The sequence below is a fragment of the Bidens hawaiensis genome, unplaced genomic scaffold (assembly GCF_021521415.1).
Source record: "Bidens hawaiensis isolate Kalapana, Puna unplaced genomic scaffold, B.hawaiensis_p1.1 tig00023714_1, whole genome shotgun sequence".
Taxonomy (NCBI): Eukaryota; Viridiplantae; Streptophyta; class Magnoliopsida; order Asterales; family Asteraceae; genus Bidens; species Bidens hawaiensis.
Genome location: NW_027493728.1, coordinates 134,232 through 206,320, shown reverse-complemented (window position 1 = coordinate 206,320; position 72,089 = coordinate 134,232). Strand labels below are relative to the sequence as shown.

General features: G+C 38.1%; 2 protein-coding genes, 1 long non-coding RNA gene and 2 pseudogenes across 4 annotated transcripts in view; 4 read left to right on the top strand and 1 right to left on the bottom strand.

The window, feature by feature from the left end:
- Positions 1–6,691, top strand: part of LOC143567947 (ABC transporter G family member 35-like) — a 14,646-nt pseudogene extending 7,955 nt beyond the window's left edge. Inside the window, exons 16-17 of the transcript XR_013141497.1 lie at positions 6,062–6,316; positions 6,405–6,691. The product of XR_013141497.1 is annotated as an ABC transporter G family member 35-like (transcript). The remainder of the gene's footprint in view (positions 1–6,061; positions 6,317–6,404) is intronic.
- A 15,209-nt stretch (positions 6,692–21,900) lies between these two features.
- On the top strand, positions 21,901–28,018 carry LOC143567951 (ABC transporter G family member 35-like). The gene is made up of 12 exons (XM_077054222.1): positions 21,901–22,169; positions 23,108–23,378; positions 23,467–23,620; positions 23,724–23,804; positions 24,351–24,487; positions 24,685–25,017; positions 25,586–25,960; positions 26,059–26,192; positions 26,284–26,511; positions 26,583–26,754; positions 26,817–27,071; positions 27,746–28,018. Exons 1-12 carry the CDS (start codon positions 21,901–21,903, stop codon positions 28,016–28,018), a joined length of 2,682 nt encoding a protein of 893 aa, XP_076910337.1.
- Positions 28,019–36,016: 7,998 nt separating this feature from the next.
- LOC143567950 (serine/threonine-protein phosphatase 7 long form homolog) lies at positions 36,017–36,559 on the bottom strand. Its single transcript, XM_077054221.1, has one exon. It carries the CDS (start codon positions 36,557–36,559, stop codon positions 36,017–36,019), a length of 543 nt encoding a protein of 180 aa, XP_076910336.1.
- A 2,902-nt stretch (positions 36,560–39,461) lies between these two features.
- On the top strand, positions 39,462–47,209 carry LOC143567948 (NADP-dependent malic enzyme, chloroplastic-like; annotated as a pseudogene).
- A 23,232-nt stretch (positions 47,210–70,441) lies between these two features.
- Positions 70,442–71,854, top strand: LOC143567936 (uncharacterized). Its single transcript, XR_013141494.1, has 2 exons — positions 70,442–71,008; positions 71,675–71,854. It is a non-coding gene; the product is annotated as an uncharacterized LOC143567936 (long non-coding RNA).
- Positions 71,855–72,089: the final 235 nt, after the last annotated feature.

The window sequence follows — 72,089 nt, the reverse complement described above, 5'->3', positions numbered from 1 at the left end:
TATCCGAAGACACATATTACTACCTTAACCTTGTATAAATATCCATAGGAGGATCGTCACGTAATATCTATTAAAAGAAACATTACCATTACCCTACCATATACAATTTCCATAGGAGGAACACTATACTATCCATAGAAAGAACACTTTACTATCCATAAAAGGAACACTATACCTTCCATAAAAGGAACACTATACCTTCCATAAAAGGAACACTATACTTTATTATTTAATATCCATGTAAGGAGCTAGTCACTTCCCTTGACGATACGTGCAATATCCGAAGATCGTTCACGTACCGTCAAGCAATCAATCGTATCGATCACATATACCATACACGGCATACACATAAAATTATATCCTTTCGTTCATACTTTCTTACTTTCTTTAGTATTATCTTACTTTCATATCTTACGTTATAAAGAGCATTACGCCCTACATTCCTCGAGTATTACTAGGGCTCGGTACCCTCTTCGTAACCATACAACCATACGTTATCATTTCTTTCTTCTATTATCTCTATCATGTTCATACACATAAACATACATAACATACTTACCTTATTCTTAGCGCTGCAACCTGACAGTACGTGCAATATCCGAAGATCGTTCACGTACCATCAAGCAATCATTCATATATTTCACATTATCCATATAAGGCATACACTTATCTCTTATGATAAGTGTGTTAACAAACATATTGAGTATGCACACAGCCCCGAAAACGTAACACATAAATGGGGCTAGAAACTCACCTGAATTCTGCTTCTTTTTCTGATAGCTGTAAATCCCTTCTCTAACTGAGCTCGGCTGACTGTACAAGTTACACGTATCAATACTCGTCTGATCTAATCTGGTGGCCTAGTATTAGCTTACTTTAACTTATCGCTTTATAATTTATTTTCTAATCAAACTTGGCTTCAGGCGAAGTTAACCCTCGGGCGAACTTAGCTCTAGGCGAAGTTAACCTTAGGCGAACTTAGCTTTACAGCGAAGTTGCCATCAAGCGAACTTGGCTTCAGGCGAAGTTGTCATCAGGCGAACTTAACTTTACAGCGAAGTTGCCATCAGGCGAACTTGGCTTGCAGGCGAAGTTCATCAGGCGAACTTAGCTTGCAGGCGAAGTTCATCGCGTTGAAGGCGAAGTTGCCCAGATGAAGGCGAAGTTGCCCAGACGGCCGCTGTTCGGTTTCTTTTCAGCATTTTGAGCGATTTTAACACCCTTGCTATGGTTCAATATCACCCACTACGCTTCCCGACCATTTTTGGTCGCTTATACACTAAAAAGCTTGGATCTTTAAACCTCAAATATCAAGAATCATACCTTTTTGAGCTTGTTTGGAATCTCGTTTAACTTGCTAGCACACTAATCTCTCTCTCTCGGTCCTGCCCGATTCTTCCCTCGGCTCGGTCGGCCGGCGGTATGTGTGCGGTGTGTGTGTGTGTGTGTGTTTGTGGAGTGTTAGGGAGTTTGGTGAAAATGAAAGATATTTTGGGTTTAGGGGATATTTATACCCCTGAAATCCCATGGACCTAAGGCCCATTCTCATTTAACCCATCTCTATTAATCCAAGTCCATAACCCACGTCCATTACCCGACACTAGCCCGACCCATACCAACCCCTATTCTTTTATTTATTTCCTGATAACCCGAGTAACTTTCCCTCTATTATTAAGTAATATAATTAATATTATTTTGGAATTTTCGGGATGTTACAAGTCTTCCCTCCTTAAAGAGGTTTCGTCCCCGAAACCTAACTTATTCCCTATAAAAGGAAAACTTCTTATATTTACACGCTTTATTGAATCGCCTTCGTTTTCTGTGTTACCCTTCTTACTTCCGACTTTGCAGTCATCGAATGGTGGTCATGTGTATTAGCTATTTAAGGTAGCTTGTCCATGAGGCCCTCAATGTACCAAGTCTCGTTTCGATCTTCAAGAGGCTTTGTCCTAAATCATATTAATGCTAAAGCCTAAGTCGACACTCTATCACAACACGTCAATTTATCATGACTAACATGCATTCAGACAATTTGTACCATAATTAATAAACACCAGTCTAAATTTCAACATAAAACAACACGCATCAAGTCATCAATAAGTTACACATAGATTTAATACTTATGGCTAGCATCTAGCCTTCTTGAATGGCTTCTCTAAGCATACGGAGGAATCTGTTAAACCTCAAGCACTCTTTTCTCCTTCATGTCCTCCCTTTGGCTTCTTGCAATCCCTTGCTAGGTGCCCACGTCCTCCACAGTTGTGACACCTATGGTAATCATTACATTCCCAAGAGGAATGTCCTGCTCTTCCACACCTGTAGCAAACACCTAATCCCTTTCTGCACTCTCCGGGGTGTCTCTTCCCACATTTTTCACAAGCAGTGAACCCCTCTTGCCTTGCCTTCTTTTTGCGTGGATCCACCTCATTGGCTTCCTCTGGTTCTGGGGTTAGGTTCTTTTTCTTCGGTTCCATCTTCTCCCCTTCACAGTTGGCAAGGTCCTCATAAATCAGCTCGGCCAATTCCACGGCCGAGTCAAATGTTGCGGGCTTACTAGACTTAACCAAAGTGCGAACATTCCGTGGAAGTCCCCTTACGTAACACTTGATCCTTTTAGCTTCGGTGTTCACCATGTCAGGTACCAACCTAGACATGCGGTTGAATTCAGTAGTATACTCCCGTTGTGTCATCTCTCCAGCTTTCAAATTCAGAAACTTCATCTCCACTCTTTCAACTTATGTATCAGCGCAGAACCTCTTCATCACCATGTCCTTTAGGTCATTCCAACTCATCGCCTTGATCTCTTCACGGGTCTTCCTCTGCTCCACACTCTCCCACCAATACATAGCCTCATCTTCAAAAGATTGAGTGGCATAACCGACAGCTTGGTCAGGACGGCACTCGCTAATGCGGATAACCTTATCCATGGCGGTTATCCACTGAAGAGTAGCGATTGCGTCTCCTAAACCAGTCAGCTTAGGCGGGTCACAACCTTTGAAGGACTTATAGTTGCAACCGCCTCGGCCCCTCTTCCTATCATCATCTTTCACAGACTTTACCTCACTCGAGTCACCCCTTTCCCTCTCGTCATCCTTTCTATTATTACCACCTGCCCCTTCAACGGTTCGTCACAGCTTCCAGCAGATCCTTCGGGATTCAGGTTCTTTACAGCAGCAACTACAGCTTGAACAATGGCTGCTTGAACCGCAGGGCTAAGTTGAACTTCTTCGTTGTTGTTCTGGTCTCCTCCAGCGGCGCTCCCTTCATCTTCGGTGTGGGAAACTTCTTCTACCGAGGGTTGCCGGACAAGACGAGGCCTGCCACGACGTCCAGTGCGACCCCCAGTTCCCACAACTTCTCCAGCTCCAGCCATCAGTATTCTTAAAGGGACAACACAAACATCATCACTCAAGGAACTATTTAGTACAAGGATAGCAAGGCTAACAGGTAATAACAGTGGCCAGCTGTGACTAGCTGATCACGTTGCTTTCCGTGTCCTATTCGTTTCCCTTTATGAGTCTATTTGTGCTGGTTCTACTTAAGCAGTTAGTCAAATCAAACAATCAATTACTTCTATCCTTATCGTTCACGTATCTTTTCTTTCTTATTAACATATATCATTTAATCATACACCTTACCTTTAGTGATTTTTGCTTGAGCGACACATGGCATTCTTGAACTGGCATCTTCTTTCTTTTCTTACTTAAATCCCATTCTCTGTTCGAGTCTAAGCATGTAGGATGCTTAAATCTCTCGAACTTATGCTCTGATACCAACTTGTAAGGCCCCGAACCCGGTAGCCCTACTTTAGCGTCGGATTTACTCATAAACACAGTCCTTCAATTCAGAGTTTATTAAAACTTTTCGCGGAATATAAAACATCAATCATTTGTTACAAAACATTAAGTCTTTTCTTTGATACCATAACACAAAACTTTATATTTAAAACATCTTTACTTCTTTCTTCAGATGCCAGCCGTTCAATCCATGCCATGCGTCATCCTCTTGTTAGCTCTGTAATCGGCTCACCTGCGTGCATACTAAAAGTCAGCTACGCTGAGTGAGTTCTAGTTAATCAGGCAACATACAATCTATTCCCATATATTACTTCCCGTATCCGAAGACACATATTACTACCTTAACCTTGTATAAATATCCATAGGAGGATCGTCACGTAATATCTATTAAAAGAAACATTACCATTACCCTACCATATACAATTTCCATAGGAGGAACACTATACTATCCATAGAAGGAACACTTTACTATCCATAAAAGGAACACTATACCTTCCATAAAAGGAACACTATACTTTATTATTTAATATCCATGTAAGGAGCTAGTCACTTCCCTTGACGATACGTGCAATATCCGAAGATCGTTCACGTACCGTCAAGCAATCAATCGTATCGATCACATATAACATACACGGCATACACATAAAATTATATCCTTTCGTTCATACTTTCTTACTTTCTTTAGTATTATCTTACTTTCATATCTTACGTTATAAAGAGCATTACGCCCTACATTCCTCGAGTATTACTAGGGCTCGGTACCCTCTTCGTAACCATACAACCATCCGTTATCATTTCTTTCTTCTATTATCTCTATCATGTTCATACACATAAACATACATAACATACTTACCTTATTCTTAGCGCTGCAACCTGACAGTACGTGCAATATCCGAAGATCGTTCACGTACCATCAAGCAATCATTCATATATTTCACATTATCCATATAAGGCATACACTTATCTCTTATGATAAGTGTGTTAACAAACATATTGAGTATGCACACAGCCCCGAAAACGTAACACATAAATGGGGCTAGAAACTCACCTGAATTCTGCTTCTTTTTCTGATAGCTGTAAATCCCTTCTCTAACTGAGCTCGGCTGACTGTACAAGTTACACGTATCAATACTCGTCTGATCTAATCTGGTGGCCTAGTATTAGCTTACTTTAACTTATCGCTTTATAATTTATTTTCTAATCAAACTTGGCTTCAGGCGAAGTTAACCCTCGGGCGAACTTAGCTCTAGGCGAAGTTAACCTTAGGCGAACTTAGCTTTACAGCGAAGTTGCCATCAAGCGAACTTGGCTTCAGGCGAAGTTGTCATCAGGCGAACTTAACTTTACAGCGAAGTTGCCATCAGGCGAACTTGGCTTGCAGGCGAAGTTCATCAGGCGAACTTAGCTTGCAGGCGAAGTTCATCGCGTTGAAGGCGAAGTTGCCCAGATGAAGGCGAAGTTGCCCAGACGGCCGCTGTTCGGTTTCTTTTCAGCATTTTGAGCGATTTTAACACCCTTGCTATGGTTCAATATCACCCACTACGCTTCCCGACCATTTTTGGTCGCTTATACACTAAAAAGCTTGGATCTTTAAACCTCAAATATCAAGAATCATACCTTTTTGAGCTTGTTTGGAATCTCGTTTAACTTGCTAGCACACTAATCTCTCTCTCTCGGTCCTGCCCGATTCTTCCCTCGGCTCGGTCGGCCGGCGGTATGTGTGCGGTGTGTGTGTGTGTGTGTGTTTGTGGAGTGTTAGGGAGTTTGGTGAAAATGAAAGATATTTTGGGTTTAGGGGATATTTATACCCCTGAAATCCCATGGACCTAAGGCCCATTCTCATTTAACACATCTCTATTAATCCAAGTCCATAACCCACGTCCATTACCCGACACTAGCCCGACCCATACCAACCCCTATTCTTTTATTTATTTCCTGATAACCCGAGTAACTTTCCCTCTATTATTAAGTAATATAATTAATATTATTTTGGAATTTTCGGGATGTTACAAAATTAAATTAACGTGCTAACTCTGAGAATAAAACAGTGTAACTATAGTATAAGTAGTGTAATTATTTAATTGCATCCTAGTGTAATTACAGCATAGCGTAATTACACTACACTATAATTATACTATGTTGTATATGTAATTGCACTACTTGGTTCTCACAGTTATCACGTTAATTTAATTTGTATTTGATCCAAACCCTATTTACAACATATTCACAAATTTTAATGGAACTTATTATGAAATATGTTTTAGGTGTTTGTGGAGATACCATATGTGTTACTTCAAGCAATATATTACACTGGGATTGTATATTCCATGGTGTCATTTGAATGGACAGTAGCTAAATTCTTTTGGTTTTTCTTCATCACCTTCTTTTCATTTCTCTACTTCACATACTACGGAATGATGACTGTTTCCATCTCACCAAATGAGCAAGTAGCAACTATATTCGCGGCCGGCTTTTACTTGCTTTGCAATACCTTTGCAGGGTTTTATATCCCACGTCCCGTAAAAATTTCAACCTTAATGACTTATTCTTGTACTACTTTATTTTAATATAGTATTTCCCAATAATTTTTTTTGTTTGAAACTTTAGAAAATTCCTGGATGGTGGATTTGGTACTACTGGATCTGTCCAGTTGCGTGGACGGTGTATGGGTGCATTGTATCGCAATATCATGATGCGAATCACGAAATCTTGGTGCCTGGTATGACAACTAACCCACCCATGACAAGTTATATTAAGGACTACTATGGTTTTGAATTGGATTTCATGGGTCCTGTTGCTGCTGTTCTTGTTGGCTTTTGTGTGTTCTATGCTTTGCTTTACGCCACCTTTCTTAGGATTTTGAACTTTCAAACAAGATAGAACGAAACATGTGAAGTATGATTCGTATGAAATGGTTTTTTTATAAATACTTACACATCTTGTTAGACTAATCAATGTTTGTTCACATGTGAAATAAATGTGAAACGGGATGGTGCAAGAGACTTGGCGTGCAAATATGATTGAGTTTGGATGTGTTAAGAGTAATAGGGTCAATTTAATCATTAGTATATATTGATTGAATTAGTTAAGAGTTTTATGTTGGATTTGTTTATTTTTGGCTTATGTTTATCTAGCCAATCATGATAGTTATGAGTTTGTTTGATTTACCTATTTGTTAGAAGTTTGGGTTGATGGTTTTGGTAATGGCTAAGTGTATTTTTCAGTTATGTCATTAATAAGATAAGTTATGTAACCGATTAAGCATTATCATTATCGATTAAACTTGCAACTAAGTATATAAACCCGAATCGAAAGTGATTGCCCGTTTCTTATCTTCATAACCGATTTCAACTCTTAATGTCTTGTAGAATTCTTTCTTTTTAATTTAATTATAAATTAGTTTAGTTTTTGTTTAATTTACTCTTCGATTAAAGTTTTTGCGTGTTGCTTTTATAGTCAAACAAGTCATATTATACAATTATGTACATGTTCCTTGTAGATACGTTACCCTAATTACCTTAGCTATCTAGTTAATCAAGTACGTTGACTAACTTAAAGACAGTCGTCACTTTTAGGTACAATGCTCGGAGCAGTATGTAAAGTCAGAATTTACTCTAGAGTCTAATATCACACCTAAAACTTCTACCTAGAAATGATTTATATATATGGTTTGATCTAAACTAAAGATTTAGATTCTTACTTGTAAATCACTTTAGGGTCTACACATTGCCACATTCTTATATGTGAGATAAGTTTCCATCTAATTTTTTCTTTATAATCTCATCATGAATACACCATTTTAAGCATCGATATCCTATTCAGCTTAGATTAAGATTTATTTGATCGTCACAAAACATTCTTCAATAACATTACGAACCTAATATCTAATAGTCATTTTAATATGTTTGGGATTGAGTTTTAAAACAACTTATTGGCTTTTTTAGAAAGTTAATACGTTTAAAAGTTGTTTGACAATCACAAAAATCTTTTTAATTTTAGCTTTTTGATAGAGTTAAAATACATTTTTATAAAAGCCTCAAATCCTGTTTTTCAAATTGGCTTCTTAAAAAAGCTAATAAGCCAACAAGCAGTTTTCAAACTCAATCTCAATCAAGCTCTAAGCTCAATTCTTTATGTACAATGAAAACCTTGTTTATGCTATTATTGATTCATTTCCAAACATCCCTTATGACTAGAGATGTGTACAAAACCGATTTGGAACCAGTGAGCGGTTTTGAACCTGAACCGATTCTCAAGCCTACCCGGACTGCCGGTTCATATAGTGGTTTGGACATTTCATAACCAAACCAATTTTAATTTTAAAACTGAACTGTTTGGGAAAAAATGGTTTTTTTTGCCTAAACCCAGTTTTTTAGTTGTTAATCGGTTTATAAACATAAGTACATAACCAAGCCGGTTTAATCGGTTTGAACATGTTCTACTCCTAAAACGATTTGGGTCAAACCGGTTGTGACCATAGTTTGACCAAACCGGGCCGGTTTCAGAAAGAAAAAAAAAACTGCCTATGTACACCTCTACCTATGGGCTATGCCACCGGTCTCCCTGGACATGCATATAATAGATATCTTGATGTTATTGATTTATTTCTAACCTGTGAAAGCGACGTAGTTTACATAATATTGGGCTTTCAGGCCCAGAAAAAAAAAGCTACAGACATATATATGCATATAACTGATATTAATTTTAAAAGCAACTTTTTTGCAAATTAACAAAGATTAATCAAAGATTCCGTATCAAATGTAACATGATAGAATAAAGTCGTCTTTTGATTATACTAACCCCATCTATTATGAGTCGTTCATCTCATTCTCTATCATTCATCACGTCTGCATCACGTAGGCCACCTATGAGGCTCAATAATGTATATCGGATGGCCTAACATAATATTAAAATATTAAAAGAACATATATATTAACTGTATGAAAGTAAAGATTTGTGTTTATGAAAGTAAGTGTCAAGCTTTCTGAAAGTAAATCTTGGTATGGAATTTATTATTTATTAATGCAACTTTTAGAGGTCAATTTTCTAGGTGTTTTAGCGGTGGCTGATGGAGTAAACTTTCCCCCCCTAAAGTCTCTTATAAATGATTGATCAACATTTCAAATTATTAAACTATAGCATATCAACTATTGTAGATATTTTGAACAATTCATTCAAATCAGAATATATTCTATTGAAGTATTGAACTACCAACATAGATTAGAAACTTATGAAGTAATACTTTTTTTTCAGTTATACATGCTTAATAATTACATGTCCGCTTATGTTGGCTGTGTTCATGAAAACTTTATAAATATTTAGAAATTTAAAAACATGTTTAAAAATTATACTTATACATTTCCATCTTAGCTAGGCGAATCACAACTTAATGAAAAAAAAATGCTCATTATGGTCAAAATTGATGTTGAGAAAATAAAACATTGGTCTCCAATTGGACATCTGGACTGAAGGCTAATCATTGTATCCTATAATCAAAAAGTTGGGGGTTCGATATAAGTTGTATTTTTATCTTAGAATATCTACGAATTATTGATTAAAAGAACTTTTAAAAAAAAAAATTTAGTGCGCGTAACCGAGAGTTGCAACGGGGATGATATCATAAAGTATGGTCGCATTGACTAATGATCTCCTTCTTCACGTTTTGTAGTTACATTTGACATTATAACTCACCATCGAATATTTGTTTTCGTTCTTCTCTATTATTATCACGACTTTCATTTAGAAAATCTAAAAAATATATTTTAAAAGTTTCTAAAATGAATATATTAGAGAATCTATAGATAAAAAGTTTTTATAAAATACGCAACAATGCAGCATATAATAATTTATTATAAGGCGGTTCGTTATGGGCATGGGGGGTCTCATGGGGCGGCTTTGGGTTTGAACACTGCCGAGGGGCACTAACTTAGGGATGTCCAGGGGGCGGCCTCACTAAGACCGGGGCTATGAGGTGAATATGTGGGCCATCTCTCTCTCTCTCTCTCTCTCTCTCTCTCACACACAAAAACACAAAAATACATACATATATAAATATCTATACTATATATAAAGCATGAGTGAGGGACCTCTTAAATTTTAAGAGGTACCAAACTTGTTATTTTTAGTACAAAGTATAATGCATAAAATTAAGACATTTTAAGGGCAATTTTGTCAAAAGCAAAATCTTACGGTTTATTTTTAATTTATTCAAAAATAAATACAAGTTTGGTCCTTTAACTTTAATCACATTTTATTAATTTATATAATAGTTACATATATACCCCTTATTTTAAACCAACTACCCCGACGACGTTTAAACGTTTATAACCTTCACACGCTAATATTTTTTTTAAACATTATACAATTAAAACGAGTATTTTATTCTCTTTAATTTGAGTATGGTATTGCTATACTTTTTTCATTCAAAAACTTAACGTGTTACGTGATTACTATTAAAGATCGGTAAACGAATTGGGCGGGTTCGGCCATTCGGGTCATGGGTCTAAAAGGTTAAGGTTGGAATGAGTCGATACACAAAGGTTAATTCGGTTTGGGTCAGGACGGGTTTAGGTTGAAAGGAGTCAAGTCATAACGAATTTCGGTTAGAAAATTGTCAAGCAGAACGGGTTGCGGGTCAAGACGAGTTCAATGTAGCGTTAAGTCCGCACCAACACCTGACTGGGCGTGCACAATCGTTGTGTGACATGCTTACTAACACTGGTTACGATTCCAATGCCGCAATACAAGTATAATATCGTCGGGTTACGCGCGTATTATTATGAAGTCATGCACATACAGAGACAGTAACACCGGTTACGCATCCGATGTTATGTTTGCGTGCATGCCTCGCCGCATCGCGCGGGCACGCAGCTAGTATATTATGGTAAAGGGGCATTAAACCAATAAGTTATGGAGAGAGTCAACAAAACTACATGACGATAACATGTCGATGATATGACACTATGAATAGGCTTTAAACTTTTAAAGTCTCCACTATAGTGAATAGCCTAAGAATCACATTTGTTTATATTTACTTTGCTGTACACAAATATACCATGAATAAACGCATAAAAATTTGGAAAATTGGTTTTAAATACTCTCAACTATACCCTATTGGCAAATAACATGCCCAACTTTACACTTGGCTGATGGCGGTCCCAACTAAAGGGGTATTTGTTTTTAACGGTCCACGACTAACAGATGACTAACTTCGTTAGCATCTTGCTTACGTGGCACGCCTAGTTGTCAACAAAGATATATGTGGCAGGTTATGTGGAAAACCAGCCTTTATCATCATACCCTACCCCAAGCCCCACCATCCCCCACCACCAGCAATCGGAAACCACCACCATCGCCACCCGGAAACCACCTTCACCTACCTCTTTTCTGCCACCACACACACTACCAACCTATCACCAACCCTAACTTTTTACCCTACCACCATCTCCTTTATTCTTCATACATCATACTAACACAATCATTTGATTTGGAGGATTCAAAGTTCAAGATTTGGGGGTTTAATATGTCCTACGTATTTCCACCATCGTTTTCCCCGTTGATTGGTTGCTTTTGCAGGTTTTCAAGGGAACAAATTCTCCCACTTATGAGCTCGTCGGAACCTCAATCCCCTGCTCCATTGACCTGCAACTCACAAAAACCCCAAAATCGTTTTTCCGATCCCTGTTAAAACTTGTTCACAAACCCAGATCCGCTCAAAACTCTACCGGAGTTTTGCCCTAATCAAAAAGCCTAACCATCCTCTCCTAAAACTGCCTATATTTGATATTCTGATTGCTTGTTATAGGGTTTTGAGATGGTGATTTATAACGGGATTTCAAATGGTGATTAAAGATAGTGGTGGTGGTGGCCCGTTAGTGAACATAGTGGCGGTGGCTGTGGCCGACGTGAACAGAGTGGTGGTGGCCGGTGGAAAGTTCTGTTGATTGAAGCTGAAAGGTGGGTTGGTTGAAAATCTGGGTTTTTTTTATTTTTGTTGAAGATTTGAGATTATTGCCACGTAAGCTGCCACATATATCGTTTTTGACAACTAGGTGTGCCATGTAAGCAACATACTAACGGAGTTAGTCATCCGTTATTCGTGGACCGTTAAAAACAAATACCCCTTTAGTTGGGACCGCCATCAGCCAAATGTAAAGTTGAGCCTATTATTTGCCAATAAAGCATAGTTGAGAGTATTTAAAACCAATTTTCCTAAAAATTTTGATACAATTCTCAATTTTCTTAGGCATTTTACTTTTCTTTGGTTCAGCCGTATTAATTAATTAATTCTTTTTAACAGCCGCATTTATTGCTTTGCGATAAGGCGTCATTTGTTCTCGAAATATAACATTTTCATTTCACACCCTTCGTACTTATTCATTGCTTTTGTATATATCACAGCTCCAGAAGTATTTTAATTTACACCCTCTACCCTCCAACTTTGCCTATTATTCTTGCGATTTATTTTATTTATTCCAAAAGACAATTAAAGTAACAAGACTTTTCCAGTTTTCCCATCAAACTGAAATTTTCCCATTATCTTCCAATTAATACACATAAACGCAGTAGGTTTTTCGGTCCAATGATATGGGGTAACGGTTAAGACTTGACATCTTATGGTCGTAATCTGACTTAAGTAAGTTTTTATACAGAGGTAAATTTTCTCCTTGATGTTCTTGTGTAAGTAAGACCTAAAGCGTTAAAATTAGTGTGGATTGTGACATCCAGTCTCACGAAGACTCACCATAATATTGAGGTGATTCCAAACTTTGTTAAAAAAATACACATAATTTGATATGTGTATGCTAATAATGTCACAAGTATGGCAATTTTATACCTCATTGAAATACTTTGATTAAAAAAGGCGAGACATTATATAAATTCCGAATTTTATGATTATGTAATAAAATACGTATTTCATTTCCTTTACTTTTCTAAATAATTAGGTCCCCGTTAAGCTGGAATTTTGGTGTGGAGAGCGAAGTTAGATAGGATGTCAGGTTTATCCTCTTTGGCTAAACAAAATATCAAAGTTGGTTCAGGGCATTGTCTGGCGTGCTTTATACAAATAATCCGTCTTACACTCGTCGATGGGCTCAAGGCTAAGGCGACTACCATCTATGGAAAGACTCATTCAACCCAAGTTGAACTCGTGTTTCTTCATATGCTTCATAACTTATTCGAATTAATTATTACTAGATTATACACTTTTTTTATACCACTTTATAGGTGAGAATCGTAATTATCGTACAATAAGAATTGGATGTACGAGAACACTATTAAAAGTTTAAAACAGCTAACATGTGTTAACCACATTACATATGTTTGAATAATTTATATGTTTACGGATCAAATCACATGGGAATTAAAAATAATTTTAAAACTTTTAACTATTTAACCTCACGCGGATTAACTAAATATAAATATAATTTTATAATTTTGTGGCTTCCCAATTAACCTTACATTAACCTTCCCCTTTGTCTCTTTCTAAAGTCCCATGTGAATGTAACGGATCAGATGAAGTAAAATTCGATCAACACGTGTTAAAATACGACATAATAATAAATAAAAAAATGCATTGTCATTAAAAGTTGAAAACACATAATTCCGTTTTCTATTTCTAATGTTCAACTATAATTTCGATACTCGGAGGTTCCTGTAAACCCCCTTCGAACTATGTAGATCTGCCTTGGCAACAATTTGAAATACGACAATTTCGTTTGCTATTTCTAGCTCATGGAAGTCTTTACTAATATAACCATTATAGACGACAATGAATTGAACAATCAAACAAGGTAACATGGATAAAGATCTTCAATATTCCTTTTGACAAAAGTTAAGTTTGATGTGTTTTTTTTCACATTTCTTGTTTAAATGTCATGTGACTAATGACAACTAATGTGACATTTAGGTTTCAAACTTTTTCCATTTTAGAACAACTATTTGTCAACATCAGATAATATGTGTCACACCCCCGTCTAGAGCTTAGGAGCGTGACTTAATAGTTGATATCGTAATTGTAAATAAATCAGAGTTGCATTTAGTTGCGGAAGACTTATAAAACTTTAAGGATCAAAAGTGTAACTTTATATATATAATCAAAAGACGGGATTATAAAATACCCGTTTAAGTTATTACAAAATATTTATGTGTTTATGATTACAAACCACCATATTAAGTTATTACAAAATAATCCGAGCCATCGGATATTAGTAGCACTTCGACACTCCAAGTGCTAAACTTTTCACCTGCAAAATGTAAGAAAATACGTCAGCAACGAATGCTGGTGAACACGCTGACGCAAAAATAACTCTTTTACTTTATTACCCCTCGAGACTACGCCTGTCTCGGCCCAACGTGGCTTAGGAATAACAAAGTCAAATAACACATTATAAACTAGAGCCTCTACACTAGGTCACCTCACAAACACCGCAGCGTTCGACTTCATTAAGTACCCGTAAATATACACATACGGTCGTACTCCCTGCAGGAGAGCGTCCTACGACCAAGGGTGGTGCGATCATGCCCATACATCGCATAGTACCACCTATGTAAGGATCCAGACATATGTATACCACAGCCTGAGGGCTAGGTTTATACCCATAGTTATAACGGTTTTAGGAACACATAGTTCCTTGTAAACAATTTCATATAACAAGTTGACTATTTTGAAAACAAGTTTAAAAGTTTGGGGGCGTATTCACCTTGTCTCTTTAGGATCGGCTTCACTCACCGTCCAAGGGTCTTTCCCTTTCTTTTATCTCGAACCTATAGTTACGAGTATAAATATTTGTTAGTCGGATACACGATCCGGCTTAAGACCTATAGTCTTATATCTCAATCCTCGATTGAACCTCTAGTTCAATTCTTATTTACTTGAAAACCTCTTGTTTAAAAGTAAATTTATAAACCTTTAGTTTATATTCAAAACCCGACGTTTCTTCTTCTCCAAGAAACGTAATCATTTTCTTTTATTATTTAAGAATACTCTTTATTCTTTAAATAATATTTTCATAACAAATAATATAATCATATATACTTACACACATATATATGTTATCACTATATTCATCAATCATACTTTCATTCATTTCTTTGTTATGTTTTCTTTTCTTTTATCGAGGCATCGAGTATAACCTCGACTTAAGGCTTAAGCCTTGAATACAATATTGAATTATATTGATTTCATCATTACGCCTAACCTTAACGGCGTATGGAAACTCTAGGGACTTAAGCAGCACTCCGACGCCGCTTCTCTTTTCTCGACACACAAATCGAGGAACACCAAAGTTCAACACCCGTTGGCACGAACTTCAAGACTCATTGCCATTACTACAAACACCTTTTGGTATGTGGGTGGAGGGTTGGCAAATACTTCGAGGAAACGTTATACACCAACGAAGGATCGTGGCACGCTTATCGAGGCAAAACGTTTTTCAGTTCAAGAGAGAGGTTAGAGAGAAGTGAGAGCTGTGTTTGGGATGCCTGGAGTGAGATCCCATGGCCGCTATTTATAGACTTCAAATTGAGTCCCATCGCGTACCGCGCCCGGCTCCAAAGCACCCCGTCGCGTACCGCGACGTAGGGTTGATGACGCAGAGGTGTAGGCCTGCCACGTGTCGACACATGGCAGTCAACGCTCCACGTGGCGGCAATGTTGCCACGTGGTGACACGTGGCAGCACATAGTGACGTGGCACATGTGTCACACTGTGTCAGACTCCCTATCGCGTACCGCGATGGGAGTCTCTTCTGACCTGTCACGTACCGCGATGGGTCAGGAAAATTAGATTTTACAATTTAGACCCTCAACTTTGAAATTTGGCAATTTTAGTCCCTAGACTTTGGAAAGTTGATACTTTGAACTCGAAATTTTCCCGATGTTACATCCTCCCCACCTTGAAACAAATCTCGTCCTCGAGATTGCTTTACTCGAACAAGTGTGGGTATTTTCTTTTCATTTCCGATTCGAGTTCCCAAGTATATTCGGGCCCTCTACGCGAGTCCCATTTAACTTTCACAATTTTCAAAGTTTTTCTTTTCAATTTCTTTGTTTTCGAATCTTCAATTTTAATTGGACGTTCTACGAATTTTAAATTTTCGTTTATCTCTACGTCTTTCAATGGCATAGCCAAAGATTCGTCGGTCAAACACTTACGCATATTCGAAACATGGAATACGTCATGTATTCCTTGCATTTTCTCGGGCAGTCGCAATCGGTATGCAACAGTACCTATCCGTTCAAGTACCTCGAAAGGTCCAACGAATCGAGGACACAATTGTCCTTTCCTGCCGAAGCGAACAACGCCCTTCCAAGGCGAGACTTTTAATAACACTTTATCACCGACTTTAAATTCTAACGGATTACGACGAATATCGGCGTAACTCTTTTGGCGATCACGTGCCGTCTTAAGTCGTTATCAAATTTGAATAACCTTGTCGGTAGTTTCTTGGACTATCTCGGGTCCAGATTATTGATTATCTCAAGTTTCAGACCAACACACAGGCGTTCTACACTTTCGACCATATAACGCCTCAAATGGTGCGGCTTGAATACTTGTGTGATAGCTATTATTGTACGAGAATTCCATTAGGGGTAAGTGGTCGTCCCAACTTCCACCTAAGTCGATCACACAAGCGCGGAGCATATCTTCCAACGTTTGAATCGTTCTTTCACTTTGCCCATCAGTTTGTGGATGATAGGCAGTGCTAAGGTTCAACTTCGTACCAAGAGCTTGTTGGAAGCTTTTCCAAAAATGAGACGTAAATCGACTGTCTCGGTCAGATATTATAAATAGCGGTACCCATGCAAAGCGACAATGGTGTTCACATAGATACGCGCTAATCTATCCATTGAGTACGACTCATTGATGGGTATAAAGTGTGCGGATTTCGTCGATCGATCCACGATCACCCAAATAGCATTGTGTTGTCGAGTCGTCTTCAGGAGTTTGGTAATGAAGTCCATAGTAATTAACTCCCACTTCCAAACGGGAAGTTCGGGTTGCTGAAGCAATCCCGAAGGCTTTTGGTGTTCAGCCTTGACTTTCAAACACGTCAAACATTTCGCAACGTGCGAAGCGACATCTCTTTTCATTCCATTCCACCAATAATTCTCTTTGAGATTATGGTACATTTTATCACTTCCGGGATGCATCATATACTTCGACTTGTGAGCTTTGTTCAAGATTTTCTCACGCAATCCTCCAATAATTGGTACCCAAATCCTATTACCGAGTCTAAGGATACCATCGTCCCCTTTGACTAACGAGTCAATGGTGCCGTTGCGTTTTTCATCGGTGATTTGGTTTTCATTGATTGCTTGAGTTTGCGCGGATTTGATTTGTTCAATGAGATCAATTTGAAGTTCTAAACGCAACGCTCGGACTCTTCCTTGCATTTTCTCGGGCAGTCGCAATCTGTATGCAACAGTACCTATCCGTTCAAGTACCTCGAAAGGTCCAACGAATCGAGGACTCAATTTTCCTTTCCTGCCGAAGCGAACAACGCCCTTCCAAGGCGAGACTTTTAATAACACTTTATCACCGACTTTAAATTCTAACGGATTACGACGAATATCGGCGTAACTCTTTTGGCGATCACGTGCCGTCTTAAGTCGTTATCAAATTTGAATAACCTTGTCGGTAGTTTCTTGGACTATCTCGGGTCCAGATAATTGATTATCTCAAGTTTCAGACCAACACACAGGCGTTCTACACTTTCGACCATATAACGCCTCAAATGGTGCGGCTTGAATACTTGTGTGATAGCTATTATTGTACGAGAATTCCATTAGGGGTAAGTGGTCGTCCCAACTTCCACCTAAGTCGATCACACAAGCGCGGAGCATATCTTCCAACGTTTGAATCGTTCTTTCACTTTGCCCATCAGTTTGTGGATGATAGGCAGTGCTAAGGTTCAACTTCGTACCAAGAGCTTGTTGGAAGCTTTTCCAAAAATGAGACGTAAATCGACTGTCTCGGTCAGATATTATAGATAGCGGTACCCATGCAAAGCGACAATGGTGTTCACATAGATACGCGCTAATCTATCCATTGAGTACGACTCATTGATGGGTATAAAGTGTGCGGATTTCGTCGATCGATCCACGATCACCCAAATAGCATTGTGTTGTCGAGTCGTCTTCAGGAGTTTGGTAATGAAGTCCATAGTAATTAACTCCCACTTCCAAACGGGAAGTTCGGGTTGCTGAAGCAATCCCGAAGGCTTTTGGTGTTCAGCCTTGACTTTCAAACACGTCAAACATTTCGCAACGTGCGAAGCGACATCTCTTTTCATTCCATTCCACCAATAATTCTCTTTGAGATTATGGTACATTTTATCACTTCCGGGATGCAATCATATACTTCGACTTGTGAGCTTCGTTCAAGATTTTCTCACGCAATCCTCCAATAATTGGTACCCAAATCCTATTACCGAGTCTAAGGATACCATCGTCCCCTTTGACTAACGAGTCAATGGTGCCGTTGCGTTTTTCATCGGTGATTTGGTTTTCATTGATTGCTTGAGTTTGCGCGGATTTGATTTGTTCAATGAGATCAATTTGAAGTTCTAAACGCAACGCTCGGACTCTTTTGGGTTTCTCATGTTCCTTGCGACTTAAGGCATCAGCCACAACGTTGGCCTTACCTTCATGATAAACAATCTCGCAATCATAGTCGTTGAGCGTTTCCATCCATCTTCGTTGGCGCATGTTGATCTCCTTTTGATCAAAGATATATTTCAAGCTCTTGTGATCAGTGTAAATGGTGAATCTTACTCCATAGAGATAGTGCCTCCATATCTTAAGTGCAAAGATTATGGCGCCTAACTCTAGATCATGAGTCGTGTAGTTCTTCTCGTGTACTTTGAGTTGACGAGAGGCGTAAGCGATTACTTTCTTGCGTTGCATTAGTACACATCCCAAACCCGAGTGAGATGCGTCACTAAAGACTACAAAATCCTCGGTACCTTCTGGCAAAGCCAAGATAGGTGCTTGAGTGAGTTTTTGTTTAAGTATATCGAACGCCTCTTGTTGCTTCGTTCCCCATTCATATTTGATATTTTTACGAGTTAAGGAAGTTAAGGGAACGGCGATTCGAGAAAAGTTCTCGATGAACCTACGGTAATAGCCGGCCAAACCTAAGAAACTTCGGATTTCAGTTGGCGACTTAGGTACCTCCCACTTAGAGATAGCTTCAATCTTAGCGGGGTCCACTTGAATACTGTTAACGTTAATGACGTGACCACGAAATTGCACTTCGTGTAACCAGAACTCGTATTTCGAGAACTTGGCGTACAACTTCTCAGTTCTAAGAATTTCAAGCAAAGTTCGAAGGTGAACTTTATGATCAGCCTTTGACTTAGAGTAAATAAGTATGTCATCGATAAAGACGATAACAAATTTATCCAAGTAAGGCTTACAAATACGGTTCATCATGTCCATGAACGCGGCCGGAGCATTAGTAAGTCCAAACGGCATAACCGTGAAATCATAATGTCCATACCTTGTTCGAAAAGCAGTCTTCGGAATGTCTTCGGATTGAACTTTGAGTTGGTGATAGCCGGAATGAAGATCGATTTTAGAAAAGAAGCTAACACCTTGAAGTTGGTCAAAAAGATCATCAATTCGAGGGAGTGGATATCGGTTTTTGATTGTAACTTTGTTCAACACACGATAATCGATACACATTCGCATGGAACCATCCTTCTTCTTGACGAATAGAATTGGCGCTCCCCAAGGCGACGAACTTGGTCGAATAAAACCTTTCTCTAAAAGCTCATCGAGCTGTTTCTTCAACTCTTTCATTTCAGTCGGCGCTAAACGATACGGAGCTTTGGCGATCGAAGCAGTACCAGGAATAAGATCAATCCTAAACTCTACTTCACTATTGGGAGGGATTCCGGGAAGTTCATCAGGAAAGACGTCAGAAAAGTCAGAAACGATAGGAACGTCTTTGATTTCTTTTGGCTTTGATTCTTCAGTGACGTAGGCCATGAATGCGAGGCATCCTTGGTTTAAACATTTGTTAGCTCTAATCATAGAGATTATGCTAACTTGGCCAGCGTCTTTGTCCCCTTCAATTCGAATTGTTCGTTTATCGGGGGCTTGAAGTTCAATGGTTTTGCTATTGCAGATGATACGTGCATGGTTATCGGATAACCAGTCCATACCAAGTACAATATCAAAACCAGCCAGACTCATAGGCAATAAACAGATAGGCAAGATATAACCAGCTAAAAGGATTTTCCCGTTTTCAAGAGCTTCAGAGATCTTAACGATTTCGCCACTAGCAGTCTCGACGCTTAGAGTTTTATTTAATTTTGTTAATGGTTCGTTTAATAGACTACAGAAACTATAATCTATAAAACTCAAATTGGCACCCGAATCATATAAAACTCTAGCATAAGTTTCGTTGACTAGAAACGTACTGGTGATGGTTTCGGCACATCAGCGGCTCTTTTTGTGTCGAGTACAAAGACTCGAGCGTTTCCTTTTCGGTTTTGGCCACTTCCACTATACTCTCAGAGTAAGTATTACTTAAATACTTACTCGTTCGATTTTTAATTTTAATTTTTATTTATTTATTTTTAATTTTTATTTTTATTTTTTCGAGTTTTAATATTTTTAGTCGATAATATTACTTGTTTGTTATCAGATATTGGGCCTTGATGTGTGTCGTGACACGTTTGTCGGGGACCAAATGAGGAGAGGTATCTCGGGGGGACAAAAGAAGCGCGTAACGACGGGTGAAATGCTTGTGGGACCCGCAAAAACGTTGTTTATGGATGAAATATCGACGGGTCTTGACAGCTCAACTACTTTTCAGATAGTGAAATGTTTGCAACAAGTAGCACATCTCACTGAGTCCACAGTTTTTATGTCCTTACTACAACCTGCCCCCCGAGACGTTTGATCTTTTTGATGACATTGTCTTATTATCCGAGGGCCAGATTATGTACCAGGGCCCACGAGAACACGTTGTTGAGTTTTTTGAGAGTTGCGGGTTCAAGTGCCCGGAAAGAAAGGGTACTGCTGACTTCTTGCAAGAGGTAAAAACTAAAAATAAATGTATTATGCAATACTAGGGGTGGCAAATTGGTTGGGTCGAACGGGTCATAGGGAGAAACGGGTCAGTTAAAAAACAGGTTGTTTCAGTTTGGGTCGGAAGAGGTTAGGGTCGGAAGGGTTTCGGGTTTTTTTTAACGATGACAACGGAGGTTTTGAGTTATTATTTTATTTTTTTATTTTATTTTTGAAGGGTTTTCTATTAAGATCAGAAACCCCTAAAAAAATTAAAAAAAATGATAACTCAAAATATAAATAAAAAACATAAAAGGTAAAAAAAAACAAAAATGTTTCATCCGTTGTCCTCGTTTAAAAAAAAGAAAGAAAAAAATAACCAAGAAATGAACAGAAACTGAAACAAAGAACCAAACCCATCCCGTGGAAAAACTCGTTCGGCTCAAAATCTGAACCGAACTCGTTCCAATCCAAAACCCGTTTTGTGCCAAAACCTATCTCATGTGGAAATCTGCGCCACTCGAAAATTCATTCTGACCCGAACCTGCCACATTTTCTTTAAGACACTAACCAGCATCGACCCATTTCTTTAAATTTGTCGACCCATTTTGGCCCGAAAATAACCAGGTGGAATTTCAAGTGACCCATTTTGACCCTTTTAGTTAAAATATCTGACCCAAACCAACCCATATAATTTTCAAAGCAACCCAAATTGACACAGTTGAAATTCTTTTTTGAATGGTGAAGATAGGTGACATCTAAAAAGGATCAAGAGCAATACTGGGCAGACAGAAACCGAGCATACAGATACATCCCGGTCAGCGAATTCAGCCAACGGTTCAAAAGTTTCCATGTAGGAGTAAAGCTGCAACAGGAGTTATCCGTCCCATATGACTAAAGCCAAAGCCACAAAGCCGCTTTAGTCTACAAAAAATACTTAGTACCCAAACTCGAACTCCTTAAAGCCTCATGGGACAAAGAAGTGTTACTTATGAAACGAAACGCACCCGTTTTCGTCTTCAAAACGATACAAATCTTGTTCATGTCGTTTATTTGCACGACGTTGTATCTAAGGACCACAATGCACCACAGGAACGAAATAGACGGGGCCCTTTATGTCGGTGCGCTTTTGAATAGTATGCTTATTAACATGTTTAACGGGCTTGCTGACTTGTCACTCATTTTGATGAGACTTCCTGTTGTTTACAAACAAAGATATCTTATGTTTCATCCTTCATGGGCTTTCACACTTCCGGCTTTCTTGCTTCGTATACCGATATCCATGATCGAAAGTATTATGTGGACTAGTATGCTCTACTGGGGTGTCGGCCTTGCCCCTGACGCCAGCAGGTATTATTAACTAGAGTAATTACGGTTTTGAACTAGAGTAATTATGTTATAAGAAAAAATACGGTGTAAAAATAAGGGTGCTGCTAAACGTAAACCCCCCCCCCCCCTTTCATTCATTTTACTAAACACGCCCCCTCTATCAAGTTTTACAATAATACGATTTAGACATTTTTGTTGTTTCTTTTGTCATTTTGTTATCTATTATTATCATTATTATTTTTATAAAAGCATAATTTTTTTCTATTTTTATTTAACAATTTGTTTTCTATTTATCTTTTTATGTATATTTAAAAGCCTTTAATAAAAATATATTTTTTCTTACTTAGAAAAACGATTTTTTTTTGTTCTTATCTAAAAAACGTTTTTCTTGTTTTAAAAAAATACTTTTTTTTCTATACCTGTTTTAATCTTTTTGGAGAGCGCTTTTTTTAATTAAGAGATGGTTTATATTCTTTTATAAAAAATAATATTATTTTTTATAAATAAAAGGGTTAAATAACATACAACTTGATAAACAAATTTGTCTCTTTTATCAGGTAACATTAATCTCTTGTATCCAAACCTAACAAAAAAATCAAATTGTTTTGAATACATTTTATAAAAAAAATAAAAAACTAGCTAGAGAAAACATACAAAACTAAAACATACAAAACTTTTGAATACATGTAAATAATGAACAAACTTTTAATAAGATTTTAAAGAAATAAAATAATAAAACCAACAGCAAAAATATATAAAAAAAACTATAAAACAAAAATAAAAACTTAATAGTTCTTTATATGATATTTTGAGAAAATTTTAATATATAATAAGATGACTAACTAATAATTACACCAGTGTTAACATAATTACTCTAGTTATTTGTACGCTTCTCACAATAGTATTTGATGCAACTGCATATAACTTTAATGGAATATGTATGGTGTGATGTAAAACAGGTTCTTCAAGCATCTTCTGCTGGTGTTTCTGATACAAAACGTTGCAGCAGGACTGTTTAGGTTGATTGCTGGAGTTTGTAAAACAATGAATATTGCAAACACGGGTGGTTCGGTTGTACTTCTGCTTATATTTTTGCTTGGTGGTTTTATTCTACCTAAAACTCAAATTCCAAACTGGTGGGAATGGGCTTATTGGCTATCACCTTTGTCTTATATCTTCAAAGCCATTTGCATCAACGAGTTCCTCGACCCTAGGTGGACCGATCAAAGAGTACGCCACTAGTTTTGAAAATATTTTTAATTAAAATCTTGATAATTTTACATTAAGTTAATTAATTTTGTATCTTTTTTTTTTGCAGAGTTCTGATAATTCAACGAGTTTAGGTTTTGCTGTGTTGAAGAACTTGGATATCCCGACTTCAGAAAGCTCGTACTGGATTGGTGCCGGTGCTCTTCTCGGTTTTGTTTTGCTGTTTAATATCCTCTTCACTTTTGCTCTCATGTATTTAGAAGGTAAGTTAGTTAAGACTGTTTTTAAATATTTATTGACTTATAGTTTTAATAGCTAATAACTAACCTTGGTCCTTGGTTAATTATTTGTTTACTTACTAAACAGCCCCTGGAAAACCGCAAGCGATCATTTCCAAGGAAGAAGCTGCAGCCATGGATGGTCATGCAACCGAAGGAGTCAGTTCAAGTATGAAACAAATTTTATACCAAGTTTCATAATAAGTTTATAATAAGTTTAAGAGTAAACTGCGGTTTTCGTCCCTGTGTTCAAATCTGCGGTTTTAGTCCAATAGTTTCAAATTTGTGATTTTCGTCCCTGTTGTTTCAATTCACCTGCAATTAAACCCGAATTCATTAACCTCGTTAAATCTGGTCGTTAAACCCATGAGCGTACCCTTCACGTGAGGGGCAGTTTTGTCATTTTTTCTCCAAATACACCCTAGCCCCTCACGTGAGGGGGGCTTGCGAATTACGACTGGGGTTTATTTGGAAAGAAAAAAGACAAAAATGCCCCTCACGTGAGGGATACGCTGATGGGTTTAACAGCCAGACTTAACGGGATTTATGAATTCGGGTTTAATTGCAAGTGAAATGAAACCACAGGGACGGAAACTGCAAATTTGAAACTATTGGACTATAACCGCAGATTTGGACAAACCACAGGGACGAAAACCGCAGTTTGCTCTAAGTTTAATATACTTGACACATTTCTAACTAATGTTAAATTTTGTAGAAGGGAAAAAGGAATTGCGCCAGATTAATTCTGCGGTTTCTGATCCTAACGGTGCGTCTAAGAAAGGGATGGTTCTTCCGTTTACTCCACTCGCCGTGTCATTCGACGACATGAATTATTATGTCGATATGCCTGGTGTAAGCCTCTTATTCTAAAATGTTATTTTTTTTATTTTTTTTTGGGCCATAATCCAAAATTTTATATTATAAGTACAAAACGATTACAATAAAGTGGCAGGCAACAAGCTGCGCCTCAACCCACTTTTAAATAAATGTTATTTAAATAAATTTATATATGATCATATGTTAAATCTTATGATTATCTATTGAAACAGGAAATGAGAGAACAAGGTGTGACGGAAACTAGGTTGCAATTACTTCGTGATGTAACGGGTGCTTTTAGACCGGGAGTGTTAACTGCGTTGATGGGAGTCAGTGGGGCCGGAAAAACTACTTTGATGGATGTTTTAGCAGGAAGAAAAACCGGTGGTTATATTGAAGGAGATATTAGAATATCAGGATTCCCGAAAAAACAAGAAACGTTTGCTAGAATTTCAGGATATTGTGAACAAACCGATATCCATTCTCTTACTATCACCGTTCACGAGTCTTTGATCTACTCAGCTTTCCTTCGTCTCGCCAAAGAAGTCAGCAAGGAAGACAAAATGGTACATATTGATACCATTAATCTTATTAATATTAATATTAATATTAGAGTAAACAACGGTTTTCATCCATGTGTTTTGTCCAAATATGCGGTTTTAATCCAATAGTTTCAAATTTGCAATTTTCGACAGTGTGGTTTCATTTCACTTGCAATTAACCCGAATTCAGTAACCCCGCTAAGTCTGGTCGTTAAACCCATCATGGTGCCCTTCACGTGAGGGGCAATTTTGTCCTCCCCCCCCCTCCCCCCACACACACACGTGAGGGGGCTTGCGAATTAGTATATTTATTTAGGGAGAAAAAGGACAAAACTGCCCCTCAAGTGAGAGGCATAATGATGAGTTTAATGACCATACTTAACGGGGTTAATGGAGTCGGGTTTAATTGCAAGTGAAATGAAACCACTGTGACGAAAATCGTAAATTTGAAACTATTGGACTAAAACCGCAGATTTGGACAAACCACAGGGACGAAAACCGCAGTTTACTCTTAATATTATTAATCAAGTTAAAACATACTATTAACTTATTAAGTCTCAATACTAATAATAATATTTGACTATGTTTTTAGCTATTTGTGGATGAAGTAATGGAGCTAGTTGAACTAGACACCATCAAGGATGCAATAGTGGGACTTCCAGGAGTTAGTGGTTTATCAACCGAACAAAGAAAGCGGTTAACAATAGCAGTTGAGCTTGTTGCTAATCCTTCAATCATATTCATGGACGAACCAACTTCCGGGCTTGATGCAAGAGCTGCAGCCATTGTTATGAGAACGGTAAGAAACACTGTCGATACCGGAAGAACAGTCGTTTGCACCATTCATCAGCCTAGCATTGATATCTTTGAATCCTTTGATGAGTTGCTGTTATTAAAAAGAGGAGGCCAAGTTATTTACTCGGGTCCCCTTGGTCGACATTCTCAACAAATCATCGACTACTTTGAGGTGCATATTTAATATTTAAAAAAAATTTACTTCCATAAATTATAAAAAAAAAAGGTTGTAAGTAATGGTTTTGTGTTTTTTTTATTTATTATTTTAAGGCGATTAATGGAGTTCCAAAGATTCCTGAAAAATACAATCCTGCAACATGGATGTTGGAAGTGAGCTCAGGTGCTGCAGAGATGCGGCTCGGTATTGATTTTGCTGAACATTTTAGTGCATCATCTTTGCATCAGTAAGCACTTAACATTTAAACGAACAAACGTATAAAACTAACGTTACGTCTTTATATAAATATAACTATTAACTAAATATGATTATTATAGGAGGAACAAGGCTTTGGTGAAGGAGTTAAGTGTACCACCACCCGGAGCCACTGATCTTCACTTTGAAACACAATACGCTCAAACGTCGTGGGGCCAGTTCAAATCGTGTATATGGAAGATGTGGTGGAGTTACTGGAGAAATCCCGATTATAACCTTGTCCGTTTCTTCTTCACCCTACTTTGCGCAATCATGGTCGGGACAGTGTTTTGGAAAATTGGTAACAAAAAGTAAGTCTAAAAAATTTATAAAAATAATTTTTATAAATTTAGTTTTCTAATTTTTGATTTAATGATTTCAGGTCGAGCAACAATGATCTTAGCACGGTTATTGGAGCGATGTACGCTGCTGTATTTTTCGTTGGTATTAACAACTCACAAACTGTTCAACCGGTTGTGGCAACAGAAAGAACTGTTTTTTATCGTGAAAGAGCAGCCGGGATGTACTCTTCGTTACCATATGCTATGGGGCAGGTAAATATTTATTATACATTTTTTACAAATTTTAATGAAACTTATTATGAAACATGTTTTAGGTGTTTGTGGAGATACCATATGTATTACTTCAAACGATATATTACACTGCGATCGTGTACACCATGGTGTCGTTTGAATGGGAAGCGGATAAATTCTTCTGGTCGTTCTTTATCAACTTCTTTTCGTTTCTATACTTTACGTATTATGGAATGATGACGGTTTCCATCACACCGAACGAGCAAGTAGCTGCGATATTCGCTGCTGGATTTTATTTACTGTTTAATATCTTCTCGGGCTTTTATATCCCACGACACGTAAGTACTTCAATCTTGATTACTTCTTGTTGTACTACATTTATAGAATAGTAAACAAAAGTTTTCTTTTTGTTCTAATCCTAGATATTTTACATGGATAGAAGGTTATGTATGTTTTTTTTATTCTTAAATAGTTTGACATTGCAAAACATTTTTTAAAAATTGAGGAAAATAAATTTTAAATTGTAAAAAATTGCAAATAATAATAATAACAATAATCTGGAAATTTGAAAAAAAAAAACTGAAAAAGTTTCAAAAAACAAAATATATGGAAAATTAACTAAAAAAATCTTAATTTTTTTTTGCGAAAAATTGCAAAAAATAATAAAAATCTGTAAAATTTCAACAAAAAAAACTGGAAAATAAAAAAAAAAGTTTATTATTATTATTAATTTTTTTTCTCAATTTTTACTAATTTTGTCACTTTTTTTAAATAAATATTTTGCAATCTTAAACTATTTACAAATAAAAAAAAAACCTACAAAACCTGCTATCCAGGTAAAATATATAAAATTAGAACAAAAAAAAAACTTTAGTGACCTAATTGGAACAAAAGATTTTATTAGTGACCTGATTGGAACAATTTCAAAACTTGGTTACTATTCTATAGAGTATTCCCTTAATTTTACATTTTTAAATTGACCAACATTGACTCTTTTTTTTTTTAAATTTAGAAAATTCCTGGATGGTGGATTTGGTACTACTGGATCTGCCCAATGGGGTGGACTGTGTACGGGTGCATTGTTTCGCAATATCATGACGCGAATCATGAAATCAATGTGCCCGGGATGTCACCTAACCCGACTATGGCGGGCTATATCAAAGACTACTATGGTTTTGAGTTTGACTTCATGGGTCCCGTTGCTGCGGTTCTTGTTGGTTTTTGTGTGTTCTTCGCGTTGCTTTACGCAACTTTCCTTAGGACTTTGAACTTCCAAATGAGGTAGAATGTTGTTGATACATTTTTGTGGTTTTAAAAATATGTTTTGTTTGTTTATTTTTGTGTTGGTGTTTATACATTTGTGTTGTAGTGAGCCTGCATTTTAGTTTCATTGTTTGTTTTATCTGTTTTGCTTGTTAAGGCATGTTAAATACGTAGTTCGAAAATATATGGATTATGAGCTATATATACACAAATGGTTCACAAATATATTATGAGAAAATAACCAAAATGTCCATTTTACCGGTTAAAGTAAACAAAATGTTCATTTAACCGGCTTTTCTCCTAAATGTCTACCCCTCTCTCCCCCCTCCCCCGACAAAATATTCAACCAACAAGATTATGTCACGCGTCAAAAAAAGACCTAAGCGGAAGCCAAAAAGATATCGGTGAAAGTCAAACAATCTTAGCGGAAAACGAGATAAGTTGTGGCGGAAGATGAAAAAAATCTCGTTGGAAACCAAATACCCCCCGTCAGAAGACGAGATAAATCTCGCCGGACACCCAAATAAATCTATTCGGAATGCCTTTACAATCCCGAAAAGTCAACGGCTATTTTTCCAAAAATATTCCTGGTGTTTTCACGGGATATTGACTTGTGGCGTGACCTGGTTGGTCGAAAAATCTAGTCGTGTGATGATTATTAACTAGCAGATCGCTTGAAGAGACAGATGTTTTAAGAAGACCCCGTTCAAATGGACTAAATATTTATTTAGACTGGTCAACAGTCATTTTTATCATTTTCCTATATTTTATTACGGAAAAATACCATTAAAAACCAACATAATTTCTGTTTTTTCTAACAAAAGTCCCTCAAGAATTTTTTATACGGTAAAGTCCCTCTATATGTTAAATTTGAACAAAATAGTGACGTAACTTATAAAAACTATATGAAACTTAATTTTTTTTCTTATGTGTTTCTTTTTTAAAACTTAAATTCAAAAATTATATAGAGTTTCTCCATGATCGCATACCATCATGATTCATGTTTCTTCATTCATTGCTTCTTGTAAATCCAGACAAATGTTTCTTTCTTTTAAGCCTATTATATAATATATTATTCTCGATGGATGGAACTGTTTTCATAAATGAACCAATAATAAATGATGATTACTTTCCACATTGTTGTGAGGTATCGATCAGATGATTAAATAAGGGAATCGATCATGATTCTGTATTTACCCAATTAAACGTAACGTCATGATTTTACCTAATATTTTTTTGTGAATTTACCTGATAATAAATGATAATATTTTAGTGATTTTACCTAACGTCATGATTCTGTACTAACAAAATTTTGTTTTTTACCTAGTTAATATTATTTACCTACCCAACTAACATTATTATTTTCATCTGTGCATGCATTATTATAAGCTTTATTATACAGCCTTATTAAAGACCTGAAGAGCCAATATTATTGTTTTCACCTCTCCTGCTAAAGACCTATAGAGCCAAACAAAAATAAATAATGCCTTCACAGCCTTACAGCCTTATTAAAGCTTTCAGATTTCACATCTCAATTATTATAGCTTTTCCAAGTTCACATGCATGCTGCCATGTCCTTCAAGACCCGTGAACCACCATGGCAGAGATGAAACCAAAAAAAAAAAAATTTCCTAATCCGCTCCTGCCAATGGCGGATTAGGTTTTTCACCAAAAAAAAAAAAGTTGTTCCTAATTCGCTCCAGCCAATGGCGGATTAGGTTTTAAAAAAAATAAAGCTTTCTCCTAATCTGCTCCTGCCAATGACAGATTAGGAATATTTTGTTTTCCCCCTTTTCCTTTACAATATATTTAAAGTATACAATCCATATTCTAACTTACGTCGCTGGTAGCCCAGCAGGTTAAGGACATTTGTTACGAATGGGAGGTCGCGGGTTCAAACCCCTCCCAACCCGTTTTTTTGTAACTTTTTTTAAATCTATACGTTTAAATCATTTTAGTGTAAATATAGTAATACAACCCGTTTTTTTGTATCTTTTTTTTAAATTTATACATTTAAATCATTTTAGTAAATCGTTTTATACGTTTAAATCTTTAAATCATTTTAGTAAAACCGACCTACAATATGGGTGTTTCTCGCATTCCAATTGTCTGTGTATGTACGTATAAGCAAGCATATATGTATATATAAAAGTATCTTATATAATGTGTTTTACTTTTATGTAATAAAGTAATTTATATACTAAAATGATTGCAATTTATTAAATATAATATGTATTTAAAAAAGCTTCACTTATACGAGTCGTATTCAGACACCTTTAAACATGATAACATGATATAAATTGAAGATTAATATTACAAGTAACCAAGGCAAATGACACGACTTACAACTAATTTTAGATAACATAAAATAAATAGAGGTACAATATGATGACAATAAAACAAACGCTAAACAAGGTCGGGTTCCACGCGCCACTTATATAATTCATGAGCCATCTTACGTCGGTAGTTAGCACATACCTCATAAACGTCATTTTCAATCACTAAGAGGTTCTTTTTAACCAACATTTCCATCATCATACAAACCAGAACCCCTGAATTAGAAGTGTTACCCTTGTCTTGAGGCACGTTAACTTCACTTAAACCGATAACCATTCCTTTTTTCTTGTATGAAATATTCGAGTTTCTCCAGTAACGTATACAATCAAGAAACCATGGGAAAAACAATGATAACATCTCCATTTTAGTGCTTTGAAGTTTTTCATTTCTCCACCTTTTATTTGTCCAGTATTGGGTAATTTCCATCATTCGCATATCTATACGGACGAGTAACCAATCACCACTAGAATGAATGAAAACGGAATATACACTTGGTCAACCTCCCAAAATCGTGAATATGGGTCTTTTGTTCCGGCTAGCTCTATGGCAACTATAGAGTCTTCGTTTTTCATTTCGTCATAAAAACACAGGGGCAACACCGTCCAACGGAGTCTTAAATCTGGATTAGTTCTTAATTTTGCGTATCGAACAATCATCAATCTTGTTGTCCACGCTTCGATATGCTACAAACATATTTATCAAAAATATTAGTTAGTCATTTAATGAAGCATATATCTAAAAGTATATAAAACTTTATATAAAAGTATAAAAAACTTTAGTATTTTACCGTTTCAGAAATGGAACCATTTGACTCGTACCGTAACAAAGTACCTCAGAAACTTCGATTGAGTTTTTACATGGGTAAAAACTTTGAATAGCAAAATGAGGCGTCTCCGTTAATATAAAACTCAACTACATCTCTTGACCAACTTTTTTCGTTGGATTCGAAAGTGCAAAATTATTTTTTCGTGGGAGTTTTCAGGAACATATGAAGAAGTTGCCGAAGTTATTGCACGAGGCCTCGTTAAACGCCTCTAAACATCATCAGTCCATCTTGCCGATTTGGAAACTGGTTGTGAGGAAAAAAATTCTTCGTTTTCTTCTTTGTCTCTTCGGTGCTCCATTTGGAAGAAAATTAAGGGTTTGGAAGATGGAGTATATATCAATGGTAGGGTTGATGTAAAGATGTTAAATATGAAGTGTGTATTTATAGTTGAAAGTGGGTCATGCAAAGATGTATTTTCTCGCACAAATTAATACCACTTATCTACAAATTTATCTCGTATAGTTTGTGTAACTCGTATTGGGCACTTAACCAAACAAACGAAAAAATTAACCACACTAACGAAACTACTAACCTAACTAACCCCAACTAACCTAGTTATGTTTTCTACCAACTTAATACTATTTGTCAAAGTCCCAACTAACCAATTTAACGTCCATTGCATGCATTGCTGCAAAAGATTAAAAGCAAACATTGATTGCTTCACATGTGAAATGTTGCATAAGATTCCTTCAAATAATAAAAGCAAGCATTGATTCAAAGTAGATTCCTTCAAAGATGCAGAAGATTAAAAGTTGTCATTGCCATTGCATGCAAAACATGTATCTATTCACATGTGAAATGTTGTTCAAACATGGACCCGTGACCTAATATGGGCGAAGAAGATGAACGAAAAAAGAAATGTTTTCTCTTAATCCGCTATTAGCAATGGCGGATTAGGTTGTAACACCCCGACCAAAGGCGGATTATACATCGGGGCGCCACATATTGTTTCATTACTCGTGACACTATTGGGTGTCAATATTTAATAAATACATTCATTCGCGCACGCGCAAAGTAGACATAAGATAACATAAATCATCATAAATCAATATATTATAAATCATAATATTCGAACAGCAACAACTTGTCTTGATACATTTTAATCTAGGTCCAAAATAAAGAAAACTTCCTACGTGTCCTCGAGCTCCAAAACAGCTACTGCAAACCTGAACATGTGTTAAAATAAACGTCAAACACTTGCGTGTTGGCGAGAAATCAAGTTTAATACAATACATAGATAACAATAAATCTGCGCGCAACATGTGTATGTCTGGTTTTCAACAAGGGTGTAATCCGATCGGGACCAACTCTAAGATTCATAGACTGCCAGTGCTCACCATTGAGCTCACAAACAAGAAAGACTGTGCAAGTGTAAACAAAAGAGAAAATCATAAACGATAGTTCTCCCGTGTTCATCTAATGGTACCATGAGAACTGCGGAATAGACCGACAAGACGGTTAATGATCCACACATACAAATAAACAGCCAAGTCTACGTCCTCAACACATGGGATACTGCGCGACTAAAGTTCATAAACAGTTTAAGACTCTAAGTTTGTATGAACACATGAACATCCCAAAACGTTAAAAGCAAAAAGGGATTAGGTACGAGATTACTCACTTGATAATCGGTGTGAAGAAAGACAAAGCAAGAACCAAACTCTTAGCAAGCAAAGTTAACCTATATTTAAAGATTATTGTTTTAATGATTGGTTTTTAGTGTTGATTACAAGTTAGCATAATTAGTAAGTAAATTATTATATATAATATATATTACCGGACAAGCAGGGCAGAACAGGGAGGAAGACGGAGGCAGAGAGGAAGACGGCAGAGAGAGCAAGGAGGAGGTTAAATTAAGTGTTTGTGTGTGATGTGTTAGGAAAAATAAGATTATTATTTATAGGGAAACCCTATGGAACACAATCCCTAGAAAAGAGGAAAATATCTCCAAAAAGTAAAAGATTCCAAAAGCAAAAGATATCAAAAGATATGGCAGCTGCAGGGGGCAAAGGAAAAGCTGACAGGTAACAGTAAACAGGCATGGGAGGGTCAGATAAAGGTACTGGTCAAAGCATGGAAAAGCAGATCTCAAAAGATAATGTCAGTCACTTTTTCTGCCAACCAATGGGGTGGGTGCGCATGCTGCGCCAAAAGTGGCTTTTCAGACATAAGATAGGTCAGGACAACAGCACAGAAGATAAGACATCACAAAAGTAACAGCTGGATAAAACAGAAGAAAAGACTCAAAGGGGTTTAGCGCGAGAAGGCTGGAGCGCGCGAGCGCGAAGGCAGACACAGAAGGTCAAGAGTGCGCGAGCGCGAAGGCAGACATAACCAACCTTAGCGCGCCGCGGGAAGAACTATAATTCTAAGCGCGCCGCGGGAAGAACTTCAATTCTAAGCGCGTCGCGGGAAGAACTATAATCCTTAGCGCGTCGCGGGAAGAATGGTATCCATAGCGCGCCGCGGGAAGAACTAAAATCCTTAGCGCGCTGCGGGGACAGTTCGTCTCGCGTATCGCAGTAACAGGTGGTCTTCACGCCGGCTTCCTTGTAAGGAGTCTGGCGCGTGGAACTGCGCAGACATCCCTAGGCGGGAAGAAACAAAGGACAGCAAAGAGTAAGGAGAAAAAGAGGGAAACAAGGCTGAGGGGTTAAACAGGAGGGCGGGACGGCGACAAGAGAAAAGGAAGGCGGAAAGAAAAGAGGAAGAAGGAAGAGGGACGGGACGGCGGAAAGAAAGAGAGAGAAAGAGGCGGGAAGGAAAATATATTATTATTATTAAAAGTAAAATATAAATATTAAATCATAACAGAAAGAGATCGGGTCAGAGAAACGGGTACCTGGGTCGGGTCGGATCGGGGCAGATGTCACATAGGTTTTGGAGGAACCCGCCCCATAGTCGGTTGATGCCCTTTCGAAATTCGACGGACCCTCCCCCTGATCATCATCATTAACAGGGTTTGCCCTAGGTCTTGGTCGACCACGAAGGCCCCGAGGACGCGGAGCATGTTGGGGGAGTGTGTTATCGTGTCTCAAATCTGGTTCATTAGTCTGTATATAGGATGGCTGATTAACAGATTGAATTAGTTGAGAAGCCATGTTTTGGATCCTTCCAAAATTTTCAAAGTAATGTGCAGGGCCCATGTTCTGCATTCTAATGGCTTCTTGACTAATGTGGCCTAATCCATCCACCTACAAAACCAAAAATTAATTAAAACCCAAATGCATTACTTATTTATTAAATTTAATTTTACATTTGTAATTATACTAACCAAGTATCTTGCCATTCCACCGTGATCATCGAATCCACTATGTACAAAACCGGGGGCATGCCTCGGGTCCTTTATGTATAACACAGTATGCCGATGGAACCGGTCATTGTATGTATGGAGTGTCGTAGGCGTGTTGGTCTGCATACCTTGCACCTCATTTTCGCGTCTATGGTTCCAATTTTGGACATACTAGGCATGAACCGAAGACCAATTTGTGCCCAACCTCCCTTTCCGTGTTGTCTTACGGAGTGTCCGGAGCACTTCACGTGATAAAGGGATAGGGTCAGGGACCTCCTGAAGAAATCCAAACTGTCTCATCACCCGTTCCACTGGATGATACTCAACGACATTCCAATAAATTAGACAACATGATGACCTCCAACTGTATAAGCCTGTTAGTCACATTTGCGGGAGTCTATTCATCACGTCCCGATAAGGCATCCAATCAAACTGTTAAAACAAAAATATTGTTAATATTTAGTATTTACAATCTCTATAAAAAAAACCTTTATGGTTAACGAAAAAAATACTTCGGCCTCTCGTAGATTTTGTAGTGTTGTCCGGTGGGCCTTCAGCACGTGTGAAGGAGTCTCCCTGTGACTAATGCCATGCTCCGCCCACCTTCAAAAAGACAATAATAAGTGTTACAATATTTACGAAAATATAATAATAAATCGGGTATAAAGCTTTACGGTTTCATGTTAAAAATATAAAAAACAAAATTAAAAAAAAATGTTAGTCATTTGTAATTTATCATGTTAAGAAGTTTAAAAACAAACAAATGTACCTTACGTTTGTTAAAAAAAACAAACGTGGAAATATATATTTTTTTTTCAGAAATAAAAGATTAAAAACTTTTTCTCTATACCCTAGAAATAAAAGATTCTGCCATGTGACTCTTACCACTAGCAACAAAAATGGCCAATGTGTCATACTTCTATAGAAAACACATTCTTGTTTTTCCCTCTATAAATCATAAAAATAAAGTGGTTCGTATGGTAATTTATTCCTTTTCACTGCATGTGTATTAATTATTCATTTTGGCTCAACTAGATGGCTTATATAGAAGAATTTTCTTATATAGTGACCGTATAATAGATATTTATATTATTTTAAAATCAACATTTTTAAGATCTATAAATTTATAATAATAGATATTTATATTATTTAAAAATCTTTTAATACAACCCAACATTTTAAAATCTTTTAATACAACCCTATATTAATACAACCAAACATTATAACACCTTTTAATACCTTGCTCCATATGGATGGCTCCAATCGATTTGTTGATTGACAATTGTCGGTCTCATTGTTCGAATTCGGGTCCATGCCCATACTTGTAGCAGTGACATTGGGCCGCCGGCTGCCTTTGTTTGGGGTTTGGTTCCCTTATAGAGTTCTCTATACAAACACGCCAAGGCAGCAGAACCCCAACTCAGTTGCCCACTAACTTGAAAGTCTTTCAAATGAGATAGTAAATGCAATGACGCGTACCCATTATTTGTATCTGCTAACATGTTACTAGAAGCCACTATTAGGCAGACACAACAGGCACGCTGCATACATTCTCTATCAGTAGATTATTCGGTTATTGGGTAACCTAACATAAACTCTACTATAGATTTGAGTTTTAAAAATTGATTTTTATAATCAGATTCTTTTGCATCAAAACCCAAATAAGTATAGCACATTTCCCACCGTTGGTTGTAGTCGAACGATTCCTCGTACCCGGCTAACGCCTCGCCCTCAATGGGTAACCCCCATAGAACGTTAACATCCTCCAAGGTGACAGTTGCCTCGCCAAATGGCAGGTGAAACGTGTTCGTTTCGGGCCGCCACCTTTCAACCAGAGCTTCTACCAATGCTCGGTCAACTTTCCTATAACCACAACGAACGATACCGCCAAATCCAAATAAATCAATATACTCCAAAACTCTACCCTCTAGATTTATGATATCTTCCGAGACTCGCTCCCAAAATGTACCATCCCCACGTTTAAAATCCAATGTAGAGCTCTTCCCCTCTAGTGGATTGAGGAACAAATTTCGGGCTCGGTGTTCGGCTCCTAGGTACAAGAGACTTTCATCCCTTGGACCCGGGTTGAGATACAAGTTCGAATTCATTTTCTTGGTTGAATTTGGGTGTGGGTTTGAGGTGTTGGATGTGGTTTGTGAGATTGAGTAGATATTGTAGAAATGTGGGTTTGAGAATGTAAGTGGGGGTGTTATATATATAGTATTTAGTATAAGTAAGTTGTGAGTTGTTTTTGTTTTTTATAAATTGTAAATTTATAAATTGCAATTCAATGTTTTTGTTTTTTATTTTGTTAAAGTAAATTTTATGAGATAATAGTCTATATTTTAAAGTGTTAGAATGAAACAAACTATAATTAAGAAAACTAGAATTAACAAACAAGTTGATTAAAAACAAATGGATGAAACACATAATAACTTTATTAAAAACACATTAAAAAACACATAACAACTATAATAAAACATAGATTACTTCCAATGGCAATCATCATTTGACCACTCCGAATCCGATGAGTGCTCTCCAGGATACGAGTCATGGTGGTACTCCGCTTCAACTTCTTTTTTCCCCTTCGTTTTCACAAAACTCTTCAACACATCTGGGTCTTTTAACAAATCTGGATTCAACTAGTCAAAAGTTAACTCCGGTGAGGGGGTTGGGGGGTTACTTTTGCTTCAGGCTGAGGAAGCTCACAATTACACTAAGTAAACAGATATTTAGTTACTCAATCAAAAGATATATTTGATCAAGATAATAAATACATAAACACTTACATAATGTAGGATCCACGTATCGCAAATCATACGGTAGAAAGTAGGAGCACCACATAGGTAACATAACTCCTTGGGAATGACTCTTGTTGGACTGCTAGCATACACAACGTTAGGATCCATTATAGTCGATGATGAATTACCAAGTAATATACCAACTAGTCTCACTATTTATATACTACTTTGAAAATACCTTATACTAATAATATAATATTAGTACGTTATGAAGCACGGTTTTAAATATAACTCCTAATTCGCCATTGGCAATGCCGGATTAGGAGAAAACTTTTTATTTCAAAAACCCTAATCCTCTATTGCTAATAGCGGATTATGAACATTTTTTTTTTTTGAAAAACCTAATCCTCTATTGCTATAGCGGATTAGGAACAAATATTTTATTTTATTTTCCTGGTTTAACAGGTGATGCATGTAGGTAGGTCAAAACTTTAAATTTACATTTGCATGCTTTGAACGAGGAAAGTTGGTTTAAGCTTTGAATGCAATGTAGTTGGTGAACAATGATAAAATACTTTGAATGCAATCACATGCTTTGACAGGTTTGCATTTGCATGTTTTGAATAATGAAAAGTTGGTAAAATGATAAAATGGTATAAATTTTAAAAAAGTTTTGAGTTGTGGAAAGTTACTAAAATAAGTTAATGGGGAAAGTTACAAAACATAAGTGAATGGTGGAAAGTTTTGAATGGTGGAAATAGAGGTGGGTATACAAACCGGTTAACCGAACCAAAAACTGAACCATAACCGAACCGGTTTGAACCTGATTTTACAGAAACCGGTTTTGAGGAGACTTAAACCGCCAGGTTAGGACCGGTTTAATGTTTTTTAGCTGCAATGGGTTCAAACCCGGCTATATGAAACCGGTTAGACACAAAACCGGCGTTTAACCGGGTTGTCCATTTAGTATGCAGGGGTCTTGTATATATTGTTAATATATACATTCAATATGCAAGAGAAACATTCAAGGCTAAACAAACTCTCTTAAATATTCCTTTAATTAAATGCTCATGCTCATCCATTGCCATTTAAAGGACATAAATATTCAAATTTTCCAAGTTTAAACGGTAAATTAGTAAACTTGGAAACCGGTTACGCAATTAATGTACGCTGTATTGCCATTTAATTCATTAAATATGATCCTTTAATGCAAACCAATTTTTTAATGAATCCATACAAGAAAACCAGTTTGAAACCGAGTTACATAAAACCGGTTTGGAACCAACTTTAACCAGTTACACCAGGCTATACTTTCGAATGCAAAACCGGTTCGGGTCAACCCAAAAACCGGTTTAGGTAAAAAAACCGGTTTGTGCACCTCTAGGTGAAAAGTTACTATAAAAAAGTTACAAAAATACGGGCTAGGAGGGGTTTGAACCCGCGACATGCATTAGAATATGGAATGTATATTTTAAATATACTGTAAAGGAAAAGGGGGGGAAACAAAATACTCCTAATCCGCCATTGGCAGGAGCGGATTAGGAGAAAGCTTTTTTTTGTTTTGTTTCATCTTCTTCCTCTAGCTGGTTCATTTAAACCTGCCATGGTGGTTCACAGGTATTGAAGGACTGTGAAATCTGAAAAAGCCATGGCAGCATGCATGTAAGGCTAATAATTGTGTGAAGGAAGATGCATGTGAAATCTGCTTTGGCAGGAGCTAATAATGCATGCACAGATGAAAACAATAATGTTAGATGGGTGGGTAAACAATATTAACTAGATAAAAAACAAAATTCAGTTAGTTGGGTTAGTTAGGTTAGTAAACCTCGTTAGTTTTGGACTTTTGGTTACTTTGGTTAAGTGGTACATAACGGAACAAAACGGGGTTGTGTATGTGTTGCTCCTAATCTGCCATTGGCAGGAGAGGATTAGCTTCCAATGATTGATCCGTCATTAACTAGTTTCCTTTTTCTTTTTTTACTTTCCCCGTTATCCTTTTTTTTTTTTGTAAATAAACACCAGTTTTGAAAAAAATTCGGCTGCAATCATGAACCCGTGGATGATGAAATTCTATAATTTAAGCAACTTTTTATAGAAATGTTTATCTGATATTACAATAATTCAATTTCTTCCTATTTTGTTGGCAGAAGTAAGAAATCTCATTAAAATGACTACATGTCTAGGGGAGAGATGTACATCTTACTATGTTCTGTACAATGCGAATTTTACTTGAGAGGACAACCATAAAAGATATACATCCACTACTATAATGGCGCAATTAACAAGTGACAACTGCCTTCATAGCCTCAGGTTGGCAGATCAGCAATGATAAACACACCCATTAAATTAAGAAATTGACTTATTTTTGTTACTTTTTTTAGGGCTGGTAATCGGGTATCTGCTAAAGACACGATAAGACTTGTTAAGCAAAAATGCGGGATGTGATTTTTTTATTTTCTTAAATAATTGAAATTAGTAGGCTAGAATTCATGATTTTTCTTTATTGGTATATGAAACTTAAAACTGTCTTATAGTCATCACATTTAATGTAGTTAAATGAATCATATTCACGTTTGATATTTGTATTAGGCGCATCGTTGCTTACCAGTTAAACCTGTTAAGACACGAATTGTCAGCCCTACTTTTTTTTTTGCATTTTGGTCAACTCAAGTCGTTCCTGATATTGATCAAAACAACTAATGATGTCAACTTTTTTGCAGGCCTAATACAATATAGTGAGCATTTGGGATGATTATTAGGAACCGCGTTAACCGTGGTGTTGTAATCAAGGTTGTAAGAGCTTGAAGCGGACCAAATTCAATGATACTAAAGATCTGGATATATGTTGGTTTGCATTTGATAATAGGAAAGTTAATAAATGTACCAAAGATGTTGCATATTTTACATTTTGATTTTCATTTTGAGAGGCATTCAAAAGCCCATGTGGTTGTTTTACTATTGGCATGCACTTATTTATTTATTTATTTTTGTTGACAATTCTATATAATTTTAATATGTTGCATTAATTGTATTTCTTAACAGCAAAATAGATTTCGTTGATCTCAAACAAGTATTGTTTTCATTTAAAATGCAAGAAAAGATACTTCACGTTATGATGACATTAAACTACCCAGCCACCATACAAGTATAACTCTAGTTGTAATAGTTCAGCAACTTTTAATTCTAGTGCCACATACATATTATTTTGTTGATGGAAATCACCACTTTTTTTCTTTCATTAAAGAGTTCCATTTGGAAGATTATGTCACGGAATTAGTTCGATACTTCATTTCCTTGTCGACGAACCCGAAGAATATGCTTTCCGGCAACGTCGAGATGTTCAAGTTAAAGCCTCGTTGGCTGTTAGTGGACAAGCTAACGCTGAGGGTACCTTGATATTGTTTTTATAAGTTACGTAAGTATTTTGTTCAAATTGAACATGTAGAGGGACTTTAACGTGTAAAAAAAATTTGAGGGACTTTTGTGAGAAAAAACAGAAAGTATATTGGTTTTTAATGGTATTTGCCCTTTTATTACCACCCATTAATACAACATTAAAAAAAATTAATAAAAATCCATTAATCCAGATAACAACAAAACATCAACAAACATTATCCATGAAAAGATTTATCTGATCCAAAAATTAATAACGTTAGACTCGGATCAATGTACTTAATCCTTACAATTACCGAATAACATGACTAGAAAAACTAGTGTCCTCTATTTCTTTTATTTTAAAATGTACATCCAGTTATAAGCTACAAAGTACAAACCATATACCACTCAAACATTCACAAGAGAACACTTTTGTCAGCATGTCCATCAATGGGACCACATTCATGGTAATCCCAAAAACATTTTTTGTAAGCATAGGCTATGCATGGATCGGTTTGGTTCAGTTTTAACCTAAAACCGAATCGAAAATTGAATGTCGGGCTTTGAGTTTTTGAAAATTGCTAGGTATCAGGTTTTTTTATTTAGGTTCGGTTTCGGTTTTTTTGAATTTTTCATGTGTGCTTGAAAGTTATGGCCCGAGAAAGAAATTCGGCCAAAAGTAATGAATTTCAGTGAAAGTTTTTTTGTTGGTTAATAATTAACTGGTTATTATATTTAGGCTAAAATATTTGAGTTAAGCTATATATTGAACTATTATAAGTTACTTAAAATTTAAAAATAATAAATGAACAACTGTAAGTTCGGTTCAGTTTTTTTGTTTTTGTTTTAGTTGCACGCAAAACTCAAAACCGAACCGAAAATTCGGTTTTTTAAAAAACATAAAACCAAACAGTCAGTTTATGTTTTGGTTCGATTTTCTAAAAAAACATAAAACATAACAGTCGGTTTTTGTTTTGGTTCGGGTTTTTAAAAAACATAAAACTAAACAGTCGGTTTTAGTTTTGGCTCGGTTTTTAAAAAAAACATAAAACTAAATAGTCGATTTTTTGTTTTTGTTTGGGTTTTAAAAAACATAAAACCAAACAGTTGGTTTTAGTTTTGGCTTGATTTTTTAAAAACATAAAACCAAACAGTCGGTTTTTGTTTTTGTCCGGGTTTTAAAAAATATAAAACCAAACAGTCGGTTTTAGTTTTGGTTCGTTTTTTTAAAAAACATAAAACCAAACAGTCGTTTTGTTTTGGTTCGGGTTTCTAAAAAACATAAAACCAAACATTCGGTTTTAGTTTTGGTTATGTTATTTCTGTTTCGTATAAGCTTTTTCGGTTTCATGCACACCCCTACTTCTAAATTATGTTTGAAATCGTTAATTTGCAATCTTTAATGGTTTAATTTAGCAGAACAACCCTCTTTTGGGTGTTTCAAGAATGGTCCATATACGATAGTAACCATGATCAACCGTAATGGCCGACCCGAAAGAACCGTTGGTGTTTCGGTGGTCAGCGCTTTTAAGGAGCTTAATCCTCCAACGGTCGTCGAAGTTGCCGACCCTACATTAAAAAAACATTCTACAGTTGTTGATGACAGTAGCTCTAATGACATGTACGATTATTTACTTTTACGGGTTATATAAAAAGATGTACTTTTATATTCTTTTGTTGTCTGGTTAATATTATAAGGATCACCGACTAACTTTGTTAATATTAAAAGTATCACGAAAACCTAGAAAGTAACTAATTTGAAGTACTTTACAGTTTATATAAAAATATGTATGTTAGGTAGTAAATAGTATAGGGACTAAAGTGTATATGTTTAATAGTGTAGGGTTATATCTGTAATATGTTTATATACATATATTAGAGTCGTGAATACGACCAGTCATGAATGAGAAGGTTCTCATTCACGACTCTAGTATATGTATATGAACATATTACAGTACACTTTAGTCCCTATACTATTTAGGAGCTAACAATGTACTTTTATATTTTTTTTGTCTGGTTAATAATAAAAGGATCACCTAAGTAACTTTGTTAATATTTAAAGTATCACCAAAACCTAGAAAGTAATTAATTTAAAGTACTTTTAAACGTTATATAAAAATATGTACTTTTATATTATTCTGTTGGTTAATAATAAAAAGATAACGAAATACCTAGTAAGTAACTAACTTTGTTAATGCAGTGATTATTCACGGTTGCGGGACCCACGTCACAACAAAGGTCTAGCGTTTACGGAACAAGAAAGAGACACGTATTACATAAGAGGTCTTCTTCCGCCAGTTGTTGTTAAACAAGATCTTCAGGTAATGTTTAAACACATTTATGGTGTTTGGTTAGTAGAATTTATGAATAGTTGATCGTGTCGATAAACAGGTCAAGAAGAGGATGAATGATATTCGACAATATGAAGTACCTCTACATAAGTATCAAGCCATGATGGCTCTTCAAGTAACCATTTAAATATTAAACTGTTATATAGGGTGTTAAAAGTCAAAACATGTTTGCTGGTTGGCACCCCAAAAGTCATATCAGACACGTGAATCCGAATATGGCACGAAATTTCAACGAAAGTTTCTTATTTTTTATTATTATTTGACATATTAATACCCTAAACTTACATTTTTATAATAAAAATTCAAATTTATTAAAAACAATTACATTTAATTATAAAATCTTATGCAAATTTCAACTTAAAAAAAAATACCCAACAAATTAATTTGCTACACAAATAACTAAAATAAAAATAAATGGGTTAAACGGGTCAACCCACGAACCTTCTGGGTTTACCCGAACCTGACCCATTTAGCTAAATGGGTTTGTAAATTCAACCAGAAACTAACATAGACCCATTTATGCCAAATCCAAACCTGTGAATTTCGTGTTAGGTTCATGTCGTGTTTCCGTGTTGTGTTACAAACTCGCACACCTAATTATTAGAGTAAACTGTGGTTTCCGTCCATGTGATTTGTCCAAATCTACGATTTAGTCCAATAGTTTCAAATTCGTGATTTCTGTCCCTGTGGTTTCGTTTCACTTGCGATTAAACCTGAATTCATTAACCCCGTTAACCCATTACTGTGCCTCTCACGTGAGGGGCAATTTTGTCCATTTTCCCCCCAAATATACCCCAACCCCTCACGAAAGTCAAATTAGGATTGGGGTTTATATGTGGAGAAAAAGGACAAAATTGCCCCTCACGTGAGGCGTTAGCTGATAGGTTTACCGGCCAGACTTAACGGGGTTAATGAATTCGGGTTTAATTGCAAGTGAAATGAAACCATAGGGACGAAAATCGTAAATTTGAAGTTATTAGACTAAACCGCAGATTTGGACAAACACAGAGACGAAAACCACAGTTTACTATAATTATTATTATATATAGACTTTTGTGTTTTTTTTTAACTTTTTTTTTTGCATATATATTATATAGGAGAGAAATGAGAGGTTGTTTTACAAGCTACTTATTGAGAATGTTGAGGAGCTTCTTCCAATAGTGTACACTCCAACTGTTGGTGAAGCATGCCAAAAATATGGTAGCATATTTAAGCAGCCACAAGGTTTATTTATCATCAGGCCCGGCTTCAAGAACGGTTAAAAATTTTGGGGCCAAAGGCAAAAAAATTTTTTGGGCCTTAATAAAAAAGGGTATCTTGTTGGGTTTAAACAGTTTAATTTTTAAATGACCCTTAATTTTTTGAGCCTTATGACTTGGTTGTGTAAAGAACATTTTTTTTATAAAAATATGGTTAAAATGACTAAAGTGAGGTTAAAACCCACAACCCTTTACTACTAAAACAAACTAATAGTTGTGTAATTAAGTTTAAACATTATATATGTATACTGTTTTTCATAAAATATATATAATTTTTTTTAAAAAAAATCCGGGCCTATCGGGATATCGGGCCGGGGTCCGTCGACCACCCGGCCCTCCCTTATAGCCGGCCCTGTTTATCACCATAGAAGATAAGTAAGTTTATAACTTTATATATATACTACTTACTAATGGTTACTATGTTTGTAACATTATTGTCATAAATTACTAACATTTTTCATAGGGGTAGAATTCATGAAATTTTAAATAACTGGCCGGAGAAAAATATTCAAGTTATCGTTGTCACAGACGGTGAACGGATATTAGGACTCGGAGACCTTGGTTGCCAGGTTCACACCAAGGTTTTATATTTTTGTAAATAACATAAAATAAAATAAAATCATTAATATTGTTAATTATGTATTAACTTTTTATATAGGGAATGGGGATCCCGGTGGGAAAGTTATCGCTTTATTTTTACATGATCACAAGAATATGATTTGGCGAGTACGTTATTAACATAAATGATGTAAACATTGTGTAGTGCTTGCCTGTAGCCATAGATGTTGGTACAAACAATGAGAAACTGTTAAATGATGAATTCTACATTGGTTTGAGGCAAAAACGAGCGATAGGACAGGTTAGTTTTTATTATTATTATTATTATTATTAGTGGTGGTGGTGGTGGTGGTGGTAGTAGTAGTAGTGGTAGTGGTGGTGGTAGTCGTCGTAGTAGTGGTGGTAGTGGTGGTGGTGGTAGTGGTGGTAGTCGTGGTAGTAGTCGTCGTAGTAGCGGTAGTAGTAGCGGTAGTAGTAGCGGTGACAGTAGCGGTAGTAGTAGCAGTAACAGTAGCAGTAACAGTAGCAGTAGTAGCAGCAGGAGTAGTAGTCAGCAGTAGCAGTAGTAACAGCAGTAGTAGTAGTCAGCAGTAGCAGTAGTATCGTCTTCTTTTCGTTATTAGTTATTGAAATAAATTGTATTAATATTTGACAGGAATATGCTGAACTTATGAATGAGTTTATGTCTGCTGTGAAGCAAAACTATGGGGAGAAAGTGCTTATTCAGGTATTTAAGTATATATTAATTATTTTATGACGAATATACGATTAATATAAATTATTAATTTTATTAATTTCCATTGTGCAGTTTGAGGATTTTGCTAACCATAATGCATTTGATCTTCTTGCAAAGTATAGTTCAACACACCTTGTTTTCAATGATGACATACAGGTATATTATGAAATATTAACATTCGAAGAATTTAACGATACATTTTTAGTTTATTAGTTTATAAGTTATAAACTTGTTAATTTGTTTTAGGGGACGGCATCAGTGGTACTTGCAGGGCTTATTTCTGCACTAAAAATAATCAGTGGATCATTAGCTGATCATCGATTTCTTTTCCTTGGAGCCGGTGAGGTATGATAAAATAAAAATAAATATATATAATATTCTCATTTCGTTTCATTTTTACGTCTCGTTTTTTTTATTATTATTATTATTTTCATTTTTTAAGGCTGGCACGGGCATTGCTGAACTCGTAGCTCTTGAGATATCAAAACAGGTAAACATCTAAAATAAAAGGTTCTGAAAAATGAAATGACATATATTAATTATCATGCAGACGCGGGCCCCACTGAATGAGGCTCGCAAGAAGGTCTGGCTAGTGGATTCCAAGGGTCTAATAGTTAAATCGCGGTTTAACTCTCTTCAACATTTCAAGAAACCGTGGGCCCACGAACATGAGCCCGTTACAAGTCTCCTAGATGCTGTCAAAGTGTCATTTTAATTTTTCTTGTTATATGTTTTGATATATACACATATAAATATGTTGTGGTTTCAGGCAATCAGACCTACCGTGTTGATTGGATCTTCAGGGGTAGGACAGATATTTACTAAAGAAGTTATCGAAACCATGTCATCTTTTAACGAGGTAATAAAATTTATTTAATACTTGAATTTATGTATTTCCAATAAGTATAATGGACACGTCGTTTGCAGAAACCGGTTATTCTCGCTCTTTCAAACCCGACTTCAAAATCCTAATGTACTGCTGAATAAGCTTATACTTGGAGTCAGGTTTGACTTTTATTGACTTCTTATTATTTCAAATATTTATTTATTTTTCTAGTGTAACCTTTTTTCGTATATTTTGTGCATTGCAGGGTCGAGCCATATTCGCTAGCGGCAGCCCGTTTGGCCTAGCCAAATACAATGAAAAAGTCTACGTATCCGGACAGGTGTTGACTTTTTATTTATTTCTAAATTTCTAATGAAAGATGATGGTGAAATACTGAAATGTGAATTATGTTGACTTTTGTTGCAGTCAAACAATGCATACATTTTCCCAGGATTAGGTCTAGGATTAATAATTTCGGGTGCGGTTCGGGTACATGATGACATGCTTTTAGCAGCCTGTAAGTTTGTATTATAAATATATAAAAAAAGTTACATATTTTTATTGTGACATTAATGTTTAATATATATTATTTACTAAACAGCTGAAGCTCTAGCTACACAAGTTACACCGGAGCATATTGCGAAAGGACTAATATACCCTCCGTTTAATAATATTCGAAAGATTTCCGCGCATATTGCTGCAAAGGTGGCGGCCAAAGCATATGAACTTGGTAAGATCACACGACTCGTTCAGTGTTTAATAGTGTTATTATTTTGTCACCTACAAATTTTTAATTTTATTTTTATTTTTTCGGGTTGTGTAGGTTTGGCTAGTCGGGTTCCTCGACCCGAAAGCCTGGTGGCTTATGCTGAGAGTTGCATGTACAGTCCTAACTATCAGAAATATTGTTAGAAAAGATTGACATTGTTTTTGCTCATTTTGGTTGATAAAGTTAGAAGGGGGGGGGGGGGGGGGGTATTTTGGTCATTTTTATAATTTAATCTTGTAACACTCATGGGCTATGGGTTGTTAGTTTGTCACATTTAACAAAATGACTGTAAATCTTCTTATTAAATAACCATTTTTTTACCTTTCCACTTAAAAGTGTATTTTTAAACATCATGTTTATGATATGAAACACAAATTATTTGGTAAAAGGTATAAAAATAACTATTGTTCAAAACAAATTGGAAAAGACACGTGTACTGGCGAGTTATTTTTGCCACCTATGTAGATCAATAACACGACATGCTACTAGTAGCACTAGGGAGGAGTAATTTGTGCCTAATAGTTTTAATGGGGGCAGTTTTCGTCTAGAGGCTAGAGTGTTAACGTTTATGCATAGAGTACTTTTTGCGTCTAATTATGCCATGATGTGTCATTGTTTCGATGGTCCATATCGCTGATATAATTATACTCCACTGGTAGACGTGTCTTTTTTATTGGTTTAAAATGTAAATGTTTATAATTGGAGAATATTTTAGCTAATGCCCATTTTTGTAAAATTGATTTTTGTCATGTTCATTAGGTAACTCTCTTTATAAAAAGTTTTTTAAATTTTAATACTATTTTAGTGTTACTCTCTATGTCTGTTCACGAGCTGAGCCGAACCGAGCGAAGTGTTGCTCGTTGGCTCATTTACAACCGAACCGAACCGAACAGCTGAAATTCGAACCGAGTGAAAACCGAAACGAGCCAAAATCGAATCGAGCATTTTTCGATCGAACATCGAGCGATTTCGAGCATTATTTTTTTCTTTTTCACTTTAAAATTTTCAATAAGAAACAAATTTAAAGGTTGTAAATAATATAATTTTATAAATAAATTAGTAGTTTTTAAACAAACGTGTAATATATTGTAAATTTTTATTAAAAATAAGTTTAGAGTGAGATACAATGTGACAATCGTCAATTTCAGGTTAACTCCGTTAACTCAACTCCGTCAATTCAAACTTAAGATCACTGAATCTATAACACACACTTCATTACATTTAAACTAGGGTTTAAATGACGCTTAACACTTACTACATGTGTAGTCTTTCGGGATTTGCACCGAAACGCAAACGAGTTGACGCAAACGATTGATGAATAAACGAAAAACGTCAAAACAGTAATTATATGATAATTATGTGTTAGACTTATGTGTTATGTGATAACATGATTATAAACGTTAACTCAAGATGTAAACTAGTTAGTTAAGTTAGAAAAACAACAATTGATAGTGAAGGGACTTGAGTGTAACTTATTATTATTATAAATATATCCTTAATAACTTAACCCTAACTTATTATCATAACCCACAAGTTCCGATCGGCCTCTCCCCTTGGCTTCACTTGGCTGCCGTCCACTATACACACACATACAATCAAGAAATCAAGTGTTTGATTGAGGAACTAGGTGCTAGGAAGGTATAATTGATTATCCTATACATTCTTATTACTTGATTTTGATGTTCGTTGGGTTAATTGTAAACCCTAAGCTGCCGATTTCATATATACATGTAATCAATATGATTGTTGTTGATTGAGTAATGATTTGATAAGTAGAATTGATATTGTAACATGTTGATTGTTGTGTCTTTGATTTGAGTTCAAACAAAAACCCTAATCTTGTATATAATGTGAAATTGATGTGCATGGATGGTGTTTATGGAGTCTAGAGGGTTATATGAATGCATGATAGTTCATAGATTGTTATTATGTTGAGTTTGGATGCAAACAGTTTCTGGACAGAATGTATTATTGATGTTTAAGTGACTGTAACGAAGTGTAAAGGTGAAAATTGGTTGAGATTATTGGTACTACAGTAAACTAGGTTGAGCCTAGTTTCTAAAGAATATAAACTTGTAGTTTTTGGACAAGTAGAAGTTAACTTTTATGATTTTACAAAAACGTTGTGCAAAGCTGAGCTGTTAGACCTACTGTTAGGTTGTGTTGTAAATGTTATATCTCATGAACTACGAGACCAATTGGGTTGGTTCCACTTCTGGAAGTTGACTTATTGAGTTAGGAACCTAACCCAAGTGGTCTTGCATTTATTGGATTTTTCGTTTAACGGGAATTTCAAATAACATTCTGTTGCGCATGAATTTGACTGTTATGAGTTTGCTATAATGATTTGATGATTTTGAGAAAACTATGTGGAATAAAAATATGATAAAATATGTTCTGGAAACCTAAGACATATGTGCTTCTGTGATGATTTTTGGTAAATTAATTGAGTTGCTATGATCGGTGAAATAGTACAATCTTTCTAGTAGGATTTCTGTCTCGGTGAAACTAGCTGCTGAGTTGTGTGAAAATGCATGAAACATGATACTTGCTATATAATTGTTATGTTTTGACCAAAATACCCTTGCGGGGAATAACTGCTAATTGATTGTCATAATTTGACCAAAATGCCCTTACGGGGAATAATTGCTAGTGATGTACTTTATGAATACATGACACGTATATGATTGCTTACACATGTAATGTGTCACAAATACACTTGTTAAAGTCACACACGATTCACAAACGAAACACGAAACATGTTATGTGCATAGGTATTATGTTCCGGGTCTAGAGACTCGATAATATTCCGACACTTAGAAAAATCTCTTTGTTGTTTTAGAACGCTAGAGAGAGTTTTTCTGTGACGCGCATCTTGGTGATTTAATTTGGGAAATTCTTCGCAAACAGTGAGTTCATTTTCCCCTCTTTAAACTGTTTTTAAACGCTTTTCACTTGGGGGAGATAACATACTCCACAACGCATTTAAGATTTTGTTATAAATTATATATCACTTGTAAAGGCTAAGTGGCAAATGAAACATTTGAATTCCTACACATCGAACCGGTTAATATTTAGAATAGCGAGTCACTGTTGAGTAGTACTACTGGGTTTGACAAACCCCACCCAACGCTAAACTCGACTGGAGGTCGAGCGGGTGTAATTTTGGCTAACACGTACCATGGTTTGGAGGACATGGTGACAAGGCACTTAATAAACGAGTCAGCTTCGGTGTCGAACACTTAGTAATACTTGCTTTATAGGCTAGCTACCTATAGATATATAATTGACGTAACACTATCTGGTAACGCAAAACGCTGTAACGCAAAACGCTGTAACGCAAAACACTGAACGCAAACGCTAAACATTTATTTTTACATAACTTGTGAACTCACCAACCTTGTGTTGACACTTTTAGTATGTTATTCTCAGGTAGCCGAGGCGGACGCGCGGTTTAGGACATGCATTGCTTGAAAACGCTTTTATTATGCAAACTTATTTTTAACGGTTATCATTGGTTTTAAGTCGTCCTGCGTGACGCAACTTTAGATTAAAGGTTTTTACGCTTCCGCATTTAATTACTCGTAAACGTTTTCATGGTTTTGAAACTTTATTTTATGGTTTGATTATAACTGATGATTCCGATCCTGTTAGTTCACACCCTCTGACGGTAAAACTCCGTTAGTGGATTTTGAGGGTGTGACATACAATGATCATGTAAACGAACTTTTAGTATTTTAAAAACTTGAATTGAACAAATTAAACTATTAAATTGACGGAATATTAAAATTTTGGAGGGGTAAAAATAATTTTAAGCTTATATTTATGTGTTTTGTCTATATATTTATATATTTGTTCATATATAATTTACAAATAAAATAAATTAAAAATATTCGAGCCGAACCGAACCGAGCAGACCCTTGCTCATTGCTTGGCTCGTTTACAATCCGAACCGAGCAGAGATGCTCGCTTTCAATCGAGCGACTAAACGAGCGAGCATTTTCCGAGCAATTTTCGAGCGAGCGGCGAGCGAGTTCGAGCGAAGAGTGGTTTGGACGGCCCTACTCTATAATATATCTTGGGCTTTGCAAAGATTGGGCCTAATTTAGTTGAACGAAAATAAAAACTATAACATGTAACAACCCACAACTCAATAATGGTGTAACCCGTGGCCCAACGCATTGTTTAACAATTATGTTGGTCCCTTTTATTCATCTTATCTAACTAAAGTCTGGTTTTTGTTAACGTGGTTTGCACAAATTAGCTACTTCAGTTCAAAAGTTTAATATTTCCTGTTTTCGTCGCTGATGTTTCATTTTCATTGCAATTTCCATCCTTGTGATTTGTTAAACTCTGCTATTCCGGTCCAAAATATGTTAACAAGATGGATGCAAATTGCAACTAAAATGAAACTCTAGAAATAAAAATAACAAATTTTAAACTGAAATAGCTAGAAGAAACTACGAGGACGGACACCACAGTCTACACTTTATGTGTACAAACCAATTGTCGGCGTAGTTATATGGTTGTAACTCTTGAATAAATTATGTAAGTACGATGGTGTATGGACGCAAGGGAATATCGACTAGATTATAATTTATAAGCTAACTTCCGGCAAAAAATATAAAAGAATCATACGAACATTTTAAATTACAGATAATTAAATATGTTTTATATAAGTACATAGTTACACACGTCTAAAGCCGGCTTTATTGATATTTCAAATACTAATTAATTTGCAAAATATATTAACCAATACATACTACCTACATTACATATAATAATATTAATAATACAAGTATTTAACAACGTATATACACAAATATCTTATCTTATCAAACATTATGATAATAAAAAAATATAACTTTATATGGTCAAAAGTTAAGTTGTCTAGATGTGTAATGCGTTTTTCTTAAGATAACATAAAATAATATTGTTGGTTTGGATGCAAATAGTATTAACTTATAAACCTCATACAACCAAAAACATATCCAAACAAGATTTGATTGTCACGGTCAGATGAAAATAAATTAAGAAAAATATAAATAGACGATTTTAAAACGGGTTAAATGCATCAAACAAAGACATAAATGAAGAGGTATGTACCCGCCTCAACACCGAGCAAGGCGGGTCAACCCACAAGATAAAGACATTATGAAGACACAAAGCCAAAGCCTATGCGCATGGCGCATACAAAACATCCTCAGGCATCATATGCCCAGGCACACATATGCTCGCGCATCACATATGCGCGCGGCGCATCAGCGCGCGGCGCATATCACATGCTCGTGCATATCACACCTGCCCAGACACACATGCTCGCGCATCACATATGCGCGCAGCGCATCAGCGCGCGGCGCATATCACGTGCTCGTGCATATCACATCTGCGCATGAAATATCTGCGCGTGAGAATAAAGAGAAGACCTCGCGCATCCTCAGGATGAGCGCATATCACACGTGCGCATAATCAACCTCGTCCTTATCCCAATCAGGATTAGGGCAACCTTGATTGTGCACGTCAGACAACCTTCCAGAAGGCATCTTTTTAAGGAGAAAGAATATGCTGATGTTGATAGCTGCCAAATGAAAGGTCGACAACTCAGCATGACCCATGTGTTACCACGTGATTACAACCAACGAGAAAGCGCCAGGTGTCCCAGAGGACACGTGGCGCAGTGCGATTGGAGGAAGCCAACGAGGTTGAGCCCAACCGGTGGTAACCCTAGCACTATAAATACAGCATCAACTCCACTTTGATGACACATTCATACTCAATCATTGACAGTTACAAGCAGTGATAACACATTCAATCATATTGAATCACATTCACTCACAGTCAGTTACATACAAACAGACAGTCTCACAATCAAAAGGGTATTCAGCTATTCAGCAATACCCCGGAGATTCTCTTACACACACTATTATCTTCTCCACAAATATACTGATTCTCACGCCAGAGGGTTACCCCAAAGAGGACCCCTCTGTCCCTTTCTGAGGGGTAAGTAACGGCGCTGTTCATTTTGTAGGTGGAAGAACACTGATCCAGAAGAACCATCGGTGAAATAGTATAATCACACCCGAGGAAAGTGATCTGCTACCAGTGAGAAGATCCACGTTTCTTCATTGGCGCCATCCACTGTTACAAACGGCAATCAGATCTCATCAGATCTATAAAAAAAAAAATCAATCACCATGGTTTCTGGAGTTCGTAACGTTGATCAAGCTCTGGAGGATATTGAACGTGAGGGTGTTAACGACGGACAGCAGGTTCTGAGGGTTCCGCGTGATTCTACGCGTACCACCAGCAACCGTCCCTTCGTCACAACCCCTCACGGCCAGACTGAAACTCCTCCAGACGATCTCACGTTACAAAATATGGCCGGCGCGAAGCTGAAAGGACCAATGGGTCCAGAAGATGAAGCAAATGATCCGAATGAATGGCTCATAAACGAGCAGCGGCGTCTGATTGAAAAGTACAACGAAATGGTCAAGCAGAAGAAGCTAGCCGACCAAACACAAAGGCAAGCTTTTGATAAGCAGACTACAAAGAGGCCGCGCGCGCCGGAAGAAGGACATTCTGTTCACACTGCACACACTGAGTTCAGTGATGAAGAAGTGCATAGCATGAGGAAGACACGGGATACTCATGCAGGAGGCTCACAGCTCCGCGCGCCTGTGAACATGGCGCCTGGAGCCAGAGCAGATCTGGATCTGCACATGCCGTACAGCCCACCGATCAGAGGGCAAGTGGACGTAACCACGCCCTACAGACCAGCCATCCTGGTAAAACACTCAAAGTTTACTGCGCGCATCGCGCAGGCTCCCATCCAGCACAAGACAAAGATGCCAAGTGGTCTGGGCAAATATGATGGCACAACAGATCCAGATGACTTTTTGCAAGGTTTCTATAACACGGGAAACCTAGAGAGCTGGACGATGCCAACATGGTGTCATATGTTTGCTCGCTGCCTCACGGGCGCAGCGCGGGTATGGTTCGAGAGCTTGCCGACAGGGCAAATTGATGGGTTCGAGGAACTATTAGAAAAGTTCCAAGCCCACTTCGTACAGCAGCGCAGGCACACGCGCGATCCTGATGACATCATGCACTGCATACGCAGGAATGATGAAACGATTGAGGATTACATCACTCGGTTCAATCAGGAATCCCTGGCAATCGGGGGTATAACTGAGCAGCTCCTGCGCGTGGCCTTTATACAAGGCGCGCGCAGTGATCAACTCCGCCGGGCTCTCGTAAGCAAAGATGGTATGCCCACCACGTGGGCCAAGTTAATGGAGGCATCGCGAGTTTTCGCGAGAAATGAGAAACAGATTGCCCAAGATAGGGCAAGAGAAAGAGCGCATCAGGCAGAATCACCGCGCAGCAAAGAGAAGAGGGCCAAACAGAACTCTGTATGGTCCAGGTTGCAGCCAACAAGTTTTTCTTCCGCTGAAAAACAAGCGCAACCAACCTCACCACAGCCCCAAAAAGAAGTTCGTAATCGCGGGGAGGGTGACAAGAGGGAGGGCGGCAGAGATCCTAGCAGACCTCTGCCAAGAATATGGACGCCCCTCACTAAAACACCTTCACAGGTGTTAAGTACTGAGAATGTCCAATTCAAGCCCCCCAAGCAACTACACTACAAGGGACCGCAAAACAGTGGCAAATATTGTGAATTTCACAGGTCCCCGGGCCACAACACCGACGCATGCCATCATTTAAAGGATGCGATCGAGAAGGATGTAAAGTCAGGCAGGCTGGCTCACTTGGTAAAAAACCAAAGAATAGAAGATGAGCAACCGGAAGGAGCCTCTGCCAGCAAGAAATACAAAAGAATCTGTGTGGCTGAGGGGGGACGACAAGGGCAGACGTCAAAAAAGAGAAGCGCGCAAATCCACGGAGATTGGCGCGAGCAGCAAGTCATCTTCCCAAGAATCAGGGGAGGCCCTTCAATAAGCAGTCCTCTCGTCATCACCATACACATTGCTCATTACGAAGTGTCAAAGGTCCTGGTGGACACTGGAAGCGAATCTGACATTATGTATGAGCAGTGTTTCAGAAAGTTAGACCCGGTAGACCAAGCGCGGCTCGAAATTGTGAACGCACCAATCTGTGGTGTCTCAAATGAAATCATACATCCCCTAGGCCAGATTCAGTTTGAACTAACTATGGGGGATGATGAGCACAACCGAGCCGAAGTTGTCAACTTCTTGGTCTTGCCCACCACGTCATGCCACAATATGATCCTGGGTAGGGGAACGATTGCCCAATTTAATGCTGTACCGTCGCCAGCGCACGGCGCATTGGGGATCCCTACACCAACAGGCGTAACATTTGTTTACCGCGATCATTTGTGCGCAGTGACAAGCACGCCGCGGGAAGGGAGAATGAAACTTCCAATGGCTGACAATGCGCCAGAGAAGTGGATTTTAAACCCAAAATTCCTAGAGCAAACGGTCACAATTGGCGCTACCATTTCAGACGAAACGAGATTGAGAATGAAAAAGTTGCTCACAAAATACACGTCGGTTTTCGCGTGGCAACACTCCGATATGACGGGGGTCCCGCGAGACTTGGCGCAACATTCTCTTAACACGTTCAAGTCGGTGGAACCAATTGCTCAGAAAAAGAGAATCATGGGGGATGAAAAGGCGAAGGCCATGAATGAGCAAGTGGAGGACCTGTTGCGCGCAAACATCATCCGCCCGATCCGATACCAGACATGGGTAGCCAATCCTGCGATGGTAAAGAAAAGCAACGGGTCATGGAGAATGTGTATTGACTTCAAGGACCTCAACAAAGCATGTCCGAAAGACTGTTATCCCCTCCCAAACATCGACGCAAAGGTGGACTCCGTGGCGCCATTCAAGCTCAAATGTTTCCTGGATGCCTACAAAGGCTATCACCAGATTCAAATGGCACCACAGGATGAAGACAAGACTGCCTTCAGAACCGACAAGGGTGTTTTTTGTTACACAAAAATGCCCTTTGGTTTAAAGAATGCGGGCGCAACCTATCAGAGACTTATGGATTCGGTTTTCAGTGAACAAATCGGAAGAAATCTAGAAGTCTACGTTGATGATTTGGTGATCAAGAGCAGGGAGGAGAGACAAATGCTCAAAGACATCGAGGAAACTCTTCAGCGCCTAACGGAAGTTAACATGAAGCTCAACCCGAGCAAATGTACTTTCGGCGCAGAAGAGGGGAAATTTCTTGGTGTAATGGTCACTAAGGATGGTTTCAAGGTGAACCCTGAAAAGGTGGAAGCCATCCTTGACATGCCTTCACCATCCACCATGAAAGAGGTTCAGAAGCTGAATGGTAGATTGGTGTCAATCAACAGGTTCCTAGCGAACCACGCCAGCAAATCTACTCCATTCGTTAACACCTTGAGGAACTGTTTGAAGAAGAGCCAATTCAAGTGGACGCCTGAGGCTGAGCAAGCTTTCACTGAGATAAAAGAATGTCTCATAAAGTTGCCAGCGCTCACAGCTCCACTTCCTGGCGAAACCCTTACATTGTACCTGTCAGCTGGAGACCGCGCGATCGGCGCAGTATTATTGGTGGATCGCAAGGGGATCCAAACGCCAATATACTATGTGAGTCGGGTGCTCACAGACCCTGAGACGCGCTATTCCATCATGGAAAAGTTAGTTTTGTCACTAACACACGCGTCGCGCAAGCTCCATAGATACTTCAATGGTCATCCTATTGAAGTTCTGACTGGTTACAACATCCAGCAAGTCTTGCGACGCCCCGCGCTCTCCGGAAGGCTGACAAAGTGGGCGCTGGAATTAGGTAAACACACGATCACTTATAAGCCCCGTCCAGCGATAAAGGGTCAAGTTTTGGCGGATTTCATCACGGAAATCCCAGAGGGAAAGATTGAAGAAGCTCAGCGCGAGGTAGACCCTCCGCGAGCAAATGATGAAGAAGATGTTTGGAGGCTATTCACTGATGGAGCCTCCAACAGCGAAGGGTCCGGCGCAGGCCTCAAACTGGTGGACCCTGATAATCATGAATATACTTATGCTATTAGGTTGGACTTCAAGAGTACCAACAATGAGGCTGAGTATGAAGCCCTGCTGGCTGGTCTGCGCATCGCGCGCAAGTTTGGGGTTAAAAGACTAGAGGCGCATGTTGATTCTTACTTGGTAGCGGCTCAGGTCAACGGCCTATATGACGCCAAGGAGAACACAATGCCTCTGTATCTAGAGCAGGCAAAAAAGCTCGTTGAGCAGTTTGACTTCTTCAGAATCATACACATCTCGCGCAGCGAAAACAAGTCCGCTGACGCGTTGAGTAAAATGGCATCAACTAATTTTGATCACTTTGGCAAAGATGTCAGGGTGGAAGTAATGAGCAGCCCGTCAGTGCAAACGCAATCGGTCCTTGTAATTCATACAACCCCTTCATCCTGGATAACTCCAATAATGGAATTCCTGAAGGAGGGGAAGTTACCGGACGATCGCGCACAGGCGAGAAAGATAAGACACAAAGCACAGAACTATGAATTACTTGATGGTACATTATATCGGCGCTCTTATCTTGGACCGCTCATGAAATGCCTGGATGCTGAAGAAGCAACCTATGTGATTAGGGAGATTCATGAAGGAATCTGTGGAATTCACGCTGGTCCGCGCATGGTGGTTGCCAAGGCGATGAGCTCAGGCTACTATTGGCCAGGCATGTACTTGGATGCGCTAAAAGAAATCCAAAAATGCAAGGCATGTCAGAGCTACGCGCCAAACACCATGCGTCCAAAGAACAACTTGATTCCAGTGACCTCCGCATGGCCTTTCCACAAATGGGCCATTGATATTGTGGGGCCCCTGCCGCAAGCGCAAGGGCGAGTGAAATATTTGGTAGTGGCGATAGACTATTTCACAAAATGGGTTGAGGCCAAGCCACTAGCAAAAATCACAGCTGAGGCGATGAAGCAATTTATCTGGAGCCACATCATTTGCCGTTTTGGCCTTCCTATGGAAATTGTGAGCGACAATGGCAAACAATTCACTGACAGGAAGATATCAAGCTGGCTCAAAGAATTGCACATCAACCAAATCTTCACGTCCGTCTACCACCCTCAGGGGAATGGCCAAGTGGAGCGCGCGAATCAAAGTTTGCTAAATGGGCTGAAGAAAAGGTTGGAGGGAGAATCCCATTCTTGGGTCGAAGAGTTACCTAACGTCCTGTGGGCACACAGGACATTAAGCAAAACTAGCAATGGCGAATCCCCGTTCAGCCTAACCTATGGGACAGAGGCTATGATCCCAGCAGAAATTGGATGCCCATCCCATAGGGTACTCATGATGAGCAAAACTGATAACGAGCGCGAAAGAAGATTGGACCTTAACTTGCTTGAAGGGCGCAGAGAAGCGGCTATCATTAATGAAGCCAGATATAAGAAAAAGCTGGAAAAATATTATAATCAGCGCGTTAAAGAGTGCCACTTCAAGAAAAATGATTTTGTCCTTCGAAACAATGAAGCTAGTCGCGCAATACCCCCAGGAAAAATGTCCCCCAGTTGGGAGGGACCTTATCAAATTTCAGAAGATTTGGGGAAAGGCGCGTACACTTTAAAATATTTGAATGGAAAAAAGATACCGCGCGCGTGGAACGCGGCACAACTTAGAAAATGCTTCATGTAAAAAGTTCAAATATGTAATCAAGGCTTTTAAGCCATCATGAATGATGATTCGCGCTATCTTTCAATATTTGTCGCGCTATCTTTCAATATTTGTTCTATTACCTTTGCATACATGTTTCACACTTCCTTTATTAATTTGGAACAATATGACAACACTATATTGACTTCAAAGCAAAATAAAGCGAAGTAAAACATACATGCGCGAGCCTTAGCTCAAACGCGTTAACGAGTCTTAACTCTAAAACGCCAGGGCCTTAGCCCAAACCTACGAGCCTTAGCTCAAACACGTTAATGAGTCTTAACTCTAAAAACGTCAGGGCCTTAGCCCAAAACAAAGAGCCTTAGCTCAAAACACTCACAAACATCCATCTTACATCCCGCGCGGCCTGATCATAAAAATCCTTAAACACAACTAAGGCAAAGTACATGCCATATCATGTTAAGGTCTCAGGTCGAGGTCGCGCGCGGAATCATAGTGGATATCTGAGTAACACACGCTGACATGTAATGGCTAAACTCATACTTCCATATAAATACCGCGCGACAACGACGCGCAAAAAAAAAAAAAAAAAAAAAAGAAATAATGAAAAGTTAGCGCGCAAGTCAGCATGAGCAAGATACTGCGAAACCACAAACAAAATAGAACAGAGGTTAAGTGAATAATTTCCTTACAACCTTGTTCTTATTTTAACGTGCAAGCATATCTTATATCTACAAGCAAACATGAAGAGAAGAATGGAAATGCGCAAGATGTGAAAAAGAGAAAACAAGTTTCATTCCATTGGATTGAAATTTACAAGTATGATGAGTTACAAATTACAAGTATAAAAAATTAAATATGTAAAATTTGATGAAGGGCTTCTTAAGTCTCCACGTCGACGTCAGCCACTTCATCTCCTTCATCATCTCCCGCAGCATCTGACGCGGCCTGCTCCTCATCTCCGAACTGACCATAGTCAAGTTCTTCCTCCTCATTGGAGTCTTCTATCACGACGGTGGCAGGAGCAGATTTATTCGCAGCGCCAGAGCCGCTGGCAGGGGCAACATCCCCCGCGCCACCATCATCGCCACCAGCCCTCTCGCATTCATCGAGCAACTTCTTTAGCGCGCCGAGGTCGGGCTGGTCAGCAAGCGCAGCTATCTGCAAAATCATTAGAAAAATATTGAGTACAAAACACTTGGAAAAATTAGTCAAGTAAAACTCATTAAGGTCAATGTACCTGCATAAGGATGGGGATGGGAGTATTCATATACTTTTCCCCCACCGCGGCCATGTCCGCGCAGGCCGCGTCGCTCTTGTAAGGGTACTCGGATGGGTTCTTCTTCAACATGCCATAGTCATACCCATCCGTAAACCCTTCAGCTCGGCCCACCAAGCGCGCGGCGGCATTGCAGTCCATCACAAGGGCCTGAAACTCGGCGGAATATTTCATCGCCAAAGCGCAGCGAGTTATGCCCTGTGACACCAGCCATTGGCGATCCTGCGCTAGGCCAGCAACAGACGTCTCGAGGACAGGAACCTGGGAGTTTAATAACTCAACAGTTTCCTTAGTCTTTTGTAGCTCCTCCTTATCAGACGCTGCTGCCCGCCAAGATTTTTTCTTTCTCCGCCTGCGCAGCACCAAGTGCTTCCTGGCTGGACGCCGCCGTCGCCAAGGCCTCATCTCTATCGGCCTGCGCGGCCGCCAACTCTCTCTTCAGGCGCGCAACCTCGCTCTCCAGTGATGATTTTTCAGTGATACTCTGGACGATAGCTTGGTCACGCGCCTCAGCCTGCTGTTCCAAGACACGCACTCTACGCGCGTACTTGGCAACTTCGGCCTCCGCCAACTGCTGCTTCTCCCGCGCAGCTTGGAGCTCATGCCCGCGCTTAATATAGGCGGTGTTGGCACTTGCTCTATTTTCGCTGAGCTCCGCCTGGAGTTTCTCAGCTCGTGCGCGAGCATCAGAAAGGTTCCAGGCAGCCACCTTAGCCTCTTGCTGGGCTGCCACAAGAGCATCGCATACTTTAATATAATCGCGATGAAGCTCTTGGGAGGCAGCAAAGAAAGCTGACCCAGCGAAAATGTGATCGTTGAGCAAGTCAGCGCGAGTGCGCTCCTCCTGATACCTCCTTTCAGTAGGAGGCACGGCATGAGTCCAGAAGTCCTCGCATACGCCCATGGATTGGAAGGAACTTTCTTCATTAATATTCCATCTCGGGCGATAAACGTGGTCACCTTCCTACAAAACACAAGAAATGTTCTAAGTCATAAAACATACTTATATGGAGGAACGCGCAGCGGAGCAACAAATTAAAACATACCTGCGGGGATGAAGCAGAAAATTCAGCGCCAGCCCCACCAGAAGTATGCGCTTCGAAGACTTGTGGCATCGCAGGGCTGGCGCGGTCTCCCAAAGAGCCCTCAGCTTGAGCCCCCTCATCCTCCTCATCTTCTTGAATAGGCCTCTTCTCCTGCGACCTGGGGGGCTCCAAACCAGCATCGCGGAGAGGGCTGCGCGTAGGAGGAGGCGAGGGAGGTCTCGACGCCGCCAGTTCGGCGCGCAATACGGCTTCCTGCTCTTTTGTAACCCCAATAAGGGGAGAATCAGCACTAGCAGGAGCAGGACCAGAACCAGCGGCGCCGCCAGCGGCGCCGCCAACGGCGCAAGGAGTGTCGCCAGCAACTTGTACGCCAGCTACAACTCCTATGAACAAATCAACAAGGAAAAATGGTTTATGACTGAATCCAAAAGAAAAATAAAGAAGACAAGTGTGCAAAACATACCTTGGCGCAATTCTGTTCGCGCGGCGAACATCGCCATAAAATTCATTCTCCCCTTTTCAGAGGGTAGAACAGGGGACTCCGAAGCAGCCCTCGGCGCAGCCTCAGCACCTTGTGGCGCCTGTGGCTCATCTCCTACCGTCGCCGGTTCTGCAAACATTCAAAGGAGGAAAGGTTTAATAACAATTCAGCCAGATGAAGATAAATAAAGTATACCTGTTGCAGGCGCGGCACTGCTTCTCTCTTCAGCCGCGCGAAAGGAGGAGGCGACGCCACCATACCTCAAGTGGACAGGAGGTCTGCCCACTCTCACAGGCAGAGAAGCTAAAGAAACCTTTGTGGTAAACACCTGGGTTTCCTTAGGTCCCTTCGTTTGAGCATGGGGATGAGCGACAGGGGTGTCATCTTTCTTCTGTTTCTTACTGGCCCCTGCGCCAGATTTCCCCTTAGCTTTGCGTTTTAGTAGGGGCGCCTCCTCTTCCTCCTCCTCCTCTTCCGCGAGCTCTAGCTCGTAGTTTTCAAGCGCATCTACAAAAACAACCAACAGAACTGTTAATAAACTTGGATATTCTAAAGGAATGAGCATAAGTGCGAAGGCTTACCAGGCGCGTCACTGTCAAAGTCAAATTCCAGATCCACTGGGATGAACATGTCATCGAAGCGATCTGGGAAACCAACTTCCCCAGCGCCAAGCGCGACGGAGCCACCCTCCACTTGTTCATCATAAGCGGCAAGGACATAATCCTTGGTGACTGCGCAAAAACAAATCAAGTGATATCAGCAAAAGAATTATGTTCGCGCAGAAAAAATAAATAAACCAATGAAATAAACTTACACAACCCGTCGACTTGGATAACGGGCTCAAGCGCGCTATCGGCCCAAAGCTTACTCATGCCGACCCCAACCAGCGCCTCCTCGCAAATTTTCTTCGCGGGGGATGGTTCGGCGGTCAGTTTCTTAACCCAGGCGCCAGTTGGGTTCTTGAGGACACCCTCATCCGCAGGCGCAGAAGAGATAGAGCGCATGGTCATACGGATGGGGATCACACCAGCCCTTATGTAAAAGAACCTCTCAGACCAGTCATGAAGGCTCTTGAATGAAACAGTGGAGCACTTCACCTTCTGACTGCGAGGAATGAAAGAGATCCAATTGTCCTGGATCTTGGGCTTGTAAAAATATTGAAAGCGCCGAGGAGTGGGTTCCTCGCGCTGGGATTTGCACATGAACTCAAAGTGAGTCACGCGCACGAGTCCAAACGGATGGACTTGGGATATATGAATCCCATAGAACTTCAGCAGTGCACCCACAAACCTTGTCATCGGGAGACGAAGGTTGCAGTGGGTGAAAAAGTGGCTATATAGGGATATATAGCCGGCAGGCGGGTCCGCCGCCGTTTGCCCGGACCTAGGCAACATGCAGCCAAACAGGGTGGGAAAGCCCTGAGAGGCGATGAGGTTGTCGAGATCGGCCTGCTTCAATTTGCAGAGGATTTCATTCCACCTTTTGGTGGCCTTGGTCCTCCCTACTTCCTCCGATGTGGTCTCAACAACCCTCTTCCCTTTCCCCTTTTGCTTCAATGTCGACATCACCACAGATTTCACACGGCGTCTTCGAGAGGCAACAGAGGTGATTGAGGGGCTAGACGAGTCTGAACTATCAGACATACAACTGCAGCAGCAGATAATCGAGAAATCGAAAAGATGAAAACACTCAATTCAGAATATGAAAGGCAGAAACTCGAAAATTATCAACAATGAAGATGAAGATAAAAAATTTCCTAAGGGCCTCCTTTTATAGGCCCAGGAGAGAGAAATGTGGCAGCTGATCGGATTTCACGCGCCCCCACTCGCGGGTGCAAGCCAACGAGGGCGCGACACGTGTCCCTAACACTGTTGAGGGGACATAAAATTGTAACCGACCTGCCACGGAGCAGAGACGCGCCCCCACTCGCAGGTGCTAACCAATGCGAGCGCGACACGTGTTCAAGACAGCTGTGTGAGGGGACGTGAAAGGCAACTGTAGCACCTCGAGCACACGAAACGTCTGACATGTTTACGGCGCACGTCACCACCAACTAACCACGTGTTCGACCCGTCGTTTTCAACCCTTCATTTTTAAACAAATGGATAGAACTTCGCGCAACGATGGAAGCAACCAGGAAAACGACAAAACCCCATTTAAAGACAAAAATCAGTAAGTCTAATATCCATCTTACCGCGCTCGCGCGAGATAAGACACACATTAGACTGGGGGGGCTTGAAGAGGTATGTACCCGCCTCAACACCGAGCAAGGCGGGTCAACCCACAAGATAAAGACATTATGAAGACACAAAGCCAAAGCCTATGCGCATGGCGCATACAAAACATCCTCAGGCATCATATGCCCAGGCACACATATGCTCGCGCATCACATATGCGCGCGGCGCATCAGCGCGCGGCGCATATCACATGCTCGTGCATATCACACCTGCCCAGACACACATGCTCGCGCATCACATATGCGCGCAGCGCATCAGCGCGCGGCGCATATCACGTGCTCGTGCATATCACATCTGCGCATGAAATATCTGCGCGTGAGAATAAAGAGAAGACCTCGCGCATCCTCAGGATGAGCGCATATCACACGTGCGCATAATCAACCTCGTCCCAATCAGGATTAGGGCAACCTTGATTGTGCACGTCAGACAACCTTCCAGAAGGCATCTTTTTAAGGAGAAATAATATGCTGATGTTGATAGCTGCCAAATGAAAGGTCGACAACTCAGCATGACCCATGTGTTACCACGTGATTACAACCAACGAGAAAGCGCCAGGTGTCCCAGAGGACACGTGGCGCAGTGCGATTGGAGGAAGCCAACGAGGTTGAGCCCAACCGGTGGTAACCCTAGCACTATAAATACAGCATCAACTCCACTTTGATGACACATTCATACTCAATCATTGACAGTTACAAGCAGTGATAACACATTCAATCATATTGAATCACATTCACTCACAGTCAGTTACATACAAACAGACAGTCTCACAATCAAAAGGGTATTCAGCTATTCAGCAATACCCCGGAGATTCTCTTACACACACTATTATCTTCTCCACAAATATACTGATTCTCACGCCGGAGGGTTACCCCAAAGAGGACCCCTCTGTCCCTTTCTGAGGGGTAAGTAACGGCGCTGTTCATTTTGTAGGTGGAAGAACACTGATCCAGAAGAACCATCGGTGAAATAGTATAATCACACCCGAGGAAAGTAGATCTGCTACCAGTGAGTAGATCCACGTTTCTTCAATATACATATACAGATCATTTGTATAGATGTTTGGGTTACACAAGTTCTTTTACATAAATGCATATTATATATGAAACTAACACAAGAACTTAAAGACGTGTCACAAATAGTATTAAAAAAAAACCTTTAACCATGCATTAAAGGTGATGTACGCCTGTTTAATTATTGGAGTTTTTCTAATATGAGGTTTATAAGTTTTTCTTATTCGTGGTTCTCGTCTCGTAATTGTAATTTCCGTATGAAAGGGATAACGTAGCTTAAAAACCGTTATTTATCATGTAATCTTGATCTTGCCCCGATTAGGCTTTTCTAACCAGGTGCGTGTTTTTTATTCAAGCTTGCTTTTCAAAAAAAATAAATATTCAGCCCACATTTTATTCTCTATCTTTAAAGTTTAAAAGTTTTTTTTCTTTAATCTCCATCAAAATCAAAATCTCTTGCGCTATCTCCATAATGTTACTCTTTATACATAGTGTTCAGTATTCACCTATGTGTCTCAAAAATTAAAAGATCTTACGTCACGAATTTCTGTATGTACCTCATATATTACGGTTTGCATCTCAAGCATGGAAAAAAATATATAAAGATGGAGATAAAGAGCAGGGCTAAAGGGTTCAAACAAAATTAAACGAGTTTTTCTAAGTCTATGTTGTTGTTTCCCTCATGTAGAGCTTCGATATGAACATTTCTACCTTATGTACAACTTTAAAGCAGATAAACTTAGATCCGAACACAACGATACATTGTATGATGATTGTATAAATGTCCCCTGGTTTATCCTTGAACATAACACCTAGAGACTAAGTAACATTACCTATATACCATATATTCCCCGTTCTCTTCTCTATGTACGGTTAAATGATAAAATCATCATTTCTTATATTTATGTTTCATCTTTTAAAAAATTGTGACATTCTTTTCCCTATCCTTGTCATTATATATTATATTATTATTATTATTATTTATTTATATAATATAACTAATATGAGTGTATATGTTATCATTTTATTGGTGGTATGAATTTGGGGTGATGAATAAATGAATAATACTAGGAGAGTGGAGCTTAAGGAGATAAATGTGGATAGGAATAAAGACCTAACAGAGGGGACCTCAAGAATAGTATATTCACATCAATCAATAGACATGTTATCATAGTATATTCATAGTTACAACTTACAATACACACCCAAAAGTAATGTCCATTAATAGACATGTTACTTGAGTTTAAAAGGTTACTCTCATTTTACCTTAAGGATATTATTCTTTCTTATTAATCTTATCAAAATGGAAAACAAAACTAGTGTAATATTTATATGTTTTCCTATTTTGTATATGTTTTCTTGTTTAAGAATGTATGCAACCCTAAGTACAAATGTATTTCAAGAAAAAGATTAATATAAGTAAGTTAAAAGAAAATCCAAAGAAGCCATGGTCGTTATATGTGTTCAAAAGATGTAAATTTATTGAGAACGACTACATAATGTCGTTTTTGTTTATTAACAAGTAAACCAAAAGAAGCCTAAAGTCGAGTTGATAAATATTTGAACATTGATCATATGATGACATAAAATAATGATTTTTGAACTCGTCACTGAATACCAATGACTAATACCGCTTTTATTTGATATATATATATATATATATATATATATATATATAGTTGCCATTTTAAAAATAAATAAATATAGATTAAGAAAAAAAACCTAAGCCATCGGAACCCTCAATATGCTTAGGCTGAGGGGTGCGGAGCGCGAGAAAGGGCGCAAGAGGCGAGACGCTCGCGCCCCGGGGCGCGAGGACCACACCACCGAGGCGCGAGAGGGGCGCGAAAGGGGCGCGAGCGCGGAAAAAGAGGCAGGCGCGGGTGGGGTAGCGGCTGGGGGGAGCGTGAAAGAGGTCTGGGAATGCGTGAAAAGAGCCGTTGGGCTCGTTTTTTATTAAAAAAAAATTTTTTTTTACTCTATATAATACCATACATTGCAACCAATATCAAACCAAAATCAAACCCGATTTTTTCTCTCTATTCAACCTATATCAAACCCAAACCAACACCAATATCACATACCAATATCACATACCACACCCAAAACCCAAAATCACCCCATCTTCCAAACCTTTTTTTAAAAACATGGCTGGAAATTGGTACCCAAACCTAGATTCAGATTACAGTTACGAGGATTTATGGTCGGCACCGGACCAAGCGATGTTTTATTCGGGGTCGCAACAACCATCCGGCTTTCAACCATCCAACATACAACCGTCTCCTAACTTTGTAGTTCCGGAGACACAAGAACCAGAAGGTGAAGCTGCGGGACAAAGAAGACGCGTCCACCGGAAAAAACAAATTGCAACGGACGGGTCGGGTTCGGCTTCGACCGGAAGGACGAAACGGAAAATCACTCCGTGGTCATCGGATGAGAAGGAAGCCCTGTGTCGGGCTTGGATAGTCACTTCTGAGGATCGGCGTTGCGGTAATTGTTTTAACGTTTTTAAAAATGATTTTTAATAAAAAAGTTAAATGACTTACAAATTTATTTATGCATTTTGCAGCGGACTACCAAAAGAGCAAGGTCTTTTGGACAAAGGTTAGGGAGACGTTCTATTCGCTCGTTGGGAGTACAGAGCGGAACGCCGATATGATTTCGGGTCAGTGGACCGAAATCAGAAAATTTGTCGGCTTGTTTACTAATCTGTTCAACAGGAACGCCAGTCGTATGAGACCAAGTGGCAGTGACGATTTGGCGGTTTATAATTTCACTGTCGAAGAGTGGAGGCAGGAGTGCCTGCGGAGGTATGGGACGGTGAAGACGTGGGACGATGTAAAGGTGTGGGAGAGGTTGAGAAGGTGTTCTAAGTGGGTTGAGCTGGTGGCGCCGGACGTTGATGCGGAAGTAGGGCCGAAACGGACTAAAACTAGTTCGTCTGGAGCGTAAAGCACTTCCGCCGGGTCGGATTGCCGGGTCGGATTCGACCTAAACGTTGCGGGGGAGGAAACGTCTTCACCGCCGAGAAGGCGGCCATTGGGAAGGGACGCCAGGGGCAAAAAACCGGCTGAGGGGGAAGCCGTAAACATCAACGATCTTGTTGAATCCCTCAATAAATTCAACAAAACCATGGAGGTGGTCTCTAATGACAAAAAGGAAAAAAAAAGAATGAGAGATTTGGAATTCCTTACAAGAGACTTCAGTAACCTAAATCCGGTCGACCAAATGTTGATGGAAAAACAAAAGGAACGTATCCGGAAGAGGTTGATCGAAGAAGACCAAGCCGAAGAATAAGAATAATGTTTTTTTTTAGTACTTTAATTTTTTTTTAGATATTAATGTGTTTTTTTAATTAATGTGTGTTTTTTTAAATAATTTATGAGTTTTTTTAATAATACGTTTTTTTAATACATTTATAAAAAAATAAAAAAAAAACCACTCACGCCCCCTCTCGCGCCCCTCCACACCATGCCCCGGGGCGCGAACACCCATCTTATCAAGTTTCTCTCTCTGCCACACGTCACAATATTATTGGCTGGCGCCCCCACTCGCGCCCCCTCTCGCGCCCCCCAGACCCCTCAGCCTTACAATCAATCTGCTTCCATCTTTATGTTTGATTGAAAGTACCAATAATAACATTACTATTTATAAGTTTATAATTACGTTGAGGACAGATAAATTCCTGTAAAGGTCAATATCATATGGATGTCCGATCTTATCCTACAACCTATTAATACATCTTATTATACATAAAATAAAAATAAAATAAAAAAGACAAAAGTCACATGTTTAAATTTTGGACAAAAGGCACCGCATTTGTGGACTGTAGCATCACGTCTCTCATATCACTAATATTGTCCGCTTTACTCTCGATGGATGGCTAATCCAAGAACAAACGGATTTGTTTTTTGTTGCCTTGGTGTAGACTTCTCATGAGGTCACTCATCCTAGTACTACTACTACCTAAGCATGCGTAACCATGGGGCTCTTTTCTCTCATTCACTAGCATTAAGCAAAATACACTTTGGTGATTTAAGAGGTATGCACATGACTTACGAACCGATGATCTCTTATGTCCATAGTCGATGTAAGATTTGCCAATGGTGTGCAATTGGTTCATATTAATCCTTGTATCGTTGCATGGACGATGATGGCGGCAAGGGAAGAAAACAAAGAGGCACCGGCCAAACAAGTGAAGTAGTGAACGATGGACAACAAATAGCACATCACGCAATGCAATCATAGATGCCATGTTGTAGTGAACGATTTGTACATTTTATGAATAGTAGACAACAACAACAATCGTACCTAGTAAAAATCCCACCAATAACAAGTTGTTAGTAGGGTCTAAGGAGTGTGAGATATAAACAAGCAATACCTCTATCTCAAAAAATGATGAGTAAGCCGTATACAATTGTGAGTAAACCGTAAATTGCAAATTAGTATAGTATATATCACTTGTATAATCAATTTGCTCGAAATATATTTAAATAATTTTTTTCATTACGCTTGTCAATATTTTCTACCCATATCATAACTTAATTTTTTAGTTTTTAGACAACAATTATCATACCAAGCTAAACTGATACAGAACCAAATGACCGTGGTATCCGAATCCCACTAGTTATTTAAATAGTGATAATAGCTATTAATTTAAGTATTTTAAAAATAAAAAAAAATGTGGCCGTCTTTCTAGTATTAAATATTAAGAAAATAACAATAAAATAAACTATACATCAAACGTCATATATGAATTTAATGTTATATTAATAAAAACCGGTAAGAGGATAATATGAAGAGAAACAAGGAGCCGTAAGTCATGTCAACGTGGATGATGACGACCGGCTCATCCATATCCAAGCAATGAGCTTATCCGCTTCACCAACGTGTACATATGTCTTTGGTCATTCAACAACAAATATTCAACACTTTAAATGTTTTTTTATTTCAATTTGTTTTACTACTATAATATTAAATTGAGTAAATTCATAATACTAAAATATGTTTAAATAAAAACAGAAATACAAAATTGTTACAATTTGTAAATTTGTCAAGTTCATGAGACCGATTTTTATTCAACTTTTTTTAGATAAAGACAAGTTCTAAAATATATAAGGAAATATGTAGTCGTTTAAGCGATCTAACGACCCCAACGCTGATATAGAAGGACTTTCTGGTGGTGTTTTATGCGTTCTTGTTGGGCAAACAACGGTGTTAGACGGGGATCTTTCTAAAATTAAACCATATTTGTTTGTTTTGGCCAATGAGTGTCATCAACATTACTTTCTTTTTCTTAAATTATATTTATTTAATTTAAAATTAGTTTAATTACAGTGGACGAGTAAAACCGTTACACGCCTTAGTGGAAATAGCTTTGCTACGCGACGGTGATATGCCATGACGTTTTTCACTTTTAAGTTGATCCATCAGATATGCTTTAACAACCAACTCCACTTTTGAAAAATAACAATTATGATAAATCAAAATAAGGCAACAAGTTATTTATGTGTTTTTACCTAAAAATGGAATGATAAGAAAAAGGCAATTTTGGGATAAAATCTCTAGTGATAAAAGATAAAACCGATAATTATGCCGAATCATCGATGACATTGTCACATGATTCAGCTTGTCAAGACCTTTCTTTTCACTAGTTACAACTTTAGAAATCTTTTAGAACTTTTTTTACATGTTACCATGATACCATCTAAAATAGATTTGGAAATAAATAGATTTATAACTTTGTAGATAGAAATAGAATAGTGGGAAAATAATGATAATGCTTACTTAGTTAAGATTCATCCATATCTATATAGGTAGTTCTGATAATCTCATGTGCTATTGCTGTTTCAACGTACCACCAATTGATTGCCACGTGCATGCACTTTTCTTGCATCTCATAACAATTAACAACCCATATTTATATGCTCCCCAACCATGGTTACAATCCTATCTTTGATCTCTCTTTCTCAAACACTCATTATTTCTCTTTATTATCACACCTAATGCAAATGGATCATCATGATCATCAAAGATGGGTTGACATGAAACATACAAATGAATATGATCAACAACATGACCTATGTTCATCTATTGAAGAGGCTTCAACAATATCAAATGTTTCAACATCTTCATCACCATCATGTTCTTCTTCATCTTCTTCTTTTGATGACACAACAACAGATGATGCTTCTTCAGCCAATTCTAGTAGATCTTCTCTTTATGATCTTTCTGACCTCATGTCTCACCTACCCATCAAGTGAGTAGATTTGTTGATCTAGCACAAAATTAAGATTGAAAATTTCATTAGTTTTTACATTAAATATTCAAAATTTCATTAGTTTTTAGGTTAAAGATTCCAAATTTCAGTAGTTTATGGATTAAAGATTCCAAATTCCATTAGTTTTTAGATTAAAGATTCCAAATTTCATTAGTTTTTAGGTTAAAGATTCCAAATTTCATTAATTTTTGGATTAAAGATTCCATATTTCATTACTTTATTGATTAAAGATCCCAAATTTCATTAGTTTTTAGATTAAAGATCCCAAATTTCATTTAGTTTTAGATTAAAGATTCCTAATTTCATTAGTTTTTAGATTAAAGATTCAAATCCTAAAATGGGTTCTTTTTAAAGATACAAAATTTCATTACTTTTTAGATTAAAGATCCTAAATTTTTAGTTTTTAGATTAAAGATTCCAAATTTAACTAGTTTTTAGATTAAAGATTACTAATTTCATTACTTTTTTAGATTAAAGATCCAAATACTAAGAAGGACTTTCTTATTTTTACTACTTGGAGAATAGGGCTTTGATTAAAGATACAAAAATTCATTACTTTTTAGATTTAAGGTTCCTACTTTCATTACTTTTTAGATTAAAGATCCAAATACTAACATGTTTTATTTTTTTTTTGGTTAATTATAGAAGAGGGCTTTCAAAGTTCTATCATGGGAAATCAGACTCATTTACATCTCTAGCAAGAGTCACAAGCATAGAACATATTCCCAAAAAAGAAAATAAATCACACAAGAAGATCAAGAAAAGTTATAGATCTCACACACTTCCAAAGCCAATAATCTCAAAGAAAAATTCAAGAAAGAAAAAGTTTGGGAATAGTATCAAAAAGCAGATCAATGAGTAATCTTATGTTTTTTTATTACAGTTGTATAAAGTTTTGGTGTAAATATAAGCCTTTTTTGCTCTTGAGTTATGTTCTTAATATTACTTAAATGACGTTATTACACAAAGAGTTAAAAGAGGATCATCAATTGATGTTCGGTTTCATAGTTTTTACTAGAAAGAGGTTATAAGGCTGATTCATAAGTTTGTGTATGTCTCT

Excerpts from the sequence above, each read along its gene's own strand:
- LOC143567951 (XM_077054222.1), top strand. The coding sequence starts at position 21,901 with ATGCACCACAGGAACGAAATAGACGGGGCCCTTTATGTCGGTGCGCTT. Across the intron at positions 23,621-23,723 it reads TGCTCTCATGTATTTAGAAG|CCCCTGGAAAACCGCAAGCG; the intron begins GTAAGTTAGTTA and ends CTTACTAAACAG. Across the intron at positions 24,488-24,684 it reads ATTATGTCGATATGCCTGGT|GAAATGAGAGAACAAGGTGT; the intron begins GTAAGCCTCTTA and ends CTATTGAAACAG.
- LOC143567950 (XM_077054221.1), bottom strand. The coding sequence starts at position 36,559 with ATGAATTCGAACTTGTATCTCAACCCGGGTCCAAGGGATGAAAGTCTC.